The sequence below is a fragment of the Cydia strobilella genome, chromosome 14 (assembly GCF_947568885.1).
Source record: "Cydia strobilella chromosome 14, ilCydStro3.1, whole genome shotgun sequence".
In the NCBI taxonomy this organism is placed as follows: domain Eukaryota; kingdom Metazoa; phylum Arthropoda; class Insecta; order Lepidoptera; family Tortricidae; genus Cydia; species Cydia strobilella.
This window is the reverse complement of record NC_086054.1, coordinates 4,963,003-5,035,091: the sequence shown is the minus strand read 5'-3', so window position 1 is coordinate 5,035,091 and position 72,089 is coordinate 4,963,003. Positions and strand designations below refer to the sequence as shown.

General features: G+C 38.3%; 6 protein-coding genes and 1 long non-coding RNA gene across 7 annotated transcripts in view; all 7 read right to left on the bottom strand.

The window, feature by feature from the left end:
- Positions 1 to 738, bottom strand: part of LOC134747348 (uncharacterized) — a 7,332-nt gene extending 6,594 nt beyond the window's left edge. Inside the window, exon 1 of the long non-coding RNA XR_010128319.1 lies at positions 200 to 738. This is a non-coding gene — a long non-coding RNA (uncharacterized LOC134747348). The remainder of the gene's footprint in view (positions 1 to 199) is intronic.
- Positions 739 to 23,720: 22,982 nt separating this feature from the next.
- Positions 23,721 to 24,622, bottom strand: LOC134747075 (uncharacterized). Its single transcript, XM_063681640.1, has 2 exons — positions 24,505 to 24,622; positions 23,721 to 24,157 (listed from the first exon to the last, which is right to left on the bottom strand). Exons 1-2 carry the CDS (start codon positions 24,592 to 24,594, stop codon positions 23,777 to 23,779), a joined length of 471 nt encoding a protein of 156 aa, XP_063537710.1. The 5' UTR covers positions 24,595 to 24,622; the 3' UTR covers positions 23,721 to 23,776.
- Positions 24,623 to 24,721: 99 nt separating this feature from the next.
- Positions 24,722 to 27,505, bottom strand: LOC134747441 (uncharacterized). Its single transcript, XM_063682066.1, has 3 exons — positions 27,244 to 27,505; positions 25,219 to 26,404; positions 24,722 to 24,743 (listed from the first exon to the last, which is right to left on the bottom strand). Exons 1-3 carry the CDS (start codon positions 27,275 to 27,277, stop codon positions 24,722 to 24,724), a joined length of 1,242 nt encoding a protein of 413 aa, XP_063538136.1. The 5' UTR covers positions 27,278 to 27,505.
- A 6,487-nt stretch (positions 27,506 to 33,992) lies between these two features.
- LOC134747440 (uncharacterized) lies at positions 33,993 to 36,436 on the bottom strand. Its single transcript, XM_063682065.1, has 4 exons — positions 36,424 to 36,436; positions 35,870 to 35,953; positions 34,963 to 35,444; positions 33,993 to 34,376 (listed from the first exon to the last, which is right to left on the bottom strand). The coding sequence occupies exons 1-4, from the start codon at positions 36,434 to 36,436 to the stop codon at positions 34,038 to 34,040; spliced, it is 918 nt and encodes a 305-aa protein (XP_063538135.1). The 3' UTR covers positions 33,993 to 34,037.
- A 1,871-nt stretch (positions 36,437 to 38,307) lies between these two features.
- Positions 38,308 to 40,908, bottom strand: LOC134747074 (uncharacterized). Its single transcript, XM_063681639.1, has 2 exons — positions 40,691 to 40,908; positions 38,308 to 40,411 (listed from the first exon to the last, which is right to left on the bottom strand). Exon 2 carries the CDS (start codon positions 40,408 to 40,410, stop codon positions 38,383 to 38,385), a length of 2,028 nt encoding a protein of 675 aa, XP_063537709.1. The 5' UTR covers position 40,411; positions 40,691 to 40,908; the 3' UTR covers positions 38,308 to 38,382.
- Positions 40,909 to 41,324: 416 nt separating this feature from the next.
- LOC134747439 (uncharacterized) lies at positions 41,325 to 42,447 on the bottom strand. Its single transcript, XM_063682063.1, has 2 exons — positions 41,696 to 42,447; positions 41,325 to 41,610 (listed from the first exon to the last, which is right to left on the bottom strand). The coding sequence occupies exons 1-2, from the start codon at positions 42,445 to 42,447 to the stop codon at positions 41,325 to 41,327; spliced, it is 1,038 nt and encodes a 345-aa protein (XP_063538133.1).
- A 19,052-nt stretch (positions 42,448 to 61,499) lies between these two features.
- On the bottom strand, positions 61,500 to 62,435 carry LOC134747438 (uncharacterized). The gene has a single exon (XM_063682062.1). It carries the CDS (start codon positions 62,433 to 62,435, stop codon positions 61,500 to 61,502), a length of 936 nt encoding a protein of 311 aa, XP_063538132.1.
- Positions 62,436 to 72,089: the final 9,654 nt, after the last annotated feature.

The window sequence follows — 72,089 nt, the reverse complement described above, 5'->3', positions numbered from 1 at the left end:
CCAGCTGGTTTGGTGAACTTTCTTTTTCGCCATAGGCAACCCATGTGCAGTTTCTCAAAGTACCTATATTTTATCTAACATAAATATACATTCAGAAACTGCACAATATATCTGACTGGGAATTGGCCTAGCGAAATGAATGCTCGCTCAGTCAGGATGATGCGGCTATTCAAAAGAAGTTTTAGTCACTTTCACTTACCAAGACATCGCTTTTAGTGTCGTTTAATGTAGGCCAATATTTTATAAATTCACCCACGGTTTCAAATTGTTGCAGCTGCCGAAGTTCAAATGAAGATTTCCACTTATTAATAACATCTTCCCAAGGCTCACAATTGTTTTTTAACCATATGACATCATCTTTATATGTCTCTGAAAAAAGATTTTATTTATTTATTTTATTATACGAACTTCGACTAGGTACCTCTGTACATTATGCTACGATCTAACTACATACGAGGGCTGCTACTTATGTATCCGGAAAACCAATAAAATAACAAACATCTATAATTATAACCCCCTAATCGGGGGGCAGGCACAAATGAGAATATCTCATTCCCATCTGCCCCCGGCAGGAACAGATGGGAATAGGGTCATTCCCATCTACGCCTGGCGGGGACAAATGGGAATGAATCCTTCCCATGTGTGACCGCCTCGGTTTATCCTATCTTGTAATTAATATAATAGTAATAAAAAAAGTTATGCCATACAAATATGAAGGTATACTGTTACTATTAGATAAACTATTGGCCAGTAGATACTGGATGTTAAGAAAAATATAAATAATAATAATATTATGATAATTCTGTGTCTTACATGGCCAAATGTACACAAAAGGCATCCCCATGTATGACCACCAAAGGAGCGGATACTTCCCGGGCATCTCCAAAGTATTATCCAAAACAATAGCACTACGTTGTATCTACAGCTATACTGCTAACTACATAGAACTATCTAAACTAAAGCATACTACAATAAGGTAATGTCAATAAATAAACCTTCTAGATCTTCTAAATTTTTAGCTCTTTTGCTTTTATCGGGACTTCCTTTAGCTGTTGCTTTTCTTTTACGTTCACCAGATATGTAAAGAGTGTTACGTATTTTATCTACTAGTTTGCCTCGTGCAAAACCTGGTTTACCAGATATGGAGTCTCTCTTTTTGACAGGAGGAACAAAGTATGTTCCAGCATTTTCGGTTGGAAATAAAGCTATAATTTTAGCAGTAAGTATATTATATTCTTCGTGATTAATACGGCTGAAAAAATATCTAACATTTAGGCAAAGAGAAAAATATGTTGGACAAGGACATACTTGTTATCAGTGAATGTAATTATTAATAAGATGTAAGGGTAACATAACAGATAAATTCAACTTACTGATTAACAACTCGTGTGAAAATGCGCCTAGATATAACATTAGTTAAGTTATTTCGATGTTTATTTGTTAGCTGATTATGTGTGTCGTAATAAGTAAGAATGCTATTTCCTGTAGGTGAAGTAGACAACAATGTTTTTAAATCGAAATCCGGAAATGGCGGACGACATGATATCGCTTCCAGCACGAATTTTTCCTCTATATCTGGGTCGACTTCACTGACAGTGGGCACTGTAGAGGTCTTTGTCTGAGAGAAAAATATACAGTTTTTATTTTCCTAGTTAACACTATACTTCGTTTTTTTAGCATTAGAAAGGACTTCGCAGAAGTAAGCTTGTGATTACAAATCGGGCACTTTTTGCGGTCTAATTTTGAAGTAAATTATAAGTATTGTCTATGCCACATTATTTAGATAATTCCATTTTTATTAACATTTAGAGAGCCTAATAAAAATTGCATGCTTACTTGTGTGGAGTTCTTTCTAATGCTATGCTAACCGAACTATATCTATAAAATGAATGTTGGAAACAAGAGAGTACAAACCTCCGCAGTTAAAAATTCGTTAATTTTGTTTTTCAAATCCAAGCGTGTGCTGATTTTCGGACACAATTCTCTTAAAATGTCATCGGTCAATTCTTTGAGATGTGATTTTTGAATTCCATTTTCTGAAATAAATAAATAATACGATTACACTAGGTACACTGCTGCCATCAAGAGCAAGCGGGGCCAGTAGTACTTACCCGTCTCACTTTTCTTTCTACAGGCAACTAAAACTCATTGAGACAATTCTAAAAACGCCAAACACAATTAGGTTTCGTTGTTTTATCACAGATTTCCTATGGCCACCTCCTGTCTACATCATCAGATCAGCTCGATGGTATTGCATTGTCACCAGACTTACATATGTATGAAATTTTGCAGCTTCATTGGAAGTCGGTATTACTAGTAATTTTATTTTAATTTAAATTCAAGTTTCTTCAATAAAATATCTCGAGTTATCAACTTCCCATCGTGTCGTGTACCGAATTTGACCCGTACATGTATAGATATACTATATTTACCTATTTAAAACTCTTCTGACATTGGAACAAGTTTCGTTATGTGAAAAAAATTTGACTAACTTCTTGTGTCCCGTGTTTATCTTATAAATTGAGTCTGATAATTTTTCTAAGATTTTATATGGACCAACTTTTATTTCATCAAGTTTCTTTCTATTTAAGCGATTTCCATTTTCAACATATACTAAGTCTCCTACTTTGAGCTCACACAGTTTTCTATTCTCATCAAATAGTTTTTTATTATAATTATGTGACTTTATACTATTTTCTAACGCCATTTTCCTATCTTCTAATAAGTCCTTCCATATTCGTCCTTGCTTTAATTCTATCGGTAAAATATCTACACTTTGTCCTTCCAACAAATATTTTGGAGAAAACCCTGTCACTGTGTGTTCCGTCTCATTATACCTTTGGGTGCACTCGTGAGCAATAGTTGTCCATGCTAACTTTTCTTTTCTTTCATTAATTTTACATCGGATTTTATTCACTAGAGTTTGGTTTAATCTCTCATTTAATCCATTAGAAAATGGGGCATTTACTGCAGTAAATATAATGGGTATGTTTTCATTTTCTAAATAGAGTTTGAATTCTCTTGAATTTATACCTGGGTACTGATCCGATAGAATCATACCAATTTTATTGCCCTGAGGAACTTTTTGAACAAGCTTCATAAAATCACTAGCATTCTGTGTTTTAGACGTCAAAATAAATGCATGTCTTGTAAAGTGATCTACAAGTAAATGCAAATATGTTTTTGTGGAGCGTGAGCCACCAAATCCACCGATAGTGTCTATAGACACTATTTCAAATGGAAATGTAGCAGGACCTAAGTGTGACATTAATCCAAATTTATATTTACCTCTGGATTTATTTTTTATACAAATTTCACAGTTGTCACAAAATTTCCTGATATGTTTTGATAAATTTTTTGCTACAAAGAAAGGTTTAATCTTGTTTTCCATTTGTTTTATGCCTATGTGACAGTAATAATTATGTGTATTTTCAATTATTTTTTTACAAAAATCCTCTGTTAGAATAATTTTATCTTTTTTTCGAATATTTTTATAGTATAAATTATCTTTTAACTTCACTTTGTTTCTATTTAGTTTTATATCTTCATTATTATTGTGACAAATGTAGCCAAATGTACAACAAGGTACCAGAAAGACAAAGGATATAGTTAAATATTTTAACTCAAAGGAAAGCCACGAATTCAGCCATAGCAAAACCCGAAGCTACGGATTTGCTGACTTTGGCGCATATTAAGATGGCTGTTTATGAAAACGGGGGTAAAATGGGCCCAATTTTGTCTTCCGTTTATGGGCAGTTGTCAGCAATCCTACCTACAAGTGTTGAGCCGGAGAGGGCGTTTTCCGCAGCTGGGATGCTGTGCAACCAACTTAGACATCGTTTAAACGACTCGACACTAGACTCGTTGATGTTTTTATGATACTTATCACTTTTTGAAGAAACGTCTTCCGGAATAAAAACTTTTAATAAAAAAATAAAAGAAAAAATTGCATAGCAATTAAATTAAATTAAATAATCATTTATTTCGGAATATAGATTTCCATAATGTATTAGTAGCTTATTACTAAAATGTTTAACCTATGTTAGTGATACTATTAATTATGTTACATGTAATGTATGTAATGCAATGTGCCCATAAATTTGTTTTTGTTAAAAATTTGCGTAGCAGTGTACGGCAATAACTAATTAATAATTTGTGTAGATTAACTAACTAACTAACTATTTAGGCTCAGTGATCCTAAGAGAATCTTGGCGTCCGAAACGAGAGAGTGCCACCTGTCCCGATCCTGCGCAACTTCCAGTTAATTACTGACGCGAAGCTGAAGCAGATCCGCCGTCACACTGTCTTCCCAACGATACCTGGGCCGGCCCACCGGACGACTACCAGTCGGTCGTCCCAAGAACGCCCTCTCTTGACACCAGATTCAGAGCGCGTCCGGGAATGAATGTTTCCACGCCATACTCCGCAAGCGTTCCGCCGCGATGCTTATTATGAGGGTGCGTGACAGTCGTCACAGCCTCCTGGCGCTAACAGCTAAGGTGGGACAGTGGTCTGCTAAAGCACTGGTCCTCCTTGCATGTTAGTTTTAATAACTTTCAAAATTTAATTTAATCTAATGTTATTTATTAATTTAAATAAAAAATTTAATTTGTTGTTATTAAAAAAATTAACGAATTTTAATTTTAATGTTATTTTAATTGTAATTTTAATTTTATTTCATATTAATTTAAGAAATATGGACTCAGTTGTTGTCTGAAATAAATGTTTTTTTTATAGGCCCATAAAATCCAAGAATATACTACCTATTATAAGTATAGGTAGTATATTGACTGTTCACTACAAAAATTTCGAGCGCGCTACAGTGTCGTGGCAGCCGCAACAAAACCCTGAAAGCATTGTTATACTGGATTCGCAGAGCGGTTAGCGATCGCTGAGTGTATCTTGTCCATAGGCTACAGGTATACAGCGATGTACAGTACGCTTTAAATAAGGTTATGCTGCACACCGGCTGCACCTGCGCGCTATCATGTTTGCTCTCATCGCTAAAGCTCTGCTTTCCCTCTCGATGTCTGCATCATCGCGCAGATCTTCGGTAACCAAATGCGCAAGATATTTAAATAAACTCGCTCTATTTAGTTCCTGGCCGTCGAGAAGTATGGGCGGGACATACGAGGGGCTCTTGGTTCCGGATTTAAAAACCATATATTCGCTTTTGAGCGCATTATACTTAAAATTATGGTCACGAGCGTACGATTCGCAAATGTTTTTTGGTATGTTCAAACCCCCGACCGACGGGCTCAGCAACACCATGTCATCCGCATAACTTATATTATTAAAACGGACTCTTGTCAACATGGCATCCGACATGCGTGCTGCTGAGTCCGTCGATTAGGTCGTTAACATATAAATTAAATAATTTCGGGAGGTTAGCCCCCCTTGCCTTACACCGCATTGCTATCCGTACTCGTCCGAAAGTACATTGCCCCACCGAACACTGTTTCTCTGTCCACCATACCAACACCATAATGTATAGAACACCTTACTAATGTTGTAACACCGGTAAAAGAAACTATAAAAAAAAGATTTTAGAATACAATGTTCTCACGGACTCTATCAAATCAAAATTTAAAACCAGTCGAAACCAAGAGAAAAAATTGTTTAAAGATATTGTGGTTGTGGATAATCCGATGGTAAGAAAATATAAATTAAAAACCTGCCTTACAAAGAGTCTTGGCCTCAAAACCAGTTTGAAAAGACACCGAGAAACAAAAATAAAAACCCGTAATCTAATAGAGACAATAAGAAGATTTTACGAAAGAGACTACGTGAGCCGTGCAAGTGCAGGTAAGACATACAAAAAATGGATGCAAGTGCGTTATCTATGAGACAAATTAGAAACCTTGCACAAAAAATACGTGTCTGAAGTTGGTTCAATAAGTTTAAGCATCTATAAAAAATATCGACCGTTTTACGTTATTTCTCCAGATATAAAAGATTTAGAAACACGTGGTTGCTTGAAGCATTGCAATATGTAGTTTATTGTAATGCTTTAAAATCGGCGGGCATCCTAAGTTGATTTTGACACAATTTTGGCTAATCTCGTCTGCGACCATGATTTTAGACTGCATGTCCGGCGAATGCAGTGTTTGTAAACATATCAATATACAACTAAACAGAGAGGAAAATATAAACTGAAATCTATATATATAAACGTAAAAGTCCTGACTAACTGACTGACTCACTTAAATCAACGCCCAGCCCAAACCGTTGGACCTAGAGAGCTGAATTTTTCACAGTAGGTAGATTTTATAACGTTAGTATCCACTAAGAAGTGGTTTTTCAAAATTCATCCCCCAAGGGGGTGAAATGGGGGTCCAAAGTTTGTATGGGGTTCAAGTTTTATTTTAAGCTATGAATTCGAACGTTGGGTAAAAGATATATTATTAAAAAACAAGCAAACTATTTTCAGCGTTTTTGAAAATTCATCTCCTAAGGTGGTGAAAAAGGGGTTGAAAGTTTGTATGGAGGTCAAAAATTTTATCAAATGTGGGACCTATAACTATGTATACAGGTATATTATTAGAATACAGGAAAAGTAATTTCAGCGTTTTAAAAAATTGACCCCCTAAAAGGGTTAAAAAGGGATTGAAAATTTGAAACCATTACAAAATATTAATGCTTACAAAAAAATATTTCGACGTTTTTGGAAATTTAACCCCTACGGGGGTTATTTAAACAGGGGATGAAAGTTTGTCTTGGGGTTCAAATTTTATTATAAGCTAGGAACTTGAAACTTTTCACAAAGGTATTAAAAAAACAAAGAAAATTAATTTCAGCGTTATTAAAAATTCATCCTCCAAAGTGGTGAAAAGGGGGTTGAAAGTTTGTATGGAGATCAAACATTTTATTGAGTACGGGACTTAAATATTTATATAAAGGTCTTACTGGGCCCATAACCTCTTAGAAACCTCTAATATTAAACTGATTAGTGCATTAATATTTAAGGGCTTAAGGAAAAGCAAAAGAAGAGTTTTTTTTTAAATAGTGACGTGACATAAATTGTGTTGCTAGACTTGTTTGCGTTTAATTCTTCTAACAATATTATTAGCATAGAAGAAAAGTAATTTTAGCGATTTCAAAATTCACCCCTTAAAAGGGTTGAAAGTTTGTATAGGGTTCAAATTTTATTTTAAGCTAGAAATTAGAAACTTCGTAAAAAGGTATATCATTAAAAGAGTTGAAAAGTGATTTTAGCGTTTTTGATCATTCATACTCCAAGGTGGTGAAACGGAGGTTGAAAGTTTGTATGGAGATCTAACATTCCTTTGAGTGCGGGACTTGAATCTTTGTTTAAAGGCATATTATTAGAATACAAGAAAAGTAATTTCAGCGTTTTTATAAATTCATCCCGTAAAGTGGTTAAAAAGGGGTTGAAAATTTGTAGAGGTCCTAATTTTATTTTAAGCAGGGTACTTGAAACTATGTAGAAAGATATTTAATTAAAAGGGAAGAAAACTTATTTCAGCATTTTTGAAAATTCATCTCCCAAGGTGTTAAAGAAGAGGTTGAAAGTTTGTATGGAGATCAAACCTTTTTTTTGCGTACAGGACTTTAATCTTTGTATAAAGGCATATTTTTAGAATACAAGAAAAGTAATTTAAGCGTTTTTAAATATTAATCCCCTAAAAGGGTTAAAAAGGGGTTGAAAGTTTGAATCCATTACAAATGCTTTGAAACTTCTTAGAAAGGCATTGTATAATATTACAAAAAAAAAGTTATTTCAACGTTTTTAATAATTCAACCCCTAAGGGGGTTACAAGAGGATGTAGTACAAGTTTATATGTAGTACAAATTTTCGTTTAAGCTAAGAACATGAAACTTGGTAAAAGGGCATTATATTATAATAGACGAAAACTGATTACACCATGTTTGAAAAGTTTGTATTAATAAAGTTTGCATCGGGAGCGAACATTTCATTTTAATATTGGACTTGAAAATCTAAGTGTTGAGAAGGATTATATGTATAGAGAACAATTTTTTCAGTTAGGAACTTGAAACTTCGTACTTTGTGAAATACAAATTTCATGTGTTGTATAATTATTAACAAATGATTAACCGTCCCTACTGATATCTTTTGGTGCATAATGTTACAAATCCACGGCATCCACGCGTACGAAGTCGCGGGCAACAGCTAGTAAATGTCATATACTAAGAAAAAATGACCTAGGCCTCCAGTGCCCCAGGCTGGAATCGAGCCAGCGTCCTCTATTAGCGTATTTTCTGTAAATAATTTAATTTGTTCTAATATTTCTAACAGTATAGAGGAAAATGTTGAAATAAAGTTGTTTTCATGGAACGTCAGGAACAATATGATGAAAAAGGGGAGAAAAAAAAACTAAAAGAATGGCAAAAACTGAAAACACTTGTTTAACAAGGAAATGTGTAAACTTTACGTGATGTTGTGTTAAGTGTTTTTAAATAGTGCAATATATTATCAATATTGAACGTTAAAGAGAAACAGTTCAGTTTCATCGTAAGACAATTTGTACATAGGATAATAATATTCTATCATTGTCATTCATTCTAACACGCGCATAATTATGATTATCAGTAGCATCCACCTGCCACCAGTATGTGCAAAATGCTAAAACTAATAAAGAAGCGTAGACCAATTTAGTTAAGGTATTCGAGGACTGTTTAGCGAGAAAAGTTATTTTGTTAAGAAAACTACATAGAATAGAACTTAGTGCATATAACACGATGACCGTATACATACAGGAGACAATGGCATTGGTGCAACAGCTTTATCAAACAAATGTCACAGAAAATGGCGAGGTCGCTGAAATCTTACTCTGGAATGGACTGGCTAAAGACTAATCTGGAAACGGTATGCTCACCATTTCCAAATAATGAGGACCAGACTTCTGCAGGCAGAGGCTAGAAGAGTCGATGCAAGTCCTAGTAATCGAACGGCCTTCATGTCTAAACATTCATCTGTTGGTAACTTATTAAGACGCTGTACTTTTTGTAACAAAAATGGACATCTAAAAAAAATCTGCTTTAAACTCAAGAGGAAGAACAAAGAAGACCAGGCATCCTCCAAGGGCCTGCTTGCCTCAGCCGTCGCAGCCTCCAGCAGTGATTTTCTTATAGACTCAGGCTGCAGTCAGACTATGGTTCAGTGCAGCAAGCTATTTCAATCCATAAAGCCAACCAATAGTGAAGTCATAATTGCTAACAACTCAATATTGAAATGTATTCGATCAGGAGACGTCGAGCTACATTTTAACAATAATGATAATGCTTTAAAATTGAACAATATACGTTACTTCTGGATCTCTGCCAATTTGCTGTCCGGTAAGTTGTCTCGTTTCTCAGGGGTATAATTTAGTGTTTCAAAGGAGGGGTGTCTAGTTTATATTATCTTTTGACATGAAATATTATTTTTAGCTTTAAGTAACAAATATTGTAACGCCATTAAGATGGTTTTAGTACCTATGAAATGTAACACCTTATTATAATGATTATGATAATGCGTGGCTGCGTGCTTCCTCAACCCGATTGTGTAGGAGAAGTTCACAGGTTTTCGGAAAATATTGATGTAGTTGAAAAATTATTTATAGCAGATATAGACTATAGACTATACATACGACTGACATAAAGGAAGCCTTGATCTTAAGTACTTCAATTTGACAGATAAAGACTTGCCCGAGTATTTTATTTTAACTCACTAATGTAATGTGCCATTCTTAAACACAAAAACTACCTAAGTACCTATTTAATTGGCTAGTTATTAAATAAAAGTTTACATATTTGTTTCGCAAAGAAGGTGAAAATTTTATTTGGATTGTTTTCGAAAGTAAGTACCTACTTGTTATTTTACTGTTGAATACGGATTCTTGTTGACTGTGTATTGAATTAGGAAAGAGCTTTTGAGGCCTACTTATAGATTTTTTTATTATTTTGATTAAGTTAAAATAGTATTGTAGCATAAACAAATAACAAAGCTGCCGGACATTTGCCAATAAAAATAATATATCTTTAATTATCACACTGCCAACTCTGTCCTATGTCCAATCACTGTTGACTTCAACAAAATAAATAACCGAGAACAAACACTACTGTTTGGTGAAATTGGCCAAGCAATGGGTTACTACGCAAACATGTTTGGCAAATACAACAAGTAGCCCGGCGAACACCTGGACCTATGACTACCATACAATGAGCTTATTAAAATTTGCAATGGTATTCGAGCTGTATTATGCCAAGCCAAAATATTGAAGCCATATACTATTTGTAGATGGCTTTTCAGTACTTTTATATTGGATATTGCCCCATATAATCTCATGCAACTTAGTGCCGGTACAGACGGCAACCCAGAGGCAATTTATACGGGAACCGCATGCTAACTGCACAGTTTACATACAAATTACAGCTGGGTTGCAGCCCGTCTGTACCGGCCCTTAACAAACGACAAAGGTTTCAACCCAATCTGAGATGGGATTCAAAGAAACTGCATAACTGCAGATATGAGCCTGAAAAGACTGCAGTAGAAATGAGTATAGACAGAATAACAAATCAAGTCTACCTGAGTACCTGTCAAAATCTGGAGTACCGTCATTGGATAGGTGTGAAGAAGATTTACAAAATTATTGATTCTAAAGACATCATAAAATTTTAGCAGCAAAAAAACATTAGGAAAACATTTTGAAACAAAAACTATATACCCAAATAAATAACTTGTTTCATTACTTTTAAGTTACTCTTATAGAAAGACAAACTTGGATGAGAACAATAACAGACCAGTCAATGGGGAAGGCTTTTGAAGTAACCTATATTAGGAAGACAAGTTAATGTTGCAGGTGGGAACTAAACTAGTAACAATTTCATTTAACTATAACAACCAACTTTAATTTCAACAATGTTTCAGCTATGGGCTAGGAGCATAAAATACACCACAGCAAGGCATATTCCGTAGATACTTATTATAATTTAAATACAACAAAAAAGTTAATTAAATGCAACTATCCACTTCAACAAAACAATCAACAGAAAACAAAGAGACTATTTAGATCAGTACGGTTTCTCTCAATATTATTTTTAGTATTATTAATAGTGAATGAAACGGTACTGATCTAAATATTTTGAAATATGTCTCACGATAGTTTAAGTTCGAACAAAGAGTTTATCACAAAACAACAATCTGGGCAGAATTAAAACCAAAATTATCCAAGTCAAAACCAGTATGTAAAACCAGTTGAATAAATGATTATGAAGATAAATATTTTAGGACCATAATAGCAATGAAAAAGAGTCACAGAAAGGAAAATTCAGCACATACTGTTACCTACAGTTACGCCAAAAATATATCAAATGGACATCCCCCGTACCCCGACCGGTACAAAATTCAAAACTATTTTCTGACACGCCCTGAAATCCACTGCATATAAAATAAATGCTTGGCAAGAACTTAAATCTTAATTAGTAGTTATCTAAATATTATGTTAGTAAAAAAATCTAAATTAGTATCAAGACTATCAAGAGGTCTTTTTTTTCCGTAGCCTAAAATGAGTAAAATGGCATTTCATGTGTTGCTAGTTTTTTACGTCTTATAAATAGTGATGTGCTACAACCGGTAGTAACCGAAAATAATTGGTAGGTACTGTCCGCGCGCAAATTGCGTGCACGGATGGAATGTTAGGGTATGTGCGCACGAGCAACTTCATCGCCAGGCGATTTATTTGTCTCTTTTCGACAAATAAATCGCCTTGCGACTAAGTTGCTTGTGATGCGCGCACGAGAGCGACTTTTGTGTCCGCAACTATTTTATCTCCCACATCAAGGGTATGGGTAAGTATGAAAGCGCGCGCATGTAGCGACGCGACAAGCGAAGCGGGAGACTTTCTGAGGGCCTACCGCGAACCACGTTAGACGTGTTGCCTCCCTGTCACACATACGAATTTACAAGTGCGACAGAGAGGCAACACGTCGAACGTGGTTCGCGGTAGGCCCTCTGGCCGACCGGCAACTTTTTTGTCGCCGTGCGCGCACTTGCACTGAAACCAATAGGGAAGGAGACAGTTGCGCGCTTGTCTCCGAACCCGCGGACAAAAAAGTCTCTCGGGAGTCGCGTCGCTACGTGTGCGTTCTTCTATACTAACATTACTAACCCATAGACTTGATGTGAGAGACAAAATAGTCGCGGAGACAAAAGTTGCTCGTGCATGCATACCCTTAAGCGCGCTCCAGACTACGCGGCTTCGCGCACGAGTGTGGAGGGTCCTTTAGGCCTTATACTGCAACAAGGTCACGGTGCGGTAGTCCGTTACGATTTTAAAAGTACTAATAGACGGGCGTACCGGACCTCGGGCCGGCCTTGGTTAAGGCCGAAAAAGCTTGCTTGCTTGCTTGGCTTGGTAAGGAATAATAAGTCATTCGAGAGGAAGGTGTTGGGTGGTCCCAGAAAGAAATAAGCTGACCAGACCAAGCTCACGGTCCGGTGGTACGCCCGTTTGTTAGCTTATTAGGCTGTACATCACTTGGTAGTACATTAACTGACTCCGTTTTTTTTTTACTAGCCGGCAACACTTTAGCTATCACTTCACTTGTGTCAGACGAGACGAGAGATGATTCTCGTGGCCATTATAACTTATAACTAAAAGAATTAGCAACTTTTCCTTTCCTTGTTCTGTCCGTGTTACAGGTCTATTTGATTTCACTATTATTATTATTGTTTATTTGCTCCTCGTTGTTACCTTAATTCTATTTTCTTATTGTTCGGCTCTTGTTCGTTGTGCTATACCTTGTTTCCAGTGGTGTAACAATGCTGATGCCCGTTGCAAAATCATCACGGCCGCTTGTTCAAATTGGGACCACTCTCTGGTCAAGGGCCCTTATGATTTTAGCCGTTTGCCTCCCTATAGTTGCGCCACTGTTTGTCGGAATTGTGTGTCATACCTAATGTTGCTTCCAAATATCACGGACATACTTATATCATGAAGCTGGGAAATTATGTATTAAAAATCAAACTGTGATTAGGATAGTCATCATGACATTCATGACAATTATTTTTTTACTAGGTTTGTTCTGTTGTTTGTAGTCTAGGGATATATGAAAAAAAAAGTTTTGTTTATTATAATGGTTGTAAAAAAAATGTACCAAATATAATACCATTAATTTCTATTTATTCTTATTTGTTGACTGTACTCTGTAGCTTCTTTTGATATGTGACATCACATGGTCAAAAACTTCAACCTTCAACCCTATAAAAGAGGCAAGCCCAAAGTACCATCCATATTTCTCCATAAGCTGCCTAGTCGTTTGCAGTGCATTAGTTAATCCTTGCGACAGTTGCTTCATTCAAAATATTTATCAGTACGGTTTTTACTCACTATTATTTTTAGTCGCTTTTTGCGACATGTTTCGGATTCTTTGGAAAAATAATAGTGAGTAAAAACCGTACTGATAAATATTTTGAAATATGTATCACGATAGTTTAAGTGCGATTAGGTGCTTCATTATTTTGAGAATTGAAAACATTATATAAAACTCCTTTTCCTTGCTTTATTGCTGGCGAATCTTTCTACAATTTTGTAAAAATGGGCCATTTTTACCCTTTGGGTACGGAACCCTAAAAAGGCTAGTTGGCAAAGCCTTTCTTATTCCCTACTGGTACCAGTAAGGAACAGCCAGGGGTGAAAGGCTGCGAGTAATGAAAATGTAACAGTAATTTAAATTATAAAAATATACAAAGGAAGCCGTTGAATAATTAGCGTGTTCCTAAAATTGTTGATTTTGTCGAATTTTAATTATCAAAAGGTTGGTCACTTCCCCTGAGAGAGAGAGAGCTGCTTGGAAATTAGGCGTAGGCCTTTGGTGCACCGGTCACGCTCAGGCTGGTGTCGGAGCCGTTGCTAGAGAACTATGCCAGGTAATATGGCATGGCATGCGCCGTGGTTCGCGTCCAAAAACGTAGTGTCAAAATGTTCTCCAAAAAGAAAAACCGCGACAGAGACATTTATCAACGTTAAAAACTTCCGTTATCGACAATGACCACGGTACTGCTACAGATGGGCAGAATTACTTTTTCACCTCACTCGCTCAGAAAACCTCAGTTTAGCGCGAAGTCTGCGTGCAAAAGTCATTTGAATTTCGAACACTATGAATATGTGTGCTTTTCTCTTGTTCATTTTGTTTGGATTTGAGTGTGTTATGTTTTAAATTTGATATGTTAAATAGAAGGCAAAATTAAATATGATTATTTTTATGTTCAGTGATTTTTCGTTCGAAAATCGAAAGTTTGTTTAGTGACCTTGATGACTTGTGGTGATGTTTTTTTTTTTTCAATGTGTTTTTTCTTGTAATATACGTGTACCTTATGTAATTTGTTAGTGTGGCGGTTGGTGATCCGGCGGGGCTGGTGGTTGGGGCCGACGATGGGTACCGGGTTGTTGTGTGGCCGACCACTAAACTGATCTTTCTGCGGTTCCCTGTCCCGTGGTATTTACCATTATTGTTATCGTTATCATTGCCAGGGCGGGTGGTGTTTTCATTGTTAGGGCTCCCTTATGTGCCATTATTATTTCTTCTTTTTTCCTGTTGTTTGTTGTGCACTGACGTCCTACATATTTTGATGGAACTGGCCGTCGCTGGTGCCGTGGAGCTGGCTGGCTTCTTGATTCAATGGATTTTGGGTGGTTGGTGCGGCTGCTATGCTAAGACTGCCCCAAGCAGCCCGTCTGGCAGGCGCAGTGCCATGAAGTGGCTGGCTGGCACGGCGGTTGGGCATCTGGGCGGCGTCTAAGCTGGGGCTGCCTCGAGCAGCCCGACTGGCAGGGTCGCCATGAAGTGTGGGACGTTCAGGGGTATAATCACAACACAAGAGTGGAGTACAGAATGAAAACTTTATTGGAAAATGCCTGCCTTATATACTAGTGAAACACACATTGTTCCTTTGTTCGGGATCATTGATGCGTAATAATTTATAAAATAGATTTGTTTATTTTATTCTAATAATTTCCTTTGTTTGTGCTCATTGGAACATGAATGCTAAATATGGAAGTGTGTCGTATCAAATAACAGTCGTTAAGTTAATGTTCTGTAAAGTAGTATAATACAGCTGGGAGATAGGTATTAAGTGTACAAGCTGATAGTCAGCTGTGGTCTACACCACATCTCTTGTTTGTTTTGTTTGTATTTGAGTGTGTGATGTCTTAAATTTGATATGTTAAATAGAGGGCAAAATTAAATATGATTATTTTTATATTTTTATTGTTTTTTTTTCTTGCATCGCATTTTCCTCGCTGTGAGGTGAAAAGTTTTATATTTCGCACGGCTGCCAAATTATTTGGCGTCTCGTGTCTTGAAAGCCTCGCTACGCTTAGGAATCTATCTTTGAACCATTCGCTTCGCTCATGGTTCAATCTTACATTCCTTCGCTCGCTCAGCTTTCAATTTCAACACTCACGCCAAATAACCACTTTGCAGCCTTGCATAACAAATAACTATTATTTCGTGAAAAGCTTTAAAGATCACATCCAATATCTTCTCACCTTCATCTTTTTTTCTTTTGGCAGTGGTCAAAGCCAACTGTCGAGAATTCACGTGTAAAAAAAGGTTTCTGCTAAAGCGTAATTTTGCAATACGTTTTCGATACGAATGATAGTTCTAAAATGTACATATTATAGTAAATACATTTACTTACCTCTTCAAAGAGTATTCCATAAAATTTCACCTTTTTGCATAAGCGAGCACAACGCACATTCACCGACCAGTGTACAAATTTGAAATGTTCGAAATAACTGCTGTATACGCATCGTTCAGGAATTTATGCATCTCTATGGTTTACTGATTTTTTTAGGATTTTATTAAACACATTTTAGACTCTTCTGCAATGTCTTTTAACCTCAAAATTCAATAAAATGATGCTCGTGTAATTCTGGCACTGATCAGTGCGTAGACAGACAACGGGGGGTGCACTGACCAGTGCTTCGACACACGAAGGGTTAAAAATAACTATAACTCCCGTGGGAGTAAAATTGACTTTAGATCTCGCGGCACTTGCGTGAAATAGCACGTTTATTGCGCAAGTGTGTGTGTACATATAACAGCAGGAAAGCACTACATGCAGAATCATGAGGACTAGTGTATTCTGAGAAGAGATAATCCATAATAGTTAATATTTAAATTTATTAAAAAAGGAAACGGTACACTTTTTCTGAAAACTTTCATCATTGTTTTATTGCGCTAAATTGAAGAAATGCCTCCACTTCAGCAATCGTACATGAACGAAGTGCTAAATTAATTACTTTATAAATGAGATTCTTGATTCGGGTAAATTGCATAAATAAATGCAGTTTTTTGGGTTCCTTTTATTCCTTTCCAGGTTAATGTATTCAAAAACTCTGCCATGATTATGTATTTCATTATGGCAAGACCTATTTTGGCGCATTTCTGTTCACCTCCCGTCCCGGAATATTTCGAGAACTTCTTGACCTAGAAAAAAAAGCGTATCTTAGGTATTTTACCAAAACATGTACTGTTGAGCATCGTGTAATCTTCATTTTGTTACTTTGCTAACAGTAAATTGTAAATGCCTGTTAGTCTATTTCTACAAAATCAATCCTTTGAATATTTAAATCATACGAAAAGGTAATCCGCCACATGCTTCGTCAAAACACAAACGTAATGTCAATAAAATGTCAAGAAAGATATACAAATTCAGTCAAATAATTACAATGTTAAGTTTATAAAATGTCAAGAAAGATAAAATGTACAATTCATTACAATCAATTTAATTACAATATTTAGAATTGAGAAAATGTCTAGCAGTATCGCATAAGTATGCTAAACTATTAGCGAACATGTCGGCATCTGTGTACTGAGCGAGCATTGAATGTGAGTCAATAGAGCGCGCGAGGCGAGGCGAGTGAGCGTGCCTCGCGTAGCATGTGCGAGCGGAAGGCCGCTGCAACAGGCATGGCCAACGGCGCGGCGCTACCGCCCCGTCCACATCCTGGGCTATCCTCTTAGGAACTACCAATCCCAACTTCTCCAACACCGCTGGACTGTCGACACGATGATAAACGACCGAGAGATAGTGAACCAAGAGTAACAACTTCCTCCTCAGTTCGAGTGTATCCAGACCAGACCGACTATCCCCGAGACAAAGATGGAGGGATATAGGTACGGATAGTACCCATAGGCTTTTTTATATAACCAGCGAGCAAATTTGCGCTGTATTCTCTCCAACATTAGAGAGTACTTGTCCTCGTAAGGGTCCCAGACAACAGCACCGTACTCTAATTTGCTGCGCACATATGCATTATATATAATTTTAGCCACTCCAACATGAAATTGTTTACATATTCGCATAACAAATCCTAAAATTTTACTAGCTTGCTTACTAATTTTAATGACATGTGTGTGAAAGTCAAATTTATCCACAAGAATTAAGCCTAGGTCGCGGATTACGCTAACTCGCTCCAGGGTGACATCAGCTAAACTGTATTGAGTTAGTTAGTTGCGTGAGAAAGTTATCACCTTACACTTACTCACATTAAAAGGTAGCCGATTTAACACACTCCACTCGGTTGCAGCATTGATATCAGCCTGTAATGTCGCACTGTCAGCCATACTACTGATATCTCGGAACAGCTTCAGGTCATCAGCAAAAAGAAGGCATTTAGCAGTGCAAGTTACGTCAGGCAAATCATTTATCATAAGGAATAACAGCGTAGGTCCCAGAGTACTGCCCTGACTTACTCCAGACCGGGTGTAGTAATCGTCTGATTCAAAACCGCCCACCCTGACATACTGTTGTCGGTTGGACATGTAACTAGCGAAGAATTTTAAAAGTTTTGGCGTAAAACCAGCTAGCGCTAATTTCCCCAACAGAATGTCATTGTCGCAATACTCCGTCTGTTTCATCCACGTCAAATACGGTTGGCATTAAAAAACAGTTCCGATTCGCTAAATCTGATCGCACGCTGATTAACAAGGACGCCTTCCCTCTATTGTATGTTGATGGAGGGGACGTGGCGGAATTAGTCCCCTCCGTTGTCGGGTGTTGGGTGTGGGATGGGGGTTTGGGTGGGGTGGCAATCGCGGTTGTCGCAACCGCGGCAGCTCCTCCGTCGTCTCCTGCCGCGGCTGCGGTGCGACCCTCCAGATCCGAATGATGGTTCTCGGTGTGCATTGTACAGCTGTATTATGCCGTGCAAGGCGGTATCAGAGCTGTTGCCCCTCTTATCGGACTCGATGATGTCGATGATTGATGATGGCAGCGGTGCGACCCCACTGGTGGATCCGCCCGTCGTCTCCTGCCGTGGCTGCGGCGTGACCCTACATACGGGTTTGGAGACTGGCGTCATGGCGTCAACAATCAAACAAGAACTTAAATCTAACACATCAAGATTTACTTTTAAATTTTAATCTACAATTTACTGACTAATTACACGTATACATGCATAATTTACTTACTTCCAAGTCAGAGAGTAGTGATTCTCAAAACGAGTGCGAGTAAATGATCCTCTGACAGGGTCGTTCATCTCACATTTGTCAATATAAGCGCGCAATTGTTGCATAGTCGCGTAAAAAGACACCTTAGCATCATCGCATGAGGCATACTTACGCGCTATAATGTTGGTATTCTCCTGGTCTTGAGTCCTCTCGCCATAATCCAACACGTTCATTATGCGAGTAACATAGTTGCTGATGACGGGATTTGTCCAATCCACGTAGATTCCATTAGCAGGAAATCTATCATTACGACTGACGCGAACAAAACCGCGACTGGGAAACTTGACGAATTGCATTTCTACCTGCAGAGACAGTGAAACGTTCGTCCATGCAATCATCCAATGCTATTATTATGTCAGATTGGTTCAGAAATTTACTCGTTCGCAATCGATCGTGTCTTTCGACCCAATCAACGTAGCCAGCCGCATCCACAATCATATGAGCAGGTTGATCAGAGAAGCGTCTAGTGATTTGAGTTATCCTATCATTAAGGTTGGTAATAGATTCATTAAGCGGATGAGTTGTGACCGCGTGGCATTTTCTTGATCAGCGCTAAAACCAGCCATTATAAGTGCCGATTGATTTTGTCTAACACGAGGTTCCTCAGAAGACGGACCAGCTTCAACGACCGGAACCGGCACTACCTCCGAAGGTTCCAAGACACGTCCCTCCGATATCCCTCTCGATAAGCTTGCGATAACCGCCTCAGATTGTGTTGGTGTCTGAGCTCTGACCCTTGGATTTATTGCCGGTGATGAAGTTGTTTCAGGTTCCACCTTACGCACAGATTTCTTTGGAGGACGTCCTCTCTTCTTCTGAGTTGCGTCACGAAGTTGTCTAAGTGTTATTAATTCTCCCGTCAAGCCGGCTATTACTTGCTGATTTTCAGGACTAATTGGTGTATCAGCAAGACGATTTTCTAAAACGGGTGTCTGTTCAACCAATCTACTGGGACTAATTCGGTCGGGAGACGAAGATGAATCTGAATCAACAAGTCTTTTAGCAGATTTGCCACGTTTAGGGGGCATTACCGTGACCGGCGAGTGTCATGAGTAAGCCGTAATACTAAATCAGCAACCGCGATACAAACAAGGCTATTAACGACAAAACAGGGGAATAGGACAATCGAGCGATACGGCCAAGAGTTAGAGGAATTATTCGTAAACCTCACAGTAATAGAGGCCAATGGGAAGCCAGAGGCCTATAAAATCTTGCAACCATTAAATGAGAAAATGGCAATAAATAAATTCGCGGAGGGCCTGCGCAATGACAAACTAAGTACCATTGTAGCATCGCGAGGATATTCCTCGCTAAAGGATGCCATACAGGGTGCAAAGGACCAAGAGGTGTCCATATAATATACGCCCACACCGGAGCAAGTCTTGTACTTTCGGAACAAAGGGCATAATTATCCAAAAAAGTAAAAATGGCGAAAATAAAAAGATTAACGGAAGAAATACGAAAAAAAATTAAACAAAATATAGGAAAGCTATATCAGATAAGAATCGCAATCAAACGATTAGCCTGATCGCCTAAAAGTTATTGTGACTCTTATATGCTTTTAATTCTACTACGGGGTAGTACACCAAGATACAAACCATACACGGAACCCTTGAAACTAAAACAATTCGAGCGAGCTCTCAATTGAAAAGTTCCTAAGCCACACGGAAAGTTATTTTATTCCGATGTGTGAAATCACAGATTATATAATACTATACTGTGAAATTAACAAGTCTACATATTATTATGTAACAGCGCGCTATAAAAAATTATTATTTTGTATCCAAAATAAAATATATGGAATATAATAAGGTCGGCCGACCACATGCTAAATACACATGCGCTAAAATACGCTGTGTAAGTACTATATATGTACTCATTTAAAAGACAAGTAATGCGAATCACAAAGAAGCTTACTTACCTACAGCTCGATAGTGTACGGAACGAGCTTAATCCCCACGCGAGGGTATTACATACATATATGCAGGCACTGAATGCTTGATACATCATGATACGGTCGAGTTACCATTCATGAAAGTCCTTAAAAACGTAAGAAAGTGTTAAAAGAAGTTAAAATAATTCATGGTATAAATAATGTATACACAATAAAGAAATAAATAACAATATACCGTGTATACAAATGAGAGAATTTAAGTACAGGTTACAAAAATCCCAAGAGGATGCTAGAAATAATTTAATTAAAACAAAATTATGTAGAAAGTTAATTTACGATTTAAAAACAAATCCAATAACATATACAATAGGCTATTTGACTAATTTTTGAAAATGGTTTTAATTTATTGTTTATGACTTAATAATTACACTACATTGATATTTCCGTGAAATTTCCTGTATTAAATATAAAAAAACAATGTTAAAGTTTATTTATTTTGAACGCGCCTTAAACGCTGTTTTTGCAAAGGGGCTAATCACGTGACACGTGTGACGTCACACGCGAGTAAACTCGGTCAATGACCTTAGTAAATGTTATGGTTTATGTGCATTGAATTGATAATTTCACTGTAAAATGGTATATAAATGGTGTATAGTGCCGCAATGTTTAAGTACGACTATAAAAAATCCAGATAAATTGTTTGTTTCCGTTCCAACGAATCCCAAAAAAAGAAAAATGTGGTTAAAACTAGCGCGAAGAGACCCAAAGAGCATTTAAGCGCATATAAATGTTTTTATGTGTGAAGACCACTTCGATGTAAGTAATATTTAACTGTAAATAAATATGGTAATTAAAGCAGCGGATTTTGTTATTTAACTAAACAAGATCTAGGTATTTAATGTATTACTACATAACCTAATAACATAGCTCTTTCAGCATTAGTAGGTAGTTAGTAGCATACTTTTTCTTTCAAACTAAAGTGCAGTATGGAGATATTATTCTCGTCATCGTAATCTATATATATATATATCGTCGTCGTATTCGTATCATCGAAATCGAAATGTTTTTACATTTCTAATTTCCGCAGCATAGTAAACCGGATTATCTTTAAAGAAAAGTGTAACCATTAATGCGTCTGTCTGGTAGGTTGCGCTATCAGCTTTCACATATTTCGGCTCCATTTTGAGATTCTTATGAATATTGTATACGGATAAATCGGAATATATCAGAAAACTGTGGAACAATAACTAAAATTAACTAAATACAAATAAAACAGTTAAAACACTCAAGGCAATCAAGAATTTTTACCTGCGTGTGACGTCATCCGAGCGTTGACCAATCACAGAGCGTTCACGTCCCTGATGAAATTTCAAAACATATTAAATTTTCTTTGGTTTATTTAAAACTAAACATAATTTACATTCAAATATAGTGAAATATACTTTATTAGTTTATTATCTTTCAGGATGACAGCAATTCGTTATATATTTTTAATGTTGTCAAATACCCTATAGGAGACTTAGTGTTACTCAAAAAGGAAGATAGAGAAAAAATGGACCCAGTGTATAAAGGGCCATATACAGTCATAGCAGATCAAGGTACGAATGTAAAAATACTAGTTTTAGGTAAAGAATACATCGTACATAAAAATAGAACAAAGCCCTACTATGCATAAATAAAACAACAAACAAATTAGATGATGAACACGTTTAATACAAAAAAAAAACACACACACACAAAGGAAAACAATAAAAAAAAACACAACAACACTACAATTCGTCAAGCGCACTGAACAAACTTTCGAACGTATGGTCACTTAACCCATCACTGAAGTCCAAGGCCCCGGCGACAGCCACCGAGAGCCACTCCAACCGGCGCCAGGTCACGTACCAGTACCGGCCATTACGGGACAGCATATAATTTAAAACTAGACCCTCTCCATCAGGACCCTCAACACGTAGTTCTAACTCCAAAACTGCCCTCAGCAAGGGCGCCGGGTCGTAAGGGCACATCAGGGGATGCCCAACAGCTGCGCCGAAAACGGCCACATATACGGGCCCCTCCTCCTCGTGCTTTAATGTACAGCAATAAAATGCCACTGCATTCCGAAGGCCAAACCCTTGGCAGGCTGCAAAAACGGCATACAACGTTGTATTGACGTCAAACGCATTGACAAGGTACAGCGACATCATTAATTATTAAACACAACAGTTCCAATCAGGAGCAACCAAATGAATAAATAAATCATAAAACCCAAAGTAACAGGAAACCTAAAGCAGATCCCTCCGAATCACATACCATCATCCATATAAGGAACCACTATCTCCATAACACAGTAAACAAAACAGACATAATATGAACCGTTAAGATACCAATAAACACATATTGGTGCAACAATGCATTCCATAGTCATATAAGGAACAGGTAGCATAAGCAAATTGTAAACACAGATAATACTTAGACTACTTTTGCTTCTTATTATATTCCAACATAGAGTTATAAGAAACCATATGTAACCCATATAATTAAATAAAATTAATAAAAAAAAAGTTGTTAACTAATTACCATTTCATTATATTTCAAAATATAATTTTAAGAAACCATATGTACACCGTAGACATAAATAAGATAGGATTACTAAAAAATAAAAATAATAATGGAATGCCGAAAAAAACCAAGAACCATAAATAATAATAATAATGTTATTAACTAATTACCATTTCATTATATTCCAAAATAGAATTCTAAGAAACCATATGTACACCATAGCCATAAGTAGAATAAGATTATTTAAGCCAAAAAATATTATTATGTTATTAACAATTTTTTGTTTCAAAAAAACGGGGAAGCTGTGGTGTAGGCCACACCCTGTACAATACCTATCTCCCATCGTAGGCCACACCCTGTACAATACCTATCGCCCATCCGATTGGATGCGTCACACTCCCATATTTAGCATTCATGCTCCGATGAACACAGACAAAGGAAAACTATTTTAATTCGATTATTACGCATCAATTAACACGAACAAAGAAACATGGGTACGTTTCACTAGTATACCTATATAAGGCCAACATTTTACAATAAAGATTCATTCTATACTCAACTCTAGTGTTGTCATTATACCCCTGGACGTCCCACACTTCAGACTGTAGAAGCTCAGGAAGTCTACGCCTACTATGGGTTTTGTGACGTCAGCTATGACGAAATTCCAGGAGTACGCGCGACGAAGTCCTAAGTTCAGTTCCAGGTGTATGGTTATATTGGCGAGCCGTTCGCTGCACACAATACGTACTCAGTCCTTTTCCGGCTCTGATGGCTGACCATGGGTAAACTGCACCTTAGTATGTTGGTCGGTGACGAAGAGACGGCCAGGGGATCGAGGACAGTCGTTTGCCGCCATTAGCGACTGCCGTTGGAGTTTCCCTTGCTGTAAGAACAAGGATCTTCGCATTTCTTCGCGTTATTTCCGAAACAGTTATGGTACCAACAGTGGTCAGGATTCTGCTTGCCTGAGCGAGAGCGAGAACGGTTGCGATACCTCCAGTTCTGGGTGCTGCGAGAACGACTGCGGCGACCGGTGTGCCTTTCTGCCATCAATGTTGCTACCTGCTGGGTCAGTGCTGCTACTTGCCTTTCCAGTTCACTGCTACCTTGCGTCATGGTTGTGTGTGACGTTGTACGGCTGCTGGTAGCCGCGACGTGCGGTGCTTGTACTGCTGGGACGACGACCTCGTGCACCCTGTCTGCTATCGTTGCCAGCACGTCCAACGGAATATCCTCCTGACAAGCAAGTACAGTTTGAATATTAGTAGGTAGTCTGCTAACCCACATTGTGCGCACAAAATCGTTAGGGTCGCTTGTGGTTCCGGCTAGCGATTGCATATGACGCAATAATTGCGAGGGTTTCCTATCGCCAAGCTTCTCGTGCATCAATAATTGCTTAAGCCTCTGGTCACGTGACTGTGACAAGCGATTAATAAGCGTAGTCTTAAGCTTCTCGTATTTATTGGTAGCTGGCGGTGACACAATAATATCTTTCACTTCGGATGCTATGTTGTAATCCAAGCGTGAAACTACATGATGGAACTTGGTAGCATCGGCAGTAATATTAGCATTATAGAACTGACCTTCAATTTGAGCAAACCATAAAGCAGCATCTTTCGGCCAAAATGGGGGTATCTTCGCGCTGAGTCGGAACACCGATTTCGCCTCGTCATCCGTTGCGGCAGCCGGTAAAGGGGCCGGCGTTGTATCGTCGTTCGACATTCTTCAGCGCACTTCCTACGCGCGGGTCACCAGTATAGCGTAATATATTAACTATTGAACGCTATTTAATTATCGGGTCTAGGCAGAAGGTTGCAGGCGTCTGAAGAAAACACGTAGATAGAAGAAATTAACTAAGATATAATGCAGAAAGAACCAGGACGATACAGAACATAGGAAACGAGAAATTGAAGCGATACAGTAATACAAATAAGATCGCGTATCGATAGCGCGCGGCGGAATTGATGCGAAGTGGTAACGTGCGTGCGCGATCGCGGCCTGGCCACAGATTACTAAGTAGATACTACGTATCAGATAACCATCTAACCTACTTGTGAATTAGACGTTACGAGTCTGTGGTTGCTATGTCGATACTGACGTTTGTTTTTTTTGTACAAATGGCGGGAATATCAGTAAATTTGAAATTATGATTTCGAGAGCGCGGGAATACTCAAATCCAATATTACCAAAATTTCATTGGAATGCTTTTTTTGAATGGGAAAATTATTACAGTTTATCTAGAATATGTCCAGATAAACTGTAATAACCTTTGAAATAAAATTACCATTTATTTATACAGGGATTTATTTTTTAATCGTTTCTTAAAAATGTCATATGCTTGTGCTTGTATAGGAGGCAAGTTTTTAAGATCCAATCTGGAAATATCGGTTCCTCTTAATATTCTATTAATTATATTGCACCAGTTAAAGATGCATAATGTAACAGCTATTGAAATAAATGACTGCCTTGCAGTATCTCGGTGCGTTTCACATTTGGTGAATTCAAATGCATATTTGGACATTACGTTTTCGGTTATTTGTTTTTTTATATTATTTTTATGGGAATTATGTTCCAAATATGCATTTGTTTCCTTGACAATGTTGCCATAAGCCCTCACAACATGTTCCGCGGGATAGGTCAATTTATTTTTTGTTATAATATTGTATTCCCGTTGCGATATCCATTTATGGATATTTGTTTTTTCGCTGGTTAAATCTTTTTCGCAATCTTTACATTTGAGTGTTTTCAACAGTTTTCTGGTGACCCATCCCGCGGTATATGCCCGTGAGTGTACATTTAAACGCTCCCGAGAAGCTTGAATCCATAGTTGTTCTGCGTCATCGTCACGAACTCCTGGGGTCGATGATGAGGACGACGCAGAATCAACTGGATTGGCAGTCATATGGACTGGTGCATTCATTGCACTGGGGTATTCGCTGTGCAGAAACAAAGATTGAATTTTAATGACTTGCTCGGCACAGTCTTCTTCACAGTTGTATGTATTTTCGTGAAAATTTATTAAATTTGTTATTAACAATGATTTAAAAGTACACTCAAAGGCGTGGCAGGTCGGGTCGTTATTTCTGGCGTTGTAGGATCGCACTCTACCAAAAAAAAAATCTATCGCGTCGGAATTGAAATAGCGCGGACGCATTATGTTTATATTTTTATTTTTCAAGACCTGCCACAGCCTTTGGTAACTTTTTAATGTTATTATCCAATTTTTTAAACAATCTGGTCTCGTTGTCAATTTGCCGGTAATACTATCTTTGAATTTCATGTTTTCTAGGATCCTTATGGCCTTTTGCCAGAAAGCGTGATGTTCGGAGTTGTCGGTTACGGCAGAGCGTAACTTCTTCCCCTTAGTGCGCTTGTGGTGAGTGCTGGAATCGTTGACGCTGTCGAACAGGTCGTCGAGGAAGGCCACCAGCTCCGCCGTGTTGCTCAGCGTCGGGCTCACCGGCGTTCCATCCGCGTAGTGCGCTGTAAAATATGCATCATTAGGTAATAGGCTACATTCCTATGAAGTCAAATCAGCTACTCTTTAGGAAACGTCAAAACGATTTGTTATATGGAGTTTATACGGGAAACTAATATTGTGACGTCACAATACTATATGATAAATACATCTCCTTTATAATTGTTTTAACCATTATAAAATCATTTAAAGAGCAAACCTGGATTTTGATTTTATGAATGCAACGAAACAATTAAGTTTATCTATTGAAAAGTAGCCTATCGTGGAGCAACTTCTCTCGCGTTATTCATTTCTGTTTTGTCAGGATATTTTTCAACACTTTACTACAGCACTGCGTATGCGTAGTTTGTTCACGCTTGTGTGGCTAAGATATCTAGATAACTTTTAAAATTAACTAGCGAAATATTAAATTAAAAATATATAGGTGAACGGTATGAGGCGCAGAATGAGGGATAATAGGGAGATATTGGACTAATCATTTCTAAAATCTTTTAACTCTAATTTATTTTTTCATATAAAGATAGCTAGTTAGAAAATTATTTCTCTCCCATCCTAGAAAGATTACTTTTTGTGATATTAATCATAAATGGTTTATAAAAGACACTACTTAAGCTTTAGCGTACTGAAAGCCTTTGATCAAAGTTGAGATCATTTTGTCATTTAATTATTATTTTGTTTAACAAAATGCAAATTCCTCATAGTCGTAATGAGAAATAGTGAAGTGAAAGTACCCATTTTATCCTCTAAATATTGACACTCTTTATGCTTGAGCACATGAGCTTAAAAATTACTTTGTAAATTTCCTTGTTAATTTATAAATTAAAACGTGCTAATGAACACTTACAAAATGAAGCTGTGTAGGCTAAAGCTCCTGCCATCGTTTGACTGAACACTCGTACACAGTTTTTCACCTGAAATTACAATAATAGTATTATAATCAATCTGCCAATTGTCGTTCCGGTGTTCAAAATATCAGAACATGACGTGTGCTCAAGATATTACTTTTACATTCGAATAAGGAGCTGGACTGTGACATCAAATAGATTTATACACGAATGGCCACATGAATGATAAACGTCCTTTGACTAGTGTCTAAAAAATGTCAAGACTCTGAACACAGGACTAGTGTCCGTAGTTGGAGGAATGTCAATGACGGGAGTAACAAATATATAATAATATGTTAACCTATATACGTCCCACTGAACTTCACATACACCTTTTGAATTTCTCCGTGGATGTATGCAAGTTTCCTCTGTGGTATTCATAGGTTTTAAGTATGAATATTCTAGTTTTATGATTTAAATAAAGAGCATCTATATCAACATTGTATTTTTATTCAGAGCCATTACAAGAGTCATAGATAATATGTATTCTACTTAAGGCTGCTACACACTTAACAACTTAAGTAAGGTTCACACTTATAACATCCTTTCCTTTCCATAAACACAAAAGTTACATTATTTTCAAAAACACTTAGAAAGGATGGACAGATACTAAATTCAAAACAATTGTTATTCTAATTGATAGTCCTTAAGATAAACTGGTCTTTTAATTTGTCTACCAGACCTTGTGAAAGTACTAGGCATAGGCATAACATCTTTAAAAGAACTGGACCTGGACACATTTTCAGAACCATGAGCCACATCTACATCATTAGGCAAATCTGTTACCCTATCATTATTTATTACAATGTCATCATAGTCGAATTTGTTTTCTTTATAAGCCCCACCTTTAATTAACATATACCTATTTCTTTTTATAATATTTCCATCTTCATTTTTAATATGATATGATCTGGGACCTGGAGCCTTTCCTACAACTATGCCACTCTGTAAGGGCTTGATGTTACTTTCATTTTGTATTTTTACTTTATCTCCTTCTTCCAACTGCGGTAAGGCTCTAGTTTTCAGATCATAATACATCTTTTGTTTTTGCTGTTTCTCAATCAATGAATTTCTATAATTAAGATCATTTTTACAATCATTTCCAGTTACACAAGGTATTATTGTCTTTACTTTTCTTTTGTATAATAACTCACTAGGAGTTAAGTTGGAATGTACTGGAGTATTCCTATACATAAGCAATCCTAAATTTATATCTCTATTAGTATAAATCATCTTTTTCAGCATATGCTTTACAGATTGTATATAACGTTCGGCTAATCCATTTCCTTGATGATGCTTTGGACTAATAATTTTGTGCTCGAACGTCCACTCACTCACAAATTTCTTAAACTCATAGCTGGTAAATTGAGAGCCAGAGTCTGAATACAATATGTCACATACTCCATGTCTAGCCAGTATTGATTTTAAACAATTAATCAAAGTACTAGTGTTCATATCCTGTAATTTACCAATTTCAACAAACTTACTGTATGAATCCACCACTAACAAATAAGGTTCTCCATAGAGAAAAAATATATCTGTTGCCAGTATTTGCCATGCATTATCAGGGATTTCCTTATTTATTAATGGTTCCTTCCTATTATTTTTCTGAAAGCTTTTACACGCATCACAATTTTGAACAAGATCTTCTATTTCTTTTGACATATTCGGCCAAAATACTGTTTTTCTAGCTAAAGCTTTACATTTGTCAATTCCTAAGTGTGCATAATGAATTTTCTGTAAAATTTCCGGTCTTTTACTTTTGGGTATTACTATCTGAGTTCCCTTGCAAATCAGTCCATTATACTCTGTCATCTCTCTGTAAGCCAGGGTAGGAGCCGGCATAGTTTTTTTTTTTTTTTTTTTTTATCGCGTATATATATATATCTTTACTTGAAAAATAATTATAGTGTATAACTAGCCTTATGAACCGATTTTGCATGTACAACCAGCCTTAAGGTTTGTAGTCTATGATTGTTCATTATTTTAGTATGTGGGTATTTTTGCATTCTGTAATTTTTCCTCAGTCACCCGTTGACCACGAACGCTGTAAAGAGTTCGAAACGTCGGGATGTATTATAAATTCAATATACGCGATATAATCCGTTTTCATAGTTTTATTTCATGAGTAACTATCGCGGTAACCGAAGACAATATTATGTACACTTGCTTTAAAATTTGGTCATGTTCACTCTCTGTCTGTGCATGAATCAGTATGTCATCTATGTAAATTTCAACATTAGGAATGCTACCTAAAATACTACTGAACACTCTTTGAAACACTTCTGGACTGGACGCTAACCCAAATGGTAGTCTATTATAAAAATATCTCCCATAAGGGGTGTTAAATGTTGTCAACTCTCGACTGTCTTCTGACAAACTTATTTGAAAAAATCCTTTATTGGCATCTAATGTACTGAAAAATTTACTGCCTTTCAATTTAACTGTAATCTCTTCTAGAGTCGGGATTTGAATATGTTCTCTCTGTATTTGAGTATTTAAGTACTGAGGGTCTAAGCATATACGCAATGATTTGTCAGGCTTTCTAGTCATTACTAATGAACTGACAAATTCTGTGGGTGTTTGCACTTTAGAAATAATTCCTTTTCTCTCTAAGCTATCTAACTCCTTTTTTAAGTCACCCATCAATTTAAAAGGCACATGTCTACATGGCTCTATTTTACCTGTTGCACCCTCCTTCAATTTTATTTTATATTCATAATCTTTTATTTTTCCTATCCCTTTAAACAATTCTCCATAATTTTTTACATCTATTTTTTCTGACACAGCATGTACTTTTCTCTCTACCAATTCTAATTCTTCTAATGAAGGCAAACCTAATATTGGCACATAATCATTTTTACTTACTTGGAAGTTTATAACACATTCTTTGTTTAATATTTTACACTGCAAGTTAAGCTCACCTACTGTAGCAATACTGTCTTCACTATAATTACTCAAATGACAATTTGTTTTTTCAGAGTGAAATATGTTCATTTTGTGACATAAAGATCTGGGTATCACATTGCATCCAGCACCACTGTCAAGTTTAAATTTAATATCTTTATTTTGCTGCACAAAATGAACATTTTCATACCAACTACTTTTTTGTTTACTGCTACTAACCGTTGAAATGTCTATCTCTTGTGAATCACTGTCACTCGTACCTTGGTCTTCAAGTCTTGTATCACCATACTGCTGTACACTTACTGTACCTATTTTGTTCCATCTGCACTTTCTAATAAAATGTCCCAGCTTCCCGCATTTCGTGCATTTTTTTCCATACGCCGGACACCTATTTCTTTCATGGCTGTATCCACACCTGTGACACTCTGCATGCTGTCTGCTACTTCCTGGTGCTTGATGGTAAGTAGATGGTAGTTTACTGCCACTGGTCGATGCTTGATGGTAAGCAGATGGTGATTTGCTGCCACTGGTTGACACTTGCTCTCTTCTTGCTTGCTTCTTCTTTATGACCTGTACTTCTGTTTTTTCTGAGGTTGTGCCTTGTATTTGCTTTACTTGTTCGTTGGCCAGCTCCGCTGCCTTGCATATATTAATTGCTTTCTGCAGTGTTAAATCAGATTCCCTGAGTAATCTATCTGTTAATTTTTTGTTGTTAACACCTGCTACTAATCTGTCCTTTATCAATCTTTCCTCTAATGTTCCAAAATCACACTCTTTGGCCAGTTTATTTAATTCAGTTAGATAATTGTCGAAATTCTCACCCTCAAGTTGGTTTCTTGTGAAAAATATGTGAGAATTTACACTCTCATTTCTTTTAGGTATATAATAACTCTCAAACGCTGTAATCACGTCGTTATATGTAGCGGATTCTTCCAGATTCAGCGTGTTATAAATATCGATGCACGCCTCACCCATGCAGTGTAACAATAAAGCTACCTGTACCTGTTCATCTTTTTTATCGGCTCCACTTGCCTTTCTATATAACTCAAATCGTTGTTTCCATTTCTTAAAATCTTGATTTTGAAGCTTTTCTGGTGGTTTTAGTCCCACAACACCATGCTCTGCTCGGTCAGCTCCTTCCGCCATTTTTCGTTTTCTTTCTTCTTACAATTTTTCTTCTTTTTTCGACTTGTTTCTTAAAATCTTCATTTGATTTTTGTTTTTCAATGTTCTATGTCGCAGCGCCATGTGGTATTCATAGGTTTTAAGTATGAATATTCTAGTTTTATGATTTAAATAAAGAGCATCTATATCAACATTGTATTTTTATTCAGAGCCATTACAAGAGTCATAGATAATATGTATTCTACTTAAGGCTGCTACACACTTAACAACTTAAGTAAGGTTCACACTTATAACATCCTCACGATGGTTTCCTTCACCGAATAGCGATTGGTAAATGTCAAAGTATATTTCGTACATAAGTTCCGAAAAACTTATGTGGTACGAGCCGGGGTTTGAACCCAAGACCTTCGGATTGAAAGTCAGGCGGCTTACCGCCAGGCTACCAACAAATAACTACGAGTATATGTACGTACCTTCATTTTCTTATTTTTTATCTTCTCCGGGAGTATGTGTTCGTCGTTGAGCTTGTGCAGCAGGCGAGCCTGTGCGTGGCCGCAGTCGGTGCGGTACACGTCCACCAAGTCCTGCCACTTTGACTCTTTACCCTCCATCACAATATCTTTGGTCAAGAAATTATTTCGTATTCCCTTAATCAAGTGAGGCGGGTCAAACACCACACTGAGGCATTGGCCATTTAAATGTATAGTGTCATCTGAAACAAACACAATTTAAAAAAAAATATAATTATGCTTTAACTTAACAGTAACAATTTTATACCTTTAATGTACGAGGGGTGATCCAAAAGTGATGATAATCAGTATGAAAGATACATAAAATGTTTAATAAAATAATTTATTTTTCTACGTAATCTCCTTCCAAGTCTACACACTTAGACCATCGTTTCTCCAGACCACGAATTCCTTTTAAAAAAAAATCTTTTTCTTGACCCTCCAAAAATGCCTCCACAGCGGCCATTACCTCGCCATTATTCAAAAATTTGTTACCTCGAAGATCTTCCTTCAGCCGTGGAAAGCGATAAAAGTCGCTGGGGGCTAGGTCTGGCGAATATGGGGGGTGTTCCAGCAATTCGAACCCTGAATCACGAATGGCAGCCATCGCAACGCCGGCCTTGTGGGGCGGTGCGTTGTCCTGGTGAAACAGGATGCCAGCTCGAAGTTTACCCCGCCGCTTCTCTTTGATTGCCTGTCTCAATCTGCGTATTTGGTCAGCGTAGTAGGAGCCCGTAATAGTGGTTCCCTTTTCCAGGTATTCAATCATTATGACTCCCTCAGCATCCCAAAACACTGAAGCCATGACCTTACCAGCGGAGCTTGCTACCTTGAATTTCTTCGGTGTAGGGGAAGACGCTCGCTTCCAGGTCATGGATTGCTGTTTGGTCTCAGGATCGAAATGGTGGATCCAAGACTCGTCCATGGTTACAAACCGACGCAAAAATATTTCGGGACCAGTTTGATATTTGTCAAGATTGGACTTCGAAATCTCACATCATATTTTCTTATGTTCAGCCGTTAACATTCTAGGCACCCAACGAGCGGAGACTTTTTTCATGTGTAGTTCATCAGTTAAGATTCTTTGAATGCTGCCATACGAGATGCCTGTGAGCTCAACTAGATGCCTGATAGTCATCCTTCTATCTGTTAAAACGAGATCATGAATTTTTTTGACGTTTTCTCCAGTAATGGCGACAGATGGACGGCCTTCGCGATGTTCATCTTGAGTGGATGTCCTTCCCAAGTTAAACTCCTTTGACCACCGTGCCACTGTGGAATACGGCGGAGCGGACTCGCCCAGTGTGCCCACTAATTCAGCGTATATATCTTTAGTACACATTTTTTTCAAACAGAAGTATTTAATAACCGCTCTCACCTCAGTTTTCTCCATTTTTGCGTTATTGTTCCGACTGCTCGTGAAGAAACAACTGCAACTCTCTGACAGATACATATTTTTTAATTTTTATTTTTTTTATTTAATAAGGAGTCTTTATGGCCAGTAACTGCATACCTATTTATTTTAATCCGATTCAATAAGTATTCAGTTATCATTACTTTTGGATCACCCCTCGTAAGTAAAATATCTTAAGCAGATCTGATCGTAGTCTATGTAATCGTAATCAGTAATATTTCAACTTCTGTAATTGTTAGTATAAGTATGTACATTAGGCGTCTTTCACACTGCTGCGGTTCCCGCATGCGGCGCCGGTGCGCGAGCGAGATAGCGCTCTGCTTGTGTATAGCGCTTGTGTGGATTTTTTGCATAATTCCCTGACATTATCACCAGAACGTTTGATACTTTTACAATTTAAAGTGGTGAAGATAATTTTTCGATACTTATTCACAATATTTATACTTTAAGTATTATTCTTGTTTTCAATTACACGTTCAGAGCACCCTCTGTTTGCAATCCTATCTTTTTAGCTTTCAAAACGCCTAAATATGAGGCCATAGTTTATGATCTAAGTAGAGTTTTAGCTATCGCATGATTGTATTGATTATGTAAGATATAAAGTTGCGTTCGCGACATATAATACCTACACATTTCCACATTTAAATTACTTGAGGTGCAATTGAAACATTTTTTTGCAACTCTATACCTAACCAATTAAATAGAATTGCAATAGGTTAATGTAAAAAATAAATGAAGATATGTACCAGTCTCCTCGCCTGCTAAGATCTGAGAACGCCTAGTGTCCTCTTGTAGCTTTTTAAAGGCGGTTTGAAATGAGGAGCCCTGATCGCTGACCAAAGCTAGGTTGGAGCCCCGCGTCGACCACGGCCGCCCCTATTTCTTTAATGATGACCTTCATCTGCGGCCACGACGCGGCACCTTTCGAGAAGTAAAAGGCCATCGGTTGCTGCCATTTATAAACCGCGCCTTTTATTATAAAAGCTAACGCGTGATCGGCCAATTTATTGGTCTTCTCGGATAACTCCACAAACCCATCGATTTTGTCTTGTTTTCTGGAATAATGGACTCCAGCTTCCAATTTCATCTCATCAAATATAATCGTGCACATTCGTTTGGCTTTAGGCCATTTGCTGACCTGAAAAAATGAATTTGTTTTATTTAATTTATAAATGTATACTAAATTGAATTTAATTCCCAAAGTTAATCCAATTGTTTAACTATAACAGTTGATTTGACACAGCTAGAGACCAAAATAATTAATATTTTTAATTTGTTATTATTAAGTAAAACACTACTATGTAAATCATAAACTGAAATAGAAGTCATACATTCAACGCCAAAGCTCTAAGTGTTTTCATTTGCCAGTTTAATATATTTCAGTCTGACTACACTGGAAGTAACCGATTCATATATGTAGCACTATACCCTGCCCGATGGCGTACAAATACTTGAATAATAATGTTCTTACATACTAACATGCAGAATAATATATATTTATAAAGCTATGGCCAAAACTATGTACCTATACAATTTTAAACCTTATAACAATGGGGTAAGGTGCAAATACCTATTTTTGGCGTTGACTGTAGACGAAAAAAAGTGTCCAAGACCTCTGCATGGTGCCCATGGCTGGAATCGAATCAGTGTCTTCTGCATTCACAGTAGAATTCGGCAGTTGCTTTCATCCCTTTTTAAAAATTATAAAAATATTTGAAACATACCTCTCGTTTAATAACATTGAAAACTTGAGGATTAATTCCAGCTTCGATGTTCACATTTGTCAGCAAATTATTTAGTGTTGTCTTGCTTGGTAAAATGAATATTCTCTGAAGAAATCTGTAACACTTTGGGCTTTGTTTCATTATCGACAGAGCAATCACTTTCTCCTCCAGGCTAAATCTCCTTCCTTGTTTTTTCTTAGTGCATAGTTTAATTTGCATCCAGAGAAACTTCTTTGCCACTGAATTCATTTCTGACACTAATTGTTGAAACGACGCCTCCTTTGATAGCTTCGAAGCCATCTTGGCTCGTTTTAAGTAGTTTACTTGGTGTTTAGCTTTCTTATAGTGGTTATACAACTCCTTGCATTCTGGCGACAGGTTGTCAACGTTTGACACGAGGCGTGTGCGACAAACCCATTTAACAGTTCCCGGCGTTTCTTTCTTCGTGTCTTGGGCTTGAACGCCTGATGCTAGTACGATATCTGAAATAGAAATAGATTTTAATGAGCACAGTTTTGTTGGTAAAATTTTCTGCGAGGAGGCATATGGCTATAAAATTATATAACAAAAACACCTGACTACTTTACCAAAAGGTAAATTTAAGAAGCAACTTTTTAATTGGCTGATTAAAAAGTGTTTTTATTCAAATAAGTAATTTCTCAATTATTAATAAAATTTAATTTAAATGTGCTATTTATTATTTTATCAATGAGTATATTTTTTTCAATGTTTGAAACTTATGAACAAAATATCATTTGATATTATTTACCAATCGCTATCGCGGGACTATAGCCCGAGCTCTCTCTATGAGAGGAGGCCTGTGCCCAGCAGTGGGACGTATATATATATAGGCTAAACATATTATTATTATAATAATTATATTGGTTGAGGACATTTTGTTAAGTACCTGGATTCTCTGGAGTTTGTTCAGTTGACGGCTCTGTTACAGCAATGCAGGCCTGTTCAGCGGAGATCGCTGAGGAGGCAGACACTGAAAACAAATTATGGAACATAGTTTTTTAATTACTCATAGATATTTCGGGACAATCTTACACAGTACGATCTAGCACTAAAATGGAATTTATTGTTGCCTTGTACCCATAGAACTAACAAATATTGCATTATACTTATACATAATATGTACAGAGTATGTACTAGGCAACGGTAATATACGTAGTTATATAGATATAACACATATTTAGATACATTTAAATGTTAGTAGTAAGTCTGAAAGTCAGGAACAAATACGTGTACAGTCAGCAGCAAAAGTAGTTATGCAGCTCAAGTGTCCAAAGAATAAATAATAGTACTAGGTACAGAAGATTCACTCTCTAGCAAAACGCGTCTATTAAGACAGATATGACCGCTAGGCGGCGCAAGCGCGAGCAGGCGTCCGTTCCGTAGCAAAGATGGTAAATGGAACTGCTACTAATGTTCTGTGCCAAAGCAAAACTTTCTCACTGGCCGCTGGCATTTTATGCAACATAACGTCATTATGTTTACTGTGGCTATTACAGCCCGGTATACGGCACTCGCGATACATTTTTAATAACAAAATGAAACGTAGCACTGAATATCACAGTTCACGGAGAAATAAAGGTACGGAACTTAATCAACGCAAACTCTTTAGACTCGACGCGAAAACTGTAATGACGACTTAAAAGTTTAAAAGTAATGGCGAGTACTGTACAAGTATCAAACAAAATCGCCGGCGGGGAGAGCCAATAGCAATCGAGTAACAAGCTGGATATCGAAATGCAACTACCCCCTCCCCCGCACCACCCCGCACCCTAGCTAGGTTAGGCTAGGTTTCGTTCTTCGTAGATAAACGCCCGTGGGCCTGGCTGGCTCTGTCTGGCGGCCGCTGTGCGCTGCCCCGCGACCCCCGCCCGCGCTCGTCATCCTAGCTTGACCGGTTTGTTTGAGGTTGGTGCGCACTGCATGTAGCGGTGCGCGTACGCCGCTCACGAATCACGAATTAACATGCGCCCATAGATTCTTACGCAATGTCTTATTGCTTACCTTTCGATTAAAGCAGCTTCTTTTACTCGCTACAGACGCATTCCTCTGTCGCAATTCCCGTTTTAACTGCACCACAGTCATAAGCGAATACATTTTTGAATTATTTCTACGATTACTTTTGACGGCCGCAACTAACAAACGTAAGTAAACATAGTCGATGCTGTCACCATCTACGAGCTTTCAGTCTTTCTCCAAATTAGCCATTTCTATTTAAGTTATATCATATAACTTCTATTTAAGTTATATCATATTAACTTAAATAGAAATGGCTAATTTGGAGAAAAACTGATAGCTCAGCGCATGGTATTAGGGTTTGCAAGATCCGCCAATTTTTCGAATCCGGATATTTCGGATATTAAAATTTGACGGATCCGGATGTCCGGATAATACGGATCTGTATAAAAAAGGTTACGTTCTATAAGGATTCGGTTAAAAAATAACTATTTTTAGTAAAAAAAGTAGGTTAACTCAGAAATTGATATGAAAAACGTTCAGGGTGATGTTGCGGCTGCCGCGCCACTGCAGTGCGTCGAGCATGTTCGCAGAAGCGCGCACCGATTGCTTCTACGCCACTCTGCGCGTGCGCAAGCGGTGCGCGGCGATGCTCAGCAGAGTGCGCGCCAGCCGCAACAGCGTCCTGGCCATGATCGCAGACCGGCTGGATTGCCCGTATATGAGTCACTGTGTAAGTGTTCATGTACGGGCTCCAGCAAGTAAATGATTAGGGGAGACCTAGGAGGGTTGACACAAAATTTACATTTCCGAACATAGATGCTTCATTATATAAGCTATAATATTATCCTTTAATTATGAACATCAATAAAATAAGTAATTAGCATTTGGAACTATTTAAATATATGGTCTTTCCGCATCAAGTCAGTCTGTTTCAACCCTCCTAGTACCGAGATAAGTTGAAACAGGTACCGGGGCAAGTTGACACATAGAGTAAGATCAAGCATTTAAGGACAAAAAAACGCAATGGAGAGATTGAAAACATGTTTTATTAAGAAGGTGACATTTACCCTCATTCTAACTTGTACATAATAGAGTCAACTTCTTTTAAGAAGGTTACATTTACCTACCTACATTCTAACTTGCACATAATCAGTCATATTCTATTAAATGAAGGTTACATTTACCTACCTACATTCTAATTTGTATAATCAGTCATGTTCTTTTAAGAATGTTAGGTACATTTACATTCTAATTGCTAGCTTAAACATATTAAAACTATCCACAATCGAACATTTAAACATCAACAAAATAAAGATTTACTTAGTCAACAAAAAAAAATGTCATTATGACATTGGAAATCCTTCCAACATATAAATTTACTTCTTGGTTAATAGAATTTTTAACAGTTTAACACAAGATAATACAAATAAACAAATAACAAATTCAATCAGATAAACAGTTTTGGCAGATATAATTTAGTTCGCCAGTTGTGCATTCTGCATGAGCCCAACCTTTGCACTCCATACACTGCACCCATTCCTCGTTGGGTCTACTATTTTTATATGACTCTAAACAGCATAGGCACAAACAATCATCATCATCGTTTTCGCTGTCAGATTTTCGTGTTTGTTTCTTTTTGTTTTTCGTAGGCCTTTTATTTTGATTAGTAGCTTTCTTTTTATTAGATGTGATATTTAATTGCTTTGAATCATTTAAAACTCGTTTCTTGACGTTCTTTAATTTCCTGTTTGCTTCAATGGCTTCAAGTGCTTCTTTTTCCGGCGTGTCCGTTAATATAGCTGACTTAACTTTACGTCTGTTCTGCGTACATTTTCGTGGTAAAGCTTTGGGTAAAGGTCTAATAATCTCGGGTGTAAATATTTTGACTGGAGTCTTATCCGAAGCAGTAACATTTGATCCAGAAGGAATAGGCTCACCAAGTTCGTGGTTGGGTCGAGCAGCACTAGTATCCACACCAGATTCGGACATAGAAGAAACAGTTTCTTCTGGTTCATGGTTTAGCTGAGTTGCATCTACGACTGGAGGAGGAGTAGGCATATTTGCGTGTCTGCTGTGAGTGGGTTGAGGCAATGGGGAATCATGTTCTAACACAGTACTATTCCTCGGAACTGAAGTCTCATCAGGAGCAGAATTTGTGGAGGTGCTTGCTACTGGATCCGCGAGCGTTGGCCTAGTTTCTGCCCCTTGGTTTTCCGTTGCTCTGGGGTGCATTTCGTTTAAGGGACGATCGGTAACTTGACTTGGTAAGAAGTCTTGCGCTGTGAAAATATTTGGATTCAAGGGCCAGATACCACATGCTGAAAAACCTGACGTTATATTTCTTCCTGTGACTGCAACATCCATGGCTGTTTTTACTATTCCAGGCACATCATATATCGTCATCGTTCTTGCTGGGTTGGTGCGCATCCAGCTATCTTCAGAGGTATTTATTGCTTTTTTCAATGGGCCGAATACAGCACGATCTAAGGGTTGCAACTTATGCGTGCAGTGTGGGGGAAATGTTAACAATACTATCCCGTTATCCTTGCAGAATGTAATGTTATTCACGGCGACGTGAGAGCTGTGATTGTCGAGAATCAACAACGCTTTTTTATCGGGTGACGACCGAGCATGCCCGTGAAAATGTTGCAGAAAAACATGAAAATCCTCTTCTTGCATCCATCCCGAGGCGTTACCAGACCCTACGCTACCAACTGGTCCATCCCGTATGAAGTGATCCTGAAATCGCTTTCTGGGGAATATAAACATTGGCGGGAGATGATTTCCTATAGCATTTACAGCTAGGGCCACTGTTACTAACGTTCGTCTCTCGGCTGATGTCATCGCGCTAACTTGTTTGTCCCCTCTGCGAGCGATGACTCTATTGGGTTTTTGGACTGTTGTAACACCTGTTTCGTCCATATTCCAAATATCAGAGGCTGAAAATTTATGCTTATCCAACAGCTGCGTGTAATTGTCGAAAAACAATTTCACATTTGCTTCGTTGAAGCTGGTGGCCCTAGCAAGGCTGGTCGCTTGAGGAGCTCGCAAAGAGAGTGAAGGATGACGTTGCATATAAAGCCTCAACCATACTTCTCCTGCCATCTCATTGCTTTCCCAAGTAGGCGGAAATTTCTTATTGTACTTTTTAGCGAGTTGATAAGCCAGTCGCCTGGCATCTTTAGTACTCAGTCCATAATTAGCTGCTGCACAATTTACAAAATATTCGGCCAATGTTTGTTCTTCCTCAGGAGTAAATATAGAGTTATGTACATACCCCATTGTGACAGGCATGTCATTGTTCTTCTTTTTTTTCTGAAGGAAACGGTACAACGAAGAATAATTTAAGTTATACGATTTTGCAGCATCTCGAAGACTTTTTCCTCTCAAAGTAACCTCCTCGGCGGCCAATTTATATATTTCGATGCTTACTTCGCCTCTATCCGTCTTGCGCTTGTAATTGTTCGGCATTCTACAAAAAAATATACGAATTAAAATATTAAATTGAAACCGAGGTAAGTTGAAACAAACGAGGTAGGTTGACACAAGCAGTTTCAACTTACCTCTTCCTTGAAATCGACGGTTAGTTACATTGAATTATTATTTTAAAATTCACGTCGTGACCTAATTTAAAAATGAGTTGAATACATTAAACTTGGTTAATAACACTTGAAAACAAATCTATAAACATTAAAAAATATGTAATCTAACATGGAAATAAATGGCACCAAAAAAATGACGGAATACTTACTTTTCGTGCAGTTTTCGCCACAGACGCTCTAGCACCACAACCGTTCGCCGGGCGGCCGCGGCGTGTACTGACAAGTCGGAGCTGTCGAGCGGCGCATCAGAAATGCGTTGTTGCCAAACTTCTAATGCCTATAGTTTCCGAGATATTGAAGTTGTGTCAACTTACCTTTGTGTTAACTTACCTCGGTCTCCCCTACTTGTACATATATAATTTAGTGTGTAATTATTATTTTTAATTTATGTAATTTTAATTTTCAGGACCACTTTAGGGGAACGTAGCTGGGTGAGAAAAAGGTACCGTTGACGGGTAGACTTAGACTGATTTATTAAATCATAATCAAGTGTTTTATACATCTCTAATCTACGGCGGTACAGACCTTATCTTAACTAAATCAGCGCGTGCTCAAACCTATACTAAGTTATCGACACGCGCCGATAATATTTTGCTGACCGCCATAGTACTCCCCCCTTTTTAAAAAATAAATAAATAAATTAGTTAAGTTCCTGCCTGTTGTCGACTGTCAACGACAGCCTTGACTCTCCTGTCCAGCAGCTTCAGTCCCATTATTATAAACAGTACGATAACTGTCACCACAACCTGGAAGAGGACGAGCTGACGATTAGCTCTAATTTCGTCAAGTAGCAATCTTGATTTCGTCCATCTCCTGTTGCTGCAACCCGTTGTCGCTGTTGTAGTTGATTTGATCCTTTGAGCTATGGATGCCCATACTGTCGGTGCGCGGCGGTGGTGGAGCGGCTGTCGCGGTGAGAGTGAACGCTGCTGGCGACAGGGGCGAGCGCTGGCGGTGGCGGCGAGTGATGCTAAACTTAGCAGAACTGCTGTCAATGCTCGGGCCTCGCGGCTTCGGTTCCCGTCGGAGGAAGAACTTCGCTTGAAGGAGCTTGACGGCAGAATGGTCGCTTCTGAGCGTCACGGTCGTTATATAGTTGCTCTACCTAATTCCTAAACCGCACCGCACGCCCCGATTTCGTGACATATGTGCACATATGCCGCGCGTCTGCGCTATCAGCATGATCAGCATCTGGACCGGCTAGCAAGAATGCGGGCTTAAGACGATCAATAGACACGTACGATTCTTTTCCACCTTTTTGAATACAGAAAACCTTATCTGTTCTCGACACTACTAGGTACGGCCCTTCGTACGGCGGAGTCAAGTTCGGGCGGAGAATATCGCACCTCACAAACACGTGCGAACAGCGCCCCAGTTCAGGATGAACATAAATCTTCTGGCTAGTACACCGGCGCGTAGGTACCGCTGCATACATTGAAATATTGCTCCGAATCCTTCTTACAAGCTCGTCGTAGGTCTCTGAACTCTCCCCGCCCGTGAAAAAATCTCCAGGAAGCTTAACTGGCGCACCGTACAACATCTCCGTTGCACTGAACCCCGTGTCGTCCCGAACAGCACTCCTTATTCCCATCAGCACCGAAGGCAACTCCCGGACCCAATCCCGAGAGCCCCTAGCCATTAAGGATGCCTTGATGGTCCTGTGCAGACGCTCGACCTTAGAATTCGCCTGGGGATGGTACGCAGTTGTCCTGATCCTTTGCACCCCCAGGAGCTGTGTTAAACACTCAAATGTTCTGGACTCGAACTGGCGGCCTTGATCCGTTGTTATGCGCAGAGGGCAGCCAAATCTCACTATCCACCCCTCGTAAATCACGCGAGCCACGGTCTCTGCCGTAATATCTGCGACTGGAACAGCCTCTGGCCACGAAGTGCAGCGATCTATCATTGTCACCAAATATCTTTTTCCCTGGGAAAGCGGCAATGGCCCCACAACGTCACAGTGCATGTGCTCAAAACGCGCCGACGGAGCGAATTCCCCCAACGGCGCCACCGTATGTTTCCAGACTTTTGACCTTTGACACCTAATGCAAGCCTGACACCATTGGTTTACGTCCCTGTTCATATTGTACCAAATATACCGTTGAGATATTAACTTCCTAGTCGTACGTTTTCCAGGGTGGCTAATATCGTGAACCGCCTGGAAAAGCATCTTCCTGTATTTCTCTGGAATATAGGGACGATTGACCCCTGTCGAAGTGTCGCATATTATCGCAACCGACACTCCCGGCATGTTCACTTTTTCCATTCTCAACTTTTTGCTCTTATACAATTTTACTAACTCAGCGTCGCCTTCTTGGCTTCTTGCTAAATCAGCATAATCGATCGGCGACGGCATGCATATTTCGTCGACCGCACGTGACAAACTGTCAGCTACTACGTTATCTTGACCGTGAATAAACTGAATGTCCGTGCTGTACTGAGATATGTAATCCAACTGGCGAACACGTCGTGGAGTATCGTTAACTGAAGGCTTTTTGGTAAAAGCATACGTTAAGGGTTTGTGATCCGTAAAAATTGTAAATTCTCTTCCCTCGATCAACCGTTGAAAATGCCGCACCGCCATGTAGATTCCCAATAACTCTCGGTCAAAATTTGAATACTTCCTCTGAGCCTCACTTAAACCCTTTGAAAAAAACCCTAACGGCTGCCATGCATTGTTTACCCTCTGGTGAAGCGCCGCACCCACGCACGACGAACTCGCATCCGTGAAAAGTGCCAACTGTGCATTCTGCAATGGATGGGCCACCGTTATTACATCCATAACGTTCTTTTTACACTGCACGAAAGCCTGCTCAGCCTCAGGAGTCCAAACGATTGGCGTATTGTCATTCTTTTTTGTGTCCTGCAAGTACTCATTTAGACTAGTTTGATATCGTGCTGCGTTGGGCAAATTACTACGATAAAAATTCACCATGCCCAAAAATCTCCGTAAATCCTTGACAGTCTTAGGCTTAGGAAAATCAGCGATCGCCTCGTACTTCTCCTTGGTAGGACGAATCCCTTGGCTCGTTATATGATAACGACGTTGTGGACCATTGTTGTCTGAAGCTAAATAAATGATTATGATTATATTGCTACATGTGCGGTGAACTTTTGACGTTTGAATTGCAGAATTATTTCTTGTTATTGGTGTGAATGGATATTACTTAGGAACAGTGTTATCGTCACTCAGAGAAAGTGCTTCATTTTGTCTAAGACATTCATTGCGCAACAGAAAAATTATCGCTAACTTTTCAGCACAGTTAATTCATTCGGCTGACATTGTTAAGTACAAACCAAAATTCATTGAATGTATTAGAATTAAAATGCCATTTCCTGTTTTTCCTAATCCTTCATCTGGTTTCCATCCCATTTTAGACGTTATGTTATAGATTTTGTTCCCTATATTTGTGACTGATTCGGGAACCAGCCTTATCTAGTTTAAATCAACAGTTTAAATGACTTCTTATATATCATTAACAGTTTTGGTTTTATATTGTTCTGGAATACGACGTCGAGAAGGTCGAAGAAAACGAGTCACGACTTGGAAAGGACCGCCTGGCAAAAGACAACAAGGGAAACCTGTAGAAAGATGGATAGACGAAATAAAGAAAATAACAGGCAATAACTGGATGACTACAGCAAACAATAGAGCTACATGGAGAAAAATGGAGAAGGCCTTCACTCGCTGAGAGGTCCTTGATAATCCCTACACATTTAAATTTGCATGTACTTTTTATGTAACATATTATTAAGGAAATAAAAGGCTATATTACATTATATGATGTTATTGTTCTGAAATAGGTTTCTGCCAATTTTTATAAGTTTGCTGATACTGCATTTTCTTCTTTTCGTAGTTTCGTTGACCCGTTCCAGATGTAGATGGACTAGTATTGTATATACGTGTGTGACTCTTGTTTATTAATGTCATCCATGTTCCTTAAAAAATCTGCCATGTCGATTATTGTACTTATACATATTCGAAGTTGCCCAGACTTGTTGAATGTATTTAGAATAGTGTCTATGTCAGACACAAAAAAAATTCCGGTATTTTATATGTTAACAAGTTCGATCGTCCCGTTAACTTTAAGAAATAGTTTAACATTGATATTGAATCGTTTCTATTCCAAGTCCCTTGTACTATCTCTCGACGTAAGCGATTTTCTTCGTTTTCGCCTCAATAATTGGTAAGAAAATCCTTCTTCAAATCTTCTACTGCTTTCCTCTCCTGGTACACACGGGCCCAATCTCGTGCATTTGTTAAACATTCCTGGATTATATCTAACTCGTTGGTTTTTTTATTCATCTTTTTTTTATGTAGTTTTCTAGATCTTCTAAAAACAACATAGGCTGCGCTGATGATTTTCCATTAAAGCAAAGCTTTTTGCACCTGACATTTTGAATAATTTGAATATTATAGACGCGGTGTTGCCTGCCGTTCCCATCTTCTTGTCATTACTGACATTTTCAGAGACCATTTCCGAGATGCCGCTGCTTTCGATGGGTAAATCATGTACATTCATCATTTGAACTGATAGCTCTTCACTTAATGTATTTACTTTTGATGATAGCGTACCTATAGAACGCTTAACTATTGTCATTAATGCTCCGAATTGCGCATTTTTCTTGACTTTCCGCACCACTATTTTTGTGCGCTTTACAACTTGTGTTACAGGCTCTTGTTCGTTTCTCCTAGACAGACGTGTCTGGACATCAGCAGATTATGCTTCCTGCGTATTTCACATTTAAGTATTTACAAAAATTTGTGCCTAGATATTTATATTATTCTGAAATGCATTAGCAATAGTACAATTTTTTTAAGCATCTGTCAATCAAGAAAAAAAATATAGACAATAATAATAAGTTACATTATGAACAATAGTAGATTGTGTAGAACAGTAGTAGATATTTACGGCGAGGGCGTGCAATTGAATCCTAAACGAAGCGAAGGATTCTATAAGTAATAGAATCCCGAGAGTAGCGAGGGGGATTATAATAAATAATAAATAAAATAAAAAAGCCTTTTATTTCTTACAACTACATCAGATTTACATAACTAAAATACGTATTACTAAATTTTGTCTTATGATTTACATTTATAATTAAGTTATTTGCGATTATAAAAAAGTGCTTAATCTGCAAGAACCCCTCCGCAGGTGAAGGCCTCCTCCAAAGATGCCCAGTTTGCTCTATCCTGGGCAATTTTCATCCAGTTTGGACCAGCTATTTTATTTATCTCGTCCGCCCATCTCGTTGGTGGTCTTCCAATACCGCGGAGGGGGATTATATGAAGGGAAAAATCTTACAATATGATTATTGGGAGGGACCTTCAGGGTAGGGGGAAATTTTGATCTTAAAGGACGTGCGGCCATTGGTCCTGTAAGCTAAATAAATAAAAGAGGTATTAAACATATAGTGGTGAGGTTACACAAAGGTTTAATTATTAGATTAAGAATATAAATTTTAGATGAAGTTCATAGAATAAAACTTACTTACGACGTCAAGAAGCATTTTAGCATCAGGATGGTCGCACTAAAAACAGAATTAAATAATTACAATATGCATTGTTTCACAAATTACATACATATATTGTAAGAAAACTGAGGTGAATGATTACCAAAAGGTCCAATAGGTCCAGGTTGGTTTGGGATCCTGTGCACATGAGAGAATGTTAAATAGATGAAAAATAGTAATAATATTAAAGTATGAATAAGTAAACAAATTTATTGTCACCTGAATTTGCTCCTCTTGCTCTTGTCCTGGATTTTGGTTTTGTTCTATGACTGTTTTGGGACCCCTTGCTCAAAAAAAAATATATTGCCTAGAAGGGGAGGTTAATGATAGGAATCAAAATAGGGATGAAGGATTATTGCGTACCTGTGTGGGAGGCAAACCCAGCTGAAAAAAAATAAAGGAGAAGATTGGGACAGTCAAAGGAATTAAAGGATATTGTCAACAGATTTACAGTCTTGGTCGCACTGGGTCCCAGGGTTTTTAGTAATGACTACAATTTTTTTTCTTTCGATACTCATAATAATAGACCGCCGCTATACTACCACACCTCTAAGCAAAACTGGAAATAAAGTTGAACTCTGGGCTGGGAACTCTGGGGTAACTCTTTATAAATGTCCTCCATTTTTGCGTTTAATTGCATCTCTTTTTTCATTTTCTAAAAAAAACAATTCAATAACAACTTAAGACAAGCCTAGTCAAAAAGTCCCCCCCCCCCCGAGTTGTCCCTGGCGCAAAGATGCCCATCACACTAGCCGCGTTACCACGTTGAAATGCGATGAACAACCTTTGCACCAGCGCGAGCGCCAGACGGCTCCCTAATGCGACGTCCCACTTCCCTAATAAAGGCAATTAGCCTTTGACCCCCAGCACCCAGTAGTTTCAAACGCACAAAATAATAGTTACCTGCCAGGTTCGCGTACTTATCTCGCTTTTTGACCCCGGCAAAATCTGCCGCGGCATCAGCTGTCCGCACAGTTCGGCCGAGGTGTGAGGCCGCGAAAGCTAACGCACGTGGCGTCCCACAGCAGGCACTTACCCCTCTGCCACGGGACCAAAGTCAAGCCGGTCCGCTCTTTTGCCATCGGTGCGGCAGAGGCCCAGAGGCTCCAGGACACACGGGATGTTGGCGGATATTAAGGCCTTCCTTACGATGTCATTGAGAGCGTGGTGCCGCGGAAACCTCCCCGAACAACGACAACAACTCAAAGCGTGATGGCCATTCGCCTCCACCATGGAGCCGAAGATGCATTTATGAGGTCTAAAAATAAGCATTATAAATAAAATAAATAAAACATTCTCATTTTAACAAACTTAAAAAGAGAGAAGTAAAATATACAAACGGGAGCCGGGAGGTAGTGGGCCAGATCAATCTCCAATTGAGGTGGAACAGGCTGAAATGAAGAAGTGCTTAAAGTCAGTAGAGAACGAGGAAGATGGGAGAGTTTAATACATAATTATCTAAACAAATTTTATTTTACAAATATTCCAGAACGAAATTACACCAACTTTCTATTGAACCAATTATTTATATGAGTCACTGTTCAAGCATTCGGTTCGAAGGACCATATTCTTTACGGGATAAGGTTCAATTTCGATTGCAGGTGCATTTTAAAGCATACGCGTCTGTTCTCCAAACATTATTTATTGTAGGTCACTAACGAGAAGCTATACAGCTAGGTAGGTATGTATACGGCGGGGACGGAAATCGACAAAACAGTTACGTTTTTATAAGAATTTCCGCGTCGTAGTAAAAAACCCGATTTTCCTAATTTTTTTTTTTACTTCCAAATTTTCCAATATTATTTAAGTAAAGGTTACAGTTAATTTTGAAACAATGTCAAGTAATGCAGAAGAATTATAAAAAAAGATCCAATATAATTGATCTAAAGTTATAGTTTTCCCCTGTAGGTTTGTCTAAATTTTGGTATGAGTTTTTCTTCTAACGATTTATTGAAGTTGCTGGCGTTCATATCATGGTGGTAAACAACCATTTTAGATTTCATGCTGTAAACTAGAAGAGTTTTTTGGGACAAAAGCATTTTCATGCCCAGCATGCACAACAATGTCTTTTCCCAGACGAAATGCTTTCAACTGCACCACTTGTTCCCGGCCCTCGCCATGATTTTGTAGGCTTGTAGTTTTTGGAAGGTTTCATCCAAATACACAATTTGTTTCCCTGCTGCACGTTTCTATGCAATTTCCCAAAAATTATGCCTCCATGCAGCAACGTCGGAGCGTTCCATTAGATTAGAACATACCGTTTTTTTAACTCATACCCATTTGCTATTAAAATCCGCCTAAGTAACGTGTTTCTTTGCAGCCAAGGAAATTTATGCTAGTCCGCAACTCTGTCAGGAGGCTCTGCAGTGTTGGTGCTTCCTTTTTAACAGCATAAAAATCAGTAATCTTATTTTAATAGCGTCTATGTCGAAGCTATCTAAATTTGACACTGTAAGCTTATGGGGGCGTTTTTAGCCTGGAGTATTCCACTATAAAACTCCCGTGAGACTCAAACATATTAGATTATTTTAAACCGGGTCACTCACGTATTATTAAGTCGAATAGCTCGACATGTTTCGGTCCAATTTACGAGGACCGTCTTCACGGAGACACGCAAGCAAGTGACTCAGTGAGTGTTGTGTGCGATCCGACATTTGACAAACGCAATACGGGGGGTAGAGCTATCTTCGCAACGGTGACGTCGCCGGCACCGCCGACGCCGTCTGTCGTGAGCAGCCGGGCGAGTCGGGCTTTGGCCCGCAGTACACGCCGCGCCCTCGACCAGTGAAGACGTGTCGTGTCTCCGTGAAGACGGTCCTCGTAAATTGGACCGAAACATGTCGAGCTATTCGACTTAATAATACGTGAGTGACCCGGTTTAAAATAATCTAATATGGAGTATTCCACGCACCGTTGTTGATTCTGTTATATTGGTACTTTTGTGAATAATTAATATTCCATCGTGAAATACACAAGACCTTTTATTTTACAAAACATAAACTAAAACTGAAACACTGACAGAACTGTCAATAAGGCCATAGGCTAACTATACATAAACAATAAGTATTTATTGTTGCCACACTCTTCCCCACATAGTAAATAAATGTTTAAGTAAAGAAACTATTCTAAAAGCTGACTAAATTTTAGTAGCGGATGGTGATTGGTATGCCGTTTTCAAATTTGCCCCCACTTCCACCTCATAAGTCACACGGGGTATAATGACATGTGCAATGACTCCAAGCGACCACTTCATTTTATTTTTGCGGTAGTCCCTTGCCATAACTTTCTCCCAAGACATAAATATCTCCCTATCATTACTATTTTTCAATGACCGTTTTATGTGTTCTTTATCAATTAGGGCAGCTAGTGGGCGAGGCCTAAGCAGTGAGAAACGGCACCTCAGCCCCCTGCTGAACATTATCTTTGCCGGACTTTAGCCAGTCACTTTTTGTGTTGTGTTGAGAGCTGTTATATGTGTCATTACAAAAGCTTCTGGTCACTTAGAGTAACTATATATAACTAGATACATTTTTCCATATAGAGGACCTAAAAAGTCTGCATGCCTAATGTTTGGTGGCTGGGCCCATGGTATTAATTTAATTTTCTCTGGCAGCTTATGATTTTGTAGACAAATCTTACAATTTTTAGTTATCTCATTAATGTCCTTATCCAAATCTGGCCACCAAAAGTAGGAGCAAGGAGAGAACCTTTTTTCATCAGTAGGCGAACAAGGTCACAGTCTTTTTTAGAAAAGTAACAATTATATTCTTCACCTAAGTTATTGCTATCAGGCCATCCCATCTCTACAGAATAGAATGATGTTACACAATATGCTATAGTAAAGACAAGGTTTAAGTACACCCGTTTTTACCCTTTGGATACGGAACCCTAACAAAAGGATTGCAATTTTGTAATGTGTTAAAAAATATATATTTAAAACTGTTTATTACATAAGAGGTTAGGTACAGACATTCGTCTTAACTCAGTTACAATCTCTATATTTTGATATTATTTTAACTAAGCTTAGCCTTAATTATATGTGTTATTTGTTTTAGTTAGTTAGTGCTTACATGTTATTTTATATTAGTTTTAACTTACATTAGTTAGTGTTAATCAGTGCTTTCTTAAGTGTATGCTTTGCTTTATCAGGATGTTTTTCTAACATTTCTACTACTTGTTTGGGTAAGCTGTTCAGGATTCTAGGTAGGTATATTGGCCAGAGCCTATTCCCATATTCATTGGTATTTTTTTTAGGTATTTTAAAGTATGGTTCATTGGTTAAGGTCCGGTGGTGTTTAATAGTAGGTATTATGTGCAAAAATCGCATTCATCTAATGGATAGTTATCATTTGCAGCGAAAACGTTGCATCTAAGCACCAAAAAAAAATCGTACAACAAATGTCTCATCTCTTGTTTGTTAATAACAATAAATGACGCGGCTTAGGTACTATTGATATCAGAGCTGTTATCAAACCCACATCCAAAACATTCTCGTGACAACAGGCAATGGGTTGTATTCCACGGCCACGTTGATGGTGCCAATGACAATATTTTACTTCTTGACAAGTAGAAGCAATCCACATCTGCGCTATAGTAAAGACAAGGTACAGAGCCATTTTTTTCCAATATTTTTTGGTAATCCATTCTTTACAGTATGCAATATTTGTTTTTCTACATCAACAGTTTCATACGACAAACTTAAGTCTTCCAAAGCACACAAAACAAAGCCGTTGAGGTAGATTGGTCAAAGGGCCTGGCCGGCGCGCAGTAGTAAAATCGCCCCTGGCTGAATTAGAAATATTGTTGTTATGCAAGTTTATTTGTTTTATTATAAGATATAATTTTGCTAAATATTAAGTCTTAAATACTTAGTACTTATTCGTAAGATTAGGGAAATAAAAAATAAAAAACAGTTGAATTTTTATTAGCCAAACTACTTTATGGATTGACATGCATGTCCTTTGGATATTTTAAACATGTATTTAAGATACATTTATAAAAAAATAAGGTCCTAGCTTATTTTAAAGTTTTTCTTTTTTTTTACTGGCAAGTTAGCGACACCTACCATATTTTGATATAATAGAACCGTTTTTCCCCCGAAGGGTAAAAAACGGATATTCGTCGGAGTCGTTCAGACGCATAGTTTCCGAGATATAATCGAAAAACCGAAAAATGGAACCTTCAAACCCCCCTCTGCCCCCCAGCACCAGAGTTACGGCCGGGGACTTTTGATATGTTCACCTCCTAAATAGTCCAAACAAAGCTACGAAGTCATAAATTGTGTTCCAAGCATTTCCCTCTATACCTTTTTTTCGGCATTCATTTCCTGGCCTATCAATCACGGGTCAGGTTTATGTAAAAAACATACTTACCTATACGTAACGACAGCGCTAAATAACAAAAAAGAGAAATGTTATTTTTCTCTCTAAATCTTAAGTGGATTGAGATTAAGAGTGCCCGCCAAGCTCTGCCGAATTTCACCTTCCCATCATCCAAACGGAGTTTCGTTGTCATTTTAAAACTACGTGTTGGATTGTAATGAAACTTTGCACATACAATGACATGAGGTATATCTTAGTCTGTTATTAGTTTATATAGCTCCAGTCAGCTCCAGTTTATAAAACAAATGAAACAGCAAAAACAAGTTTTGTATGAAAAACAAATTGGCTGTATTTTTTAACTATAGTATCTGAAGCGACATTCATTTTATTTTAAGTACAAAGTTTTAGAGCAAACTAGCTAGTCGTTTTAAAATGAGAGCGTAACTACGTTTGTATTGAGAACCGAGCTTGCCGGGAACCCTTAAGACTAGTTCCAGAAATTAAGTTCGATCCTTAATGGGTCATAATGAAAGGCACTGATAAAAAAAACTATTATTTTTCAAAATTTTCAATTTCGGGTGCATTTTACCCCCTACATTCGATTTATTTTTGTGGTTTTTACAATAAAAGTGTATTTTTACTAAGATCATTTTGTCAATTATATAAAATAAATAATTTTTGCAACTTATTTTTAATAACTGTTGAGCTTCGCATCTCAAATAATCAACAATTAAATAATTGTTTTTTAATGCCAGTACAATGAATCATGCCATAAAAATGTAAATTAAAACGTTATATGGCCACATCAATCAATTGAAGCGAACTATCACTTTTATTTTCTAATTTGGATTTTGCTCCAAGTCGGAACACTTGAGCTCTTTGTGCATTAATTTTCCTTAACAAGCTAGAAGCTTCTCGTTTTAACCGTTTTGTCTTCGGAGTATCAGCGTAATTTTTTTGAAACAGACATTTTCTGGACATTCTCTTGTTAGGTCCTTCGTATAGACATTTTCTTGACAATCGTCGGGGGGGTGTTACCATAGGCAGTTCACCCATCAATGAAAGCGGAGATGAAAATTTTGATATTTGTCTCTCTGCTGATGACGTCCGTGGGCGTTTTCTATAAAATTTTGAGGGAGTTTTAACTTTCAAAACATCTGGCGAAGACGGCACATCTGAAAAAAAATTCATAAGTAGTAAATTGGTAATTTGCCTTATTATTTTATTTTTCTCATGATCTACATAAAATTAGGCATTATTTTAAGCAACATTAAACTAGGCATTACTTATTTCCCAAATTTTCACAAACTGTGCGAACACAGTTTTGTGCTTGACCCGTGGTTTGACCCACTTATATGAGATGAGTTCATACAAAATTTTACTGCTTCTAACTTTTATAATAATTAAAAATTCGGACAAAATCAAACGTAGGGTGTGGTTGATATACACCAAATTGTGTCAAAATATTTTCAATAATTTTAATATCCGGAGAAGAAAATGAGGACTATGTTTGTATAAAAAGGCGATTTCGCACGGGTCCTCCACTTGCGTCTTAATTTATTGTACAATTTAACACCTAAGATAGTTATTTAAGTTTAATTTTAAGTTAACCGTAGTTATAAGTTTTATTTAAAAACTAACAAAATATGGACAATGTCTGAAATAAATGAATTTTATTTTATTTAAATTTTATTTTATTTTATAACAATTCGAAAACATGATATCCGCGATTCCGGGCACGCGCTACGCGCAGCTGTCTAGCTCACATAAGCGTGAATGCCTCAAAGCATTAGTAAGAGTGAGAGAACCAGAACCCACGGAACCTTTTTTTTTATTTTGAGTAGCTGTTTGATTCGGTGAACGGCAGCTATGATAATTCAAAAAAGAAAAACGGAAAAGCGTTACTACGGTCAGTGACTCCGATGTTCAATCATAAAGCAGTATCAGTATGGGCTAAAGCTAAACCAGTCTTTAACTCAATGAAACTCCTAGTATTAATAACTGGTTACGGACAATTAATAAGCCAGCAGCACTTTTGCGGCATCGCACATTGGCCGCACCGTGAGGGCAGCACGGGCAGTTGATGAGGCGGCGGCGCTGAGACAACGGGAGAAGTATGCGGGTTTAGACGGCTATTTGTTTGTGCCCCTGGCGGTCGAAACGGCCGGCTGTTGGTGCTCAGAAAAGCTAGGGAATTTATTAATTATTCATTATTCATTTAATCCATTGTTATCATGTTCATCAGTACATTAAGGTCTTACATTTTAGTTTTAGTAGGTACATGATACCCTTCTAGGGCATACAATATAGGACATGTTACTTAACAACTAAACTTAATAACTAAATAAATTACAATTAAGTACAATAATTATCATGCAACACTAGGTTTAAACTTAGTTTAAACATAAGAGCAATTTGATAGGTTGTTTTATAATTATATAAGTCGTGCATGTCAATTTGTTTTATATTAGAAAAATAATAATAACAATAAATTCATTCTAATCCAGTATATTATGTCATGTTCGCTAAATATTGATCCTCAAAAAAATATTATTTATTAAGGTTGGGAACCGTTTCCGAAATAGAGGCCTGAATCCCCGCTCCGGGTCATTCTTGGTGCAGAGGTTATCCATCGCGATTCAGCGCGGTAATGCGGCGAGCGTTTTGGGCACCTTTGCGCCTGGGATGGCGCAGGGTGGGATTTTTGACTGACTGCTAACTGGTTTGTTTTTGATTTGTGACCTCTGCCCTTAGCACCAACAGAACAAATTTACGAAAACATTGATTTAAATAACGTCTATGAGGCATTTGAAGGGAAAAAGAAAAGAATCCCAGACTACTCGCAAAGTTGCAATAACTACGTTACGGGATAGGTATTAAAAAAAAATATATATATATATTCGTAAATTTATCGATAGATAAATTGAATGGCACAGAGGATTATAACAACTGAAAATTTGGGACTATGTTGAAGGCAACATCCACGACAGTTCTGGTGATCGACGCGCTTTAGCTAGAATCTGTTTATCAGTGAAATCGACGTGCTACCAGTATGTTCGTGATGCTCGAACCGGAAGAGGCGTAGGACAACTTTGCTAAAGTTTTTGAAGACCGCGGACTATACAGACGTGTTTAACTTCTACGCAAATTTCATAAAACTTCGTTTACGGCTATGGGCGAGTACATCGAGGAGATCATGACTAGTACAACAGCTTGCTGACATGTTCAGAGTAAAATAGACGACGCCGAGGTCGCCGAATTACTGCTGAGTGGTCTACCGACCGAATACGACCCTAGTGTATAATTTGGAAACTGCGTGCATAACCTCAACACTTTCTAGCGAACTAGTGCGAGCGAGACTGCTACAGGAGGAGTTCCGGAGGGCATCCAACGGCAACAATAGTGCACTTCTTATTAATAATAAAAACACACACTTATTGTGCAACTACTGCAAAAGAAGAGGACACATCAAGTCAAAATGTTTTAAGTTGAAGCGTGACAAGAAAAATCCAATCAAAATTGGACAAAGTTTAGTCGCCTCTGCCTTCTTAGCGAAAAAAGAAGACTGGATTGTTGATTCTGGGGCCTCACAGCATATGACAAATAGTAAAAGTAATATATACAATTTTAAGGACTCGAGAAGTGTGATATCAGTTGCCAATAATGATAAATTGGAATGTCAGTCAAGGTGACATTGTTCTGTTATACAACAAGTTGGTAAGCAAAATTAATAATGTTGTAGTACCTAAGACCCTAGCAACGCGCCCGCGCCGGGAACGCGTAAACAACTCGCGCAGACAGCCATCGGAACGTCGACACGGCACACACTCACGCGCCGCGCCCCTATAAAACCCGCGGCATTTGGCCCGGAGGGAGAGCGAGAAGCGGCTTAAAGTGGCCGTTAGAGGCCTCCCTGTGAAGACGCCTTCAGAAGACATCTTTAGCGCCCTGGAGAAGCTGGGACATCCCGTAGAGTACGTTAAACAGATCAACGCAAGAGCGGGACGCCCGAGCTGCATTTACTTTGTACAGCTCGCGGGGACTGCCCGGGACCACGCGGGCATCTACGGGGTGCATTATTATTATTATTTATTTATTAACAATATTGTAATTGTGTTAATGATACATAAGAACAACAATATTCCACTGATAAATAAATTTCATTATTTACGCTCGTCCTTGGAAGGGAGCGCGAGTACAGTTATAAAATCAATCGAGTTCAGTGCAAATAACTACTATCTTGCGTGGGATCTTTTATGCGAACGGTACAACAACAAAAATATTTTAATTAATAACCATTTAAAGGCACTATTTAACTTTGAATGTATGTCAAAGGAGTCTTACAAAGCTCTGAGGTCTGTTGTCGGCCATTTTTCTAAACATTTGCGAGCTCTCGAAACACTAGGGCAGCCTACAGACAAGTCGAATGTGCTTATAATATTTATGGTCTCTGCTAAATTGGATGGACCAACAAGTAAAAAAGTGGGAGGAACTTAAATGTAGTCTTAAAGAGTACTACTGCGGCATCCGCGACAGTACATAATCAGGCAACCTACCACGGCTATCCGTGTGGACGCCTCGACCCTAAGGCATTATTAGTTTAACTTGTGATTAATTCATAAAATAAATATTTTTCTTTCTTCTTCGTTGTCGTCTCATTACAATCTTTGTAATATCTCCCTTATCTTTCTGTAAACCTTTTGTCTGTTAGCTTAGTAAATAAGGGGTTTTCAGTTCTCTACATCACAAAAAATAGTGGTGTTTTTATTCTAGATAAATAAAATCTATGTACTATGACAGGTAATTCCCAAAAGAAGCAATCTTCAATGCCCTTGTGTCATAAAGTGACCGGACAAGAGCAGCAGAGTGCAAATGTTGCTGTCGCATCGGTGCTGTAGAACTTTGGCATCGAAGAACCGGACATTTGAGCCATAGTGGCTTAAAAACCTTAAGATGTGTGCACTGCCTTATCCAGTGGGAGAGGCTTCGCGCGCTACTAATACCCTGGTACTGGTACATTCGGATGTGATGGGTGCGATGCAGGAGGACAGCTGGGAAGGTGGAAGATACCTCGTCACATTCACTGACGACTATTCTCGAAAAACACATGGATATATAATAAGGCAAAAAGCTGAGAAATGTCTAGATGAAAATCTTTATCATTATTATAGGCAATAATGGGCTCGCTAATGTACTGTATTTGCACTAGGCCAGAAAATGCTTTTCCATGCTTTTCAGTTTATTGATGGCTTTGACCAGTCACTGGTCAGCAGCTAAACGCATACTTCGGTATCTAGCAGGGAAAATTGATTATTGTTTGTTACATGTACCGCCGAGCACAGCATCAATATAATAAAAAAACGCTTGACGAGCTTTGGTCTCGACCTTTATTTGGACATCATTTGTTAGGAACAGAATGTAAAATTGGCTCGAAAATTAGGGTTTTAAGAGACCAGTACCTTGTCGTGACTAACGGAGCCCCTACAAAAATACACATACAAGGCAAAGAACTTGAATATGTAGACCATTACATATACTTGGGCAAGAGAATATCTTTCGACACTGACAGCAACAGCCAGGAGATAGACCGTAGAATCCATAACAGCTGGAGGAAGTACTGGAGTTTTAAAGAGCTTCTAAAAGGAAATTACAATCTAAAACATTAGAAAACAGTAATGGACACGTGCATTTTACCATGCCTTACATACGGTTCTCAAACTTGAGTGCACACAAACAAGAACAAATTAAAGATAAGAACCTGCCAAAGAGCCATGGAAAGGAGCATTCTCAGTATAAAACTAAAGGACAAGGTTAACAGCAAGTACATACGATCCAAAACAAACATCATAGATGCCCTCGAGTTTGTGCTGAAACAGAAATGGAGATGGGCCGGCCACATAGGAAGATTGACAGATGACAGATGGACCAACAAAGTCACAAAGTGGCCAGGACCCCATGGCAAAAGGAAGGCGGGAAAACCCATAACAAGGTGGTCCAAGGATATTATAGCCACAGCCGGAGAAAATTGGCTAATCAAGGCAAAAGACCGAGAAAGGTGGAAAGATATGGAGGAGGCCTATACCCAACAGGGGTCCTTAAAATAGTAAAAATGGAAAACAATAATATTAGAAAACTTTTTTTATCATGTAAAACTATTTAAGGAAAAATAAAGGCTTAAATAAATAAATAAATAAATAACCTTGTCGTGAGAGAAAATAACCTGGTAATCCCTCGTGGGCGGGCCCGCTTTCTTCTTTCTTCTTTTGTGTTCTTCTTTTCTTTCTCTCAGTTTATGTCTGTCACTGTACACTTATGAAAATATGGAATGCTTAAGGCAGAAACAGCTGATATCTTTAATTTAAAAATAAATTCAACGCGGAGGCGCGTTCAGGCGGCCATTATGGTAATTGTCGAAGTGAAGTTTTTATCTAAAGGTGACTAAATGGGGTTTGAATGACGGATATCCGGTAGAATGAAAAGAATGTAAATTTGACATACAATGTTGCTATATGAAAGAACATATTCCTAAACATACTGCCCGGGAAGAAATCTCTAAGATTTCTTAAAACACAAGTACGCAAATTATCCGCTAGAGCTTAAAGAAAAGTACGTTATTCCTTAAAACTAGGTATGAAATTTGTTTAATGTTACAATCAGTGCTGGTAAGGAAGAGGGCAAAGTTTAGATACAGGGCGAACTAAATTATTGCCAGTACTAGTCTTTAAAGTGGCTACGCGTGCAACGCCATCCCGTCCTGGCGACAAAGAAACTATGCGAGCCAACTTCCAACAGTAAGGAGTTGTGTTCTCGTTCATAATGAGTACGATGTCATTTACCTTTAGGTTTTCCGATGGTTTAAACCACTTATTACGACCTTGCAAATGATGCAAATATTCTACATTGAAACGACGCCAAAACTGTTGAGTTAAATTTTGAAGAAGTTGCCACCGAGATAACCATGAAGCATGATCCATCCTAGACTGCATCGGCACTTACCATCAGGTGAGATTGCGGTCAAGTGCTTGCCTTTTTGTAATAAAAAAAAACCTGTACATTTTTTCAGTTTGTAAATCATATTCTGGTAATGACACCATGCTATCTCCTATGAGAAAATGGGCTGGTGTTAATACGTCGATCTCATCAACGTCGTCAGAAAAAGGACATAGAGGCCTCGAGTTGCGAAACTGTGCAGCCGAGTTGTCCCCAATATTAACACGCCTGTACCGCCTGTCGCTCGAAACTGGCGTAGTACCTTCGTGTTGGAAGCTTGCAAACGTGCAACCTGTGCCCAAAAAAGGCAGTCGCTCAGACCCAGCTAATTACCGTCCAATCTCAGTCACTTCCATACTCTGTAAGATTATGGAGCGTGTACTGAACAAGCGGCTCCTATCATACCTAGAGGATAACGATTTACTCAGCGACTCTCAGTACGGCTTCCGCGGGGGTCGTTCGACTGGAGATCTTCTGGTGCATGCTACTCATCTTTGGAGCGAGGCAATTGAGAGGCACGGTGAAGCCCTTGCGGTATCTCTCGATGTCTCTAAAGCATTCGACCGGGTCTGGCACGTAAGTTTGGTGAGCAAGCTTCCAGCATATGGGATACCAGTTGGCCTGTGCAACTGGATTGAGAATTTCCTGAGCGAACGTTCCATTCGGGTGGTGTTAGATGGCTACACATCTGACCAATGGACTATTAACGCCGGCGTTCCTCAGGGCTCTGTTCTGTCCGCGACCTTATTTCTGCTACATATCAACGACATGCTAGTCCCAGATACTTTTGGATATGCCGATGATAGCACTGTCGTGGACAGATACCTCTCCAATGCTCGGGCCAAAAAAGATGAGGTCCAATCTTGTCGACAAGCTATGGTGGACCGTCTGAATTTGACACTTAAGACAGTGTCCGATTGGGGCGACGCTAACCTGGTCAAATTCAACGCAACCAAAACGCAGGCGTGTCTGTTCTCTGCGAAACGGAGTCCTTTCGGCCTGACTCCTACTTTCCGGGATGTATCCGTACCGATATCCAACCATCTTCAGCTACTTGGCACGAGTATCTCGTCTAACCTGAGCTTTGGGGCGTATATTGAATCTCTGGCCAAATCTGCAGCTAGACGATTGGGCGTCCTCTCTAAGGTCAAGCGGTACTTCACACCGGGGCAGCTTCTTCAGCTTTACGTAGCTCAAGTCCGGTCGTGTATGGAGTACTGCAGCCACCTTTGGGATGGGTCCGCCAAATATGAGTTAGCCGCCTTAGATTCCATAGACAAACGCGCTAGGAAGCTTATTGGAGATGCGGGATTAGTAGAGGCTAGACTGCAGAGCCTTGAACACCGTAGAAAGGTAGCTTGTTTATCGGTGTTCTACAGGATACATTTCGGGGAGTGTGCGATGGGATTACATAATTTAATCCCCCCATCTCCATTCTGTCACCGTGGGACTAGACGCGGACTTGCGTTTCACCCTTACGTCGTTACTCTGCCACTGATTCGTACTAAGCGCTATGCATCCAGCTTTATCATACGAACGGCTAAGGAGTGGAATTCACTTCCTGCAAATATATTCCCAGTCCACTATAACTTGGATCTTTTTAAATCAAGAGTGAATAGACATCTTTTAGGTAAGCATGATCCATCCTAGACTGCATCGGCACTTACCATCAGGTGAGATTGCGGTCAAGTGCTTGCCTTTTTGTAATAAAAAAAAAAAAAAAAAAAAAGAGTTCAAAATCGACTCCAGCTTACAAAATACGCTGCTTAATTCTTCAAAGGTAAGCACGGTTTCACCCAAAATACGTCTTAATAATAATTTAGAGGATCTAGCGGTCGATTCCCAAAGTCCTCCCATACTCGGAGCAGAAGGGGGATTGAAATGCCACTTGAGTTGATGTTTGAGGAAGTAGTTTAGCACGTCAGGATCCGCGGTGCACCGTTTTAGGAAAGCATAAAGTTCCTTTAGGTGATTGTTAGCTCCGACAAAATTGGTTCCACAATCAGAAAAGACATCAGTACACCATCCTCGTCTGCTAATAAACCGGGTGAGACAGGCTAAGAAACAGTCTGTGGAGAGATCTGATACCAATTCCAAATGGCACGCCTTCGTGACCATGCAGACAAATATACACAAATATGCCTTCGTGACTGGAGCACGTTTTTGTTTAGACGTCTTTATTAAGAAAGGACCGGCATAATCTACTCCGACCTTTGAAAACGGTCTACAAGGCGTGACTCTTGATGGAGGTAAATCAGCCATTAAATAGTCGGCAGGTTTCGGGTTGGCTTTGAAGCATTTGTGACATTTACGAATTAATCGTTTAATGACAGTCCGAGCGGATAAAATCCAGAATTGTTTACGCAGTAACGACAGCAGCACGGGCGTTCCCACATGCATGTACAAATCGTGATAATAATTTATCAACAAGGTCGTTAAATGGTGTGATTTCGGAAGGATTACTGGGTGTTTCCGTTGTGAGGACAAGTTCGTGTATTTCAATCTTCCTAACACCCGCAGGAAACCCTCCGAGTCAATGAAAGGGGTCAGTTTACGAAGGTTAGTTCGGTGAGGTAACCCTCGCTGCACCAATCTTATTTCAGTGGCGAAAACTGAACTTTGGACAATTTTTATTAACGAGTATAGGGCGTTACGCCATTCAACGCAAGTCAATGGACCCACTTGTTTTGAAGTAGGATTCTTCAAATTATGAACGAATCGAAGACAGTACCCGTGGACTTTCACGAGCTTGTGAAGGGAACTATATTTTGACATGAAGTCAGTCGCATCTACCTCACAAGAGACTTTTGCTCACGTGGGCAGTAGATACTACCTCCTCCTCAGGATCCGGAGAAACCGTTTTTCGCGCAACGGTATCTTCGGATGGCCAGGTATCTGGCGCTTGCGTGAGCCATGGTGGGCGCCACCAAAGAGGATGTGAGCCAAGCTCCGAGGGCATCAAACCTCGGGAGGCAGCATCTGCAGGATTCATTGAAGATGGTACATGCCTCCAGAAGGAAGGAGACGTGTTAGCTAATATCTGAGAAACTCGGTTTCCCTCAAACATTTTGAGCTGATACACGGGTGTGCGAATCCATGACAATGCAATGCTCGAGTCACACCAGATTACAGATTACAATTCTGAAGCACGTTTAACAAGTTTAGCCGCTAGGAGGGCTCCACATAGCTCTAGACGTGGAATAGTCAATTTCTGTTTCAAGGAAGAAATTTTGGACTTGGATAACAGCAAGTGGACTTCCACTTCACCATTGATCCTCTCGACACGAAGGTAGACCACAGCAGCGTAACCTTTAAGTGACGCATCTGAAAATGCGTGAAGAGAAAATTTGCTGCCATCAGTAGGCAAGACAAATCTGCTTAGTTTAATATCTGATAAGCTGGAGAACTCCCCAATAAAAGCAAGCCACTGATTCTGTTCATCATCAGGTAAGGGGTCATCCCAGCCGATCCCTAAAAGCCACAACCTTTGCATGAAGGCCTTCGCCTTAAATACAATTGGCATCAACCAGCCACAGGGGTCGTATATGCAAGCTATGTTAGCAAGCACGGCACGTTTTGTCATCTCAGTGTTGGTAATTCTGCTATGATACATGAACACATCAGAAGTAGGGTTCCATTTCACACCGAGTACCTTTACGGACCCTTCATTTTGAGGTTCAAATGACAACGGTCCTTCACGGACGTCGTCAGGCAAGTCAGATAAAAATTCATTGCTATTGCTCGACCACTTTCGCAATTCGAAACACCCTTGACTTAGGAGATCGATGAGCTCAGCTCTCACCGTTCGAGTTGTGTTCAGATCAGAAGCTCCTGTCACTACGTCATCAACAAAAATTTGATCTGACAAAATTTCACTAGCGACAGGATGTGAAGTCTTGGCTTCCTCCGCCAATCTCAAGATGCACCTCATAGCGAGGAACGGACTTGAGGAGACTCCGAACGTGACCGTCCTCAAACGAAATTCTTCGATGGGATCATCAGTGTGTTGACGCCAGAGAATTCTTTGATAGTCACGATCGTCCGGGTGCACAAGTACCTGTCTGTACATACCCTTGATGTCACAAGTGAATGCGACAGGCTGAAGGCGAAAACGTGTAAGTACGTCTACTATGTTCCGCTGAAGTTTGGGACCAACGTGCAGAATGTTATTCAAAGACACGCCCGTAGAGGAGGGCATAGACGCATCGAAAACTGGCCTACACTTTGTGGTGGATGAAGACTCTTTTATTACAGCATGGTGGCTAAGGTAATATTTTTCACTACCCGGAGGGTCAAAGACAGGCTCCATATGATTCTCGTCCAGGTATTCTTGAAATACCTTACTATATTCTGCCCGGAGCATAGGATCTCTTTTAAATCTCCTCTCAAGACTTAAAAGCCTCCGAGTGGCCAATTCACGACTCTCACCCAACTCACTTTGATTTCCCTTAAAGGGCAGACGGACAATAAAACGGTTTTCATTGTCCCGCGAAACATTATTTAAAAAATGATCCTCAATAATTTGATCCTCGGGATCAGGAAGTATAGATTCGGGAATTTGTTCAATTTCCCAGAATCTAGTCAGACAATCATCTAATGCCACATGATGAGATGACAGATGAGGAACCGAATTGGTAGCCTGTAAGGATTTACCAATTATTACCCAACCAAAGATGGTTCGGTAAGCCGCCGCTACATCAGTAGAAGGCCACACCTTCTCACCGCAGTAAATGTCATTGTAGACATCACCACCTAACAAAATGTCTCTAGGCTTAGACAGGAAAAACTCATTATCAGCCAATTGTAGGCCTTGATAATTTGACTATGTCCGCAGATAGGGAGAAACTGGGCAAGTTGCCAGTAGCATACTTTATTTTTAAAATGACAGCCGAAACAGTCAGCAACGGCTTGTCAGAAGTCGTGGACTTTAAAAACACAGTGGTCATTCCATGAGACCCATGAGGCACACTGGGCCCTACTCCGTAGATAGCCACAGGTTGATGGTTGTGTTTCAGTTGAAGTCTTCGAACACACTCTTCTGAGATGATAGAAACCTCCGCACCAGGGTCTATAAATAAGCGAACAGGTTGAAAGTGTCCATCTCCGTTCCCAGCAAGACCCATGGCCGTAGCTAACACCACATTTGGCAAAGTCGTTTTAGTATCCTTTACCAAAAAGGACTTCATTGTAGCATTATTAACACTGGTAATGCTACTAGGTTCTGGATCACCTTCTGGATGTGAAGGCTCAATCACTTCAGCCATGACAACAGCAGACTTAACCGCAGGTGGGCAACTGTCAGTTGCCGAAGACGGACAGATTAAAGTGTGGTGTTTAGCTCGACACAACTTACATTTATGCAAAGAACTACATTCATGATACTTATGAGTACCAAAACAATTAAAACACAAATTTTTAGATTTCAGAAAATCTCTACGCTGGTCAATATTCAAAGTCTTGAGTTTATTGCACATATACATGTAATGATCCAAATTACAATAGCGACAATTTATTTCCTTATTGCCTTCTTGGACATGCATTACCATTTTGGCATTGCGATTAGGCGGAGGTTTCATCACAGCTTGTTTATTTGACCCGCTAACAGTTGCCTTCAATGCGATAGACATATCTAATGCCTTACATTGACATTCCAAGAAAGCAATAAGTTCAGAATATTTAGGAATATCTGAACCAGTCAAACTTAATTCAAATTTACTGCGCACATCAATAGGCAGCTTATTTGATAACACATGGAGGAGTATAAACGACCATTCGTCAGGTTTAAACTTCAAGGCTTGAAGCGCAGCTAAATGTTCATTAAAAGTATTTAAGAATGGTCGCAGTTCATTTTTCAAATTCACAATAACAGGGAGTGACATTATCGCCTCCAAATGCATATCGGCAATAAGTCGTATATTGGAGAATCGATTCTCCAACAGTGTCAGTGCAACATCATAGTTTGGATCAGTAAGCGGCAAATGTTTTACTAAATCTAGGGGTTCACCCGATAAACACGATATCAGATAATGTAATTTTCTCACAGGTTTGATGGTAGCATTTTCGTCCACTATACTTTTGAAAATATTTATGAAATTAGTCCACTTGGTGACATCTCCTGTAAATGACGGAAGTGAAATACGTGGCAGTGGAATTTCCGGCGTGTAACATTGTGTACTACCTAAATTCGACGACGATGGGGGATCTACCGGGCATAATTGAGTATAAATAACACTTACACTGTTCAATTTTGAGTCATATTCCAAGAATTCCAGTTGGTGTTTCTCTGCGTCGAAACCGGCACGTTTCCCCGCCTCAACAGCAACATAACTTTCTTTAAAGTCGTTCTTAATTGGAGTTATATCACTGTATTTTGTCCGAAATTCCACCAACCTCGTTTTATTCTCGTTTGCGCTCTGCGCTGAATTGTATAAAATATCTATTTGTGTCTTGGCCAATTTGTACCGAATATCTGCACTCATTTTTCTTCAAAAACTAACAAACTACACAAAAACAAAGCTGCGGCTTTGTTTTGCGAATAACCTCAAAATGAAACGCGATACTGACTGAAGTGACAGTTCTCGAACGACTTCACTTCGTTGACGAGCATAGAATAAAATTAAGGTGCGTTTGCACTGTACGACAAACGTACGGACTATGAACGATTTTAAAAACGCCCCACAGATTGTGAGCGTGTAAACCAGCCTTATCTTGCTACCAACACTGACGAAACGAATGATTGTGAACCCACCTTCAAATTGGTAAAACGTAACTAACAAAATGCAAAGCGGACAATTAAACGTATAAAAACGTATAAGTATTTCTTTAACGTTTAAGACAAACTATGATATACGTATAATACGTTACACGTAGACAAATTACTTAATTACTTCCGTAAGAATAATGCAACACATGCAGTCACTTTCAACAAAATATCCACGTAACGAGGATAGACAATTACTTTAAGACTTTAAAGTACGACAAATGCAATCTTGCAGAAATAAATGTACCGTGTACAGGCAGTAACTTACTTAGAAATTAATTACGACAAATATGCAAACTTGCAGAAAAATTACTTGACAATAAATGGCCGACCGCACGAAATGAAAATGTCCGGTTCTACTAAATGAATGTTAAAGATCCGTGGCTCGAATGGACCAAATTTTATGTTAGGAACAGAATGTAAAATTGGCTCGAAAATTAGGGTTTTAAGAGACAGTACCTTGTCGTGAGAGAAAATAACCTGGTAATCCCTCGTGGGCGGGCCCGCTTTCTTCTTTCTTCTTTTGTGTTCTTCTTTTCTTTCTCTCAGTTTATGTCTGTCACTGTCCACTTATGAAAATATGGAATGCTTAAGGCAGAAACAGCTGATATCTTTAATTTAAAAATGAATTCAACGCGGAGGCGCGTTCAGGCGGCCATTATGGTAATTGTCGAAGTGAAGTTTTTATCTAAAGGTGACCGAATGGGGTTTGAATGACGGATATCCGGTAGAATGAAAAGAATGTAAATTTGACATACAATGTTGCTATATGAAAGAACATATTCCTAAACATCATTTTAATTACAACTGATGGCGCAACCGTGATTGTTAAGGTCGGTAAACTTCTGCCATGTTTCCAACAGTTATGCTTCGCACATGGCATCCAGTTGCCATTGTCGATGTACTATACAAAAAAAAACACGAAGTACAACCTGCGGAAATACCGTCGGATACAGATAATGAGCACGACGAAGATTTTGACATGAATGAAGAGCAACACATGGGCATGTCTCTGATCATGGATCATCACCCCCTTGATATGTTATGCGTCGAATTAGCCTCGGATTACAATTCTCTTTTACAGAAAGTGCGAAAAGTCGTAAAATTATTCAAGAAGTCCCCTACAAAATATGATCTATATCTTCAAAAATATGTGAAAGAGGAAATGGGTAAAGAATTAAGTCTTATTTTAGATTGCCAAACGCGCTGAAGCAGCCTATTAAATATGATTGAAAGGTTTCACATGTTAAAAATCTGTATAGATAAGGCATTGATTGATAGAAAATTAATAGAACTCGAATGGTTACAAATCAAAGATTTAATAGACTGTTTGCAGCCATTTAAACTGGCTATAGAAGCTTTATGTAGAAGAGATGCGACAATATTGGTATCCTCCCCAAGGTTGTGTAGCACACGTAAGGACACTTTCGAGAGACATCTCGAGGGCATTTATTGTTTGTCTGCAGCTAGTAGCATCATTGTTACTCTTTATTGTGTTCATTAGGGCTTTTTAATTAGCATCAACCACCTTTTCTTTTGTCCCATACCGCTCTCCTTCAGCATGCTGACTGCTACTTCGTAATTTTCATTTGTGATGGAAATTCCTTCAGCCGTTTGTAGCGCAGGGAAGTAAGCAAATAAGAAAGCTTATCAAATTTTTTTAGGTTTCAAAATGATCCCAAAACTCGGTGAATTTCAGAAAATCTCCATTGAATTTTTGAAGCTCTGGTTTTGGCAGCCTTGCAACTTGGATTTGCTTCTTTCTCACTATTCGAATTTAGATCAGTGTAAGTGTCCAGGCGAGATAGGACATCTTCAGCTTTTAATTGATCTTCAATATCTTCTGACATACTAACAGTACTAACAATGCTGTATATAATTGAGCCTCCTTTTCTAATGCATCAATCGACCGTTTCAACTGAATACGTATTTGCATCAAGTTCGTTAATTGCATTTCTCTCCCTCCCAGTATGGTTGTAGCATTTGCTGTAAATTACTTCATTTGACGATATCTAATTTTCCCTTGTGCTTGTAATGTTTCGTCCATTTTGCAGTTGACTGAAATTACAACAAGAACTTATCGTTTTTTACATTTGTATGGATTTTTATAATAGGAAATATGATTAATCTATATAACTTATTCTTACTCTATGTATTACTGCTTTAAACTTCAGGGAAAATCTTGCTTGCCTTTATGAAAGCTGCAATAAGTTCAATTACCTGAAAATAACAACACGCAATTTGGTTGATTTCTTGCTAACAGGAACTATTGTTGTTTAAAAAAATTGTATTGTTTCACTTAATGTCTCATTCTTATGGTTCAGGTATGGAATAACAGACAAACACTTAAGATTAATGTTAAGCAAGGACTCGTTTTCGACTTTACATCATACGTACAATGTACATGGCACCCTAACAATTTCTTTATTAAACTACTAAATAGTTTAAAACATTGATGAAAAGGCAATTGTATCATGTTCATAGTCATGCGTTTTGGAACGCACTACTAAGTAAAAATACAGCAGACTAATCAAGCCTCATACCTTGGGGTTATTATAGATGAACGCTTTAATTGGGGTCCTCACATTGATGCCTTGTGCGATAAATTGCGAGCAATCCTTTCTAAGTTCTCAGTCATTAGATATAAAGTACCATACAAAATACTAATTAACATGTACAATGCACTAGCTGAATCAATCATAGCGTATGGGCTTACAAGCTATGGCAGAACGTTCAAAAGCTACTTAGACAAAATATACAATCTTCAACTCAGATTACTAAAACTAATAGTTCCCAGAAAAATAAAAGATCAATTTAGAGACGACTATAGCAAACTGTTCAAATATAATACTTAATTTTAATGGAAAACATTCATAACGAACAAATAATGAAACCTGTTCAATCAAAAATACATATAAGAAAGATTTCTCAAATGAAAGTTACAACTATCAACAGTAACAACAAATACGGAGAAAGAAAAACATCGTATATAGCACCTAGGTTATATAACGAACTACCCATAAATTTAAAAATTACTATAAACGAGAAAAATAAAAAGAATTTACTAAAAAAATACTATCTTGACGGCGTCTCAACATAACTTTATCTACATAAAGCATCCAATATATATGTGTATAATTACATATTATATAATCTGCTGGCCATATAAATATTAAATAAATAATGTTAAAACATAATAAATAACCCTAACAGTAAGTAACTAATTAATATAATTATCAATGAATTAAATATTCTTAACGAAATAAATCATCCTGTTTCCGCTGCACGCCCCACTCGGTGCATACTCAAACTCGTTCGATCTATTGTAATTAATGCCTCACTAAACTAATGTCATACGCTTAGGAAAACCTGAGCCGCTTACGACTTTCTGGACACGTAAATCGCCCAGCGATAAGGAATTCACGGCACGGCCGGTTGTGTACTTGAGTGGGAGATATTTTGTTTTACCCGCCGATAACTCTTATTGTAATTAGGTAATATATATCATTTTTAACTTTATATAATTTTTGTTTTTCCTATGTACCACAACAATGTTTAAATGTAAAATGTATCCACGAATGCAGTGTCGATACAAACCCGATAGGGTTTCACGGCACTTTTCTGTCTGATGTAATGTAAGATTTTAATATAGAAAAAAAATAAAAAAAAAATAAAAAAAAAAAAGTCACGTGACTATAACGTGACCGACGCGTCCAATTTGTGTCAAACTAACTGATTTGAAGAATACACGGAAATCTCAATGATGATATTGTTTTATTTAATAATCACATAACTCGATACATGGCGCAGTCGCAGTCTATTCCGTCAATCATGTCGATGTTTAACATACCTGAAAAGTTAAACATATCAGGAAATCTGTCGGAGAATTGGAAAACGTTTGAACAGAACCTGAAAATATATTTGGTGGCGGCCGGCTTAGACAAAAGTGAAGACGCAAGGCAAGTGGCGATCCTTTTAAATGTAATTGGTGAGGATGGCATAAAAATTTTCAATAACTTCGCCTTAAAGGAAGCCGAAAAGAAGTTTGAAAATGTCATGAAAAAATTCCAAGAATACTGCGAGCCTAAAAAAATGTGCTTCATTCAAGGTTCCTTTTCTACACCAGAAAGCAGGAGAGAGCGAACCATTTGACAGCTTCCTAACTGATGTAAAGAGGCTAGTTAAAAGTTGTAATTTTGGAGCGGAAGATGAGGCTGTTCGCGATCGACTCGTATTAGGTACCAATGATCTGCATACACAGAAGAAAATAGTGATAGAAGGCGATGCGGAATTGGACACGGTAATCACCAAGTTGCGACTTGCTGAATTAGGTCGTCAACAAGCTGCAGAGGTCCAGGGTAAAAACAAGGTGGACAAGGTGGTTGACAGAAAATCTAACAGCAAACCGGTACAAAATAATAATATGGTACTGAAATGCAAATGGTGCGGAGAACAACATGAGCGTAAACTCGAAGTGTGTCCGGCTCGAGGAAAATTATGCACAAAGTGCAATCGGTACAACCATTATGCAACAGTGTGCCGCAGCAGATATGTAAAAGTTATTGCAGATGGTAATCTGCAAAATCAGGAAGATAGTGATGGTGAATTTTATTGTGACAGTGTTCAGAAGGTACGTTCTAAAGAATGGACATAAGCATTATTAATAGAAGACACCAAGAGTGTCAAGTTTAAGCTAGATTCCGGTTCAGATGTTCACTTGATTCCGTTCAGTGATTATCAAGCGATTAAACAAAGAAAAAACCTGAAGTTGGATTTGTTATGCAGAGCCCGGTCTCGGGGTGCACACAGCAGAAGGAAATGGTGCGATGGTGAACAAAAACCACGTCGTCCTTTAAACACTGATGTATTACCATAATCCACAAAATGTTAAAGGTCGTCAACAGATACAATAACTTATAAATCTTATAATATTAAGAGAGTAAATCCAGTTACGTTGTACATCGAACGGTCTGATATCGAAGAAGGAGAGAGATGACAAGCGATAAGTTGCCAGAGTCAAAATTAACTTAAGACGCCCATGTATGAGCATGTCACAACTAAAGTGTGCCATTGACTTTCCAACACTTCCCCTCAAGGGCACACTGTTATCTTAATAATAACCATAGTAGTCAAATTTTTCAAAAAGAAAATTAATATAAAACAACTTAAAATTTGGCTCTACCATATTAAATGTCACAAATAAACATTGAATGTACATTTCAAACAAATTTATATTGACTTTACCATATACTAGTAATAATATAAATTTAAAGTACAATCATAATTTGGTTTATGTGCTCTAGTTTTCGAATTAAGTCTTAACAAACGTTCATAGCTTTGATAAACTCATTATGCTTAACTCTACCTAATGGTTTAGTCAACACATCGGCAATCATTTTGTCTGTAGGCAAATACTCTACTTTAATTACATTTTTAGATATTAAATCTTTAACATAATGATACCTTATGTCGATGTGTTTCGTTCGCTTATGACAGTATTCCTTAGCTTGTAAAAGTTTTTGAGCACTTTGATTGTCATTATATACAGTACAATTAATTTGTTTAGGCAAAATCTCAGACAAAAGACTCTTAATGAATGATACATCTTTACATACATCAGATATTGCTAAGTATTCTGATTCACATGATGACAAAGAGACACACCTTTGTTTGCGAGACTCCCAATTAACTGTACAATTTCCCAATTTAATGACATAGCCAGTATATGATTTTCTGTCAGTAATATCATTGGCCCAGTCTGCGTCAGTATAAGCATACATAGACCAATTCTTATTCTTATGAAAACATAAAGAATGATGAATTGTACCTGCTAAATAACGCAAAATACGCTTAGCTGCTAACCAATGTGACCTATCGAAACAGTTGTTAAATTGGCTAAGTTGGCTACATGCATATGATATATCTGGCCGTGTACATACAGACAGATACATCAAGCAACCTAGAAGTTGTCGATAGTTAAAAACATCATCCTGTAAACAGTCATTATTTTCAGATTTTACAAGTTTACAGTTAATTTCCATAGGTGTGGCTACGGCCTTACAATTTTCCATGCCAAAACGTACAAGTAGTTTTCTGATATATTCACTCTGATCCAGAGTCAAAGTTCCCTTAACTTTATCTCTAGAAACATTTATACCTAAACAGCTCTTAAGTGGACCTAAATTTTTAACATTAAATTTACTTTCTAAAATGTTTAAATGATTTTGCTTAATTGAACTGTTTTCGCTGTAAAATACATAAAAGTCATCAACATATAAAGCTAAAATCACTACATCATCTTTGTTACTTTTTACATATACACAAGGTTCACATTTAGATTGAGTGAAGTTATGCTCACTAAGTAGACTATGTATTTTACAGTTCCACATTCTACTTGCCTGTTTGAGGCCATAAATGCTTTTCTTTAACAAACAAACTTTATTTTTATTATTATCACTGAAACCAATAGGCTGTTCCATATATACAGTCTCATTGAGGTCAGCATTGAGAAAAGCTGTTGCCACATCTAGATGGTCAATGTTTAAGTCTAACTGATTAGCTATACAAAATAAAATTCGCATTGTCGAGTGACGGACAACAGGAGCGAACGTTTCGTTATAATCAATGCCTTCCCGTTGGGTAAAGCCCCTGGCGACTAATCTTGCTTTAAAACGATCAAAATTACCAGAAGCATCGTATTTAGTTTTATACACCCATTTACATTTTATTACATTTTTACCAACGGGCCTATCTACCAATTCCCAGACATTGTTAGTAACTAGAGCATCATACTCACATTTCATGGCATCTAGCCATTGTTGGCTATTAGAGCCACTTACAGCTTCTTCGTAGGTAATGGGTTCATCAGTCGATGGAGGACCATGAGCGAGTAAGGATAAATCATAGTCTAAATACCTCGCAGGGAGTACATTACGCGTGGAGCGAGACGAACGTTGTGGTGTA

What these genes read in the sequence shown, in the direction of transcription:
- LOC134747075 (XM_063681640.1), bottom strand. Translation starts at nt 24,594, where the DNA reads ATGACGAGGCGAAATCGGTGTTCCGACTCAGCGCGAAGATACCCCCAT. An exon ending in ATGGTTTGCTCAAATTGAAG is followed by an intron (nt 24,158 to 24,504) that starts GTCAGTTCTATA and finishes CTTGCTTGTCAG; the next exon opens with GAGGATATTCCGTTGGACGT.
- LOC134747438 (XM_063682062.1), bottom strand. Translation starts at nt 62,435, where the DNA reads ATGTACAGACAGGTACTTGTGCACCCGGACGATCGTGACTATCAAAGA.
- LOC134747439 (XM_063682063.1), bottom strand. Translation starts at nt 42,447, where the DNA reads ATGATAGATCGCTGCACTTCGTGGCCAGAGGCTGTTCCAGTCGCAGAT. An exon ending in AGCGCAGACGCGCGGCATAT is followed by an intron (nt 41,611 to 41,695) that starts GTGCACATATGT and finishes GACGCTCAGAAG; the next exon opens with CGACCATTCTGCCGTCAAGC.
- LOC134747441 (XM_063682066.1), bottom strand. Translation starts at nt 27,277, where the DNA reads ATGGCAGGAGCTTTAGCCTACACAGCTTCATTTT. An exon ending in AGCCTACACAGCTTCATTTT is followed by an intron (nt 26,405 to 27,243) that starts GTAAGTGTTCAT and finishes CATATTTTACAG; the next exon opens with CGCACTACGCGGATGGAACG. An exon ending in CGATTAAAAAATAAATCCCT is followed by an intron (nt 24,744 to 25,218) that starts GTATAAATAAAT and finishes TGTTTTCTTCAG; the next exon opens with ACGCCTGCAACCTTCTGCCT.
- LOC134747440 (XM_063682065.1), bottom strand. An exon ending in ACAAACTCCAGAGAATCCAG is followed by an intron (nt 35,445 to 35,869) that starts GTACTTAACAAA and finishes TTTCTATTTCAG; the next exon opens with ATATCGTACTAGCATCAGGC. An exon ending in TCAATGTTATTAAACGAGAG is followed by an intron (nt 34,377 to 34,962) that starts GTATGTTTCAAA and finishes TCATTTTTTCAG; the next exon opens with GTCAGCAAATGGCCTAAAGC.
- LOC134747074 (XM_063681639.1), bottom strand. Translation starts at nt 40,410, where the DNA reads ATGCCGAACAATTACAAGCGCAAGACGGATAGAGGCGAAGTAAGCATC.